Genomic DNA, 72,089 nt, shown 5'->3' on the forward strand with positions numbered 1-72,089 from the left:
AAATAGAGGGAAAGGAGAAAAGGATGTACCGTATATTCCGGCGTATAAGACGGCTGGGCGTATAAAACGACCCCCCAACTTTTCTATTTAAAATATAGAGTTTGGGATATACTCGCCGTATAAGACTACCCCTCTTCCAATGCACACCAAATAAAAATTAAAAAAACATCATATACTAATGCTATGTATGATCAGATACTGGGGCTGTACTGTATATGGTACCCAGTATATAGGCGATTGACTGGTTGGGTTGGTCAACTCTCCCTAAGTGGATTGGTCAGCTCTCCGTTTACTGGTTTTGCCAGTAATGAGTCTATTTCATATATCAGTTTCACCTTTTAAAGAGAGTCTGAAGCGAGAATAAATCTCGCTTCAGACCTCATAGATAGCAGGGGCATGTGTGCCCCTGCTAAACCGCCGCTATCCCGCGGCTTAACGGGGGTCCCTTCACCCCCAAATCCCCTCCGTAAAGCGGGGGAGCGCTTCCGCATTGGGGCAGGGCTAACCGCCTCAGCCCTGCCCCACGCGTGTCTCTCAGCCGCGTATCTCCGCCTCTTCCCCGCCCCTCTCAGTCTTCCTTCACTGAGAGGGGCGGGGGAGAGGCGGCGATGTGCGTCTGATAGACACGACTGGAGGCAGGGCTGCAGCCGTTAGCCCTGCCTCCAGGAAGGGAAGATTTACGACCAAGACTACAACCAAGTCTTGCGGGGGTGGGTTTGGGGGTGAAGGGACCCCCGTTTAGCGGCGCGATAGCCGCGGTTTAGCAGGGGCACACATGCCCCTGCTAAGTATGAGCTCTGAAGCGAGATTTATTCTCGCTTCAGAGTCTCTTTAAGTTGAATCACTGACATAAATTAACTTTTGCACAATATTCTAATTTTTCGAGTTTCACCTTTTTATCAAGGCGTGGACCCTGATTCAATAAATGTTTCACCCGAGTTTCCTTACATGACATTGGCCTCAATTCATAAAGCATTACCGCATGCAGTATTGCTGAAAACAGCAGACTTTCCCAAGCACTTAGCAAAGTGTCAATTCATAAAGGCTGTTACCCCATGAAAAACTGTAATTACTGAGCAGTGAGGTAAATTGGCTGTAATTACCTCCAAACTTGTCAGTAAATTGTCAGCAAATGTCAATTCATAAAGCCTTCAACAAGCGGTAAGCCAGACGATAGTTGCCGACAACTCTGGTGAGGTCTTAACAAGTTACCGACACCTCTGGTAAGGTCTTAACAATGCAAAGTGCAGGGAGCCGGAAGTCTGTGCAGGGAGCTGAAGTCTGTGTGAGTCGTCTGTGCAGGGAGCCGAAGTCTGTGTGAGTCGTCTGTGCAGGGAGCCGAAGTCTGTGTGAGTCGTCTGTGAAGGGAGCCGAAGTCTGTGTGAGTCGTCTGTGCAGGGAGCCGAAGTCTGTGTGATTCGTCTGTGCAGGGAGCCGAAGTCTGTGTGAATCGTCTGTGCAGGGAGCCGAAGTCTGTGTGAGTCGTCTGTGCAGGGAGCCGAAGTCTGTGTGAGTTGTCTGTGCAGGGAGCCGAAGTCTGTGTGAGTCGTCTGTGCAGGGAGCCGAAGTCTGTGTGAGTCGTCTGTGCAGGGAGCCGAAGTCTGTGTGAGTCGTCTGTGCAGGGAGCCGAAGTCTGTGTGAGTCGTCTGTGCAGGGAGCCGAAGTCTGTGTGAGTCGTCTGTGCAGGGAGCCGAAGTCTGTGTGAGTCATCTGTGCAGGGAGCCGAAGTCTGTGTGAGTTGTCTGAACCGTAATTACAGCTTGTAACAAAAGAGAGATAGCACCACACTTCTGCTGTATCGCTCAATGGGCTGCGGTAATTTACCGAACTTCAAAGGCAGCTGTGAAAATCTTTATGAATTAGCATGGTTTTGCCATTTTACCTTTTACAGTGCACCTTAGGGCTCGTTCACATTGCGTTCCACTTGCGTTAGCGTTCAGGTTTTTTTGTCGCAATTTTTTTTATTCCCGAAGCTTGGGTGGGCGTTCCGTTTTTGTGAAGAGCGCTTTTCTAAGACTTTTTCCCGAGCGTTTTTTTTATTTACTCCCAGACGCAAGTCAGGAAGTGAACTCTTTGACCCACAAAAGAATAAATACAATGTATTTATTCTTTAAACCGCGAATGCAATCGACCCACAAAGCGATTTTGTGAGCGTTTATCGCTCTTCCTATACCTTCCATTATAGCAAAATCGCCCCCAAAATGGTCCAGGCGCCGCTTTGTAGAACGCAGAGCGCATGAACCGCGCTGATATGAACCTTCTCATAGAGATTTATTGCACAAGTGTTTTGGGGGCGATTTAGAAAATTACTTGCACTCAAAAAAGGGGCAAGTGTGAATGAGCCCTCAAACTGAAGGTTCTGGGCATTTCCATGTCTTTTTACTATCTTTTCTACATGGGAAAAAATGTGGTTATTACTTCCTTTGAGGATCCTATTGTGGAACTATTCTATATCAATATATGAGTTGGGCTATTGCATAGCCAAACTACAACCAGCAGGTAGCGGTGGTGACATCAGGTACCGCCAACCATGTATCTGAACTCCAAGTAGCAAAGAGGGCTTCAAGTCTAAGTGTTAGGCATAGGTAGGTGGTAGGTTAGTGGTGGTAGGTTAGTATGTGTAGGTAGGTTAGTTAGTTAGTAGGTAGGTTAGTAGGTGGTAGGTTAGCATAGGGAGAGGGTAGATTAGTGTTAGATAGGGTGTAGGTTAGTGTGAGGGTAAAAAAAGAAGTTAAGGGATAGCAGAATATTGGTAGCATTACCAATATTCCACCAACAGGAACAGGAGAAAGTAAAATATTGGTAACTTTACCAATATTCTACTATCCGGCAGATACCGTGCCAAACATTTGGTGCTTAAAAATGTATGCTACTTTTTAGGGGCTAAAATCATATTAAATTGATAAAGTGTGAAAACATCTCTTGTGAAAAAAAGATGGCAGAAACATTTATTAATTTAGAGTGAAAGCCTTTAATGTATTCCAGTACAGGAAAGACTAATAAGAACTGGAAGAATCCGGGATAGTCATTTTAAAGTATACCAGAGCTCAAAAGTTTTATACAAACCTGGGGCTTACTCCAGCCCCATAAGCTCGTATCGCTCCCACGCCGCCATCCTCCGCTGCCTGCAGCTGTGGTATCAGGTCCCCTCACTTCAGTCAGTCGGGGCCAGTCTACGCAGGTTTCCTTTAAGCCAGTGAAAGGCTGCACCAAACTACTCAAACTTAATGTAGCCCATACATGTGAATGAAAGTGAACAGGCCCAGATTTACCTCACAGGAGCCTATAGGCACAGATGTCCTGGCACCTTAGACTTCGCCCTCCATGAACCTACAAACCCCCACCAAACAGCACCACAAGTGTGCTGCCTGTCCCAGCTGTCACTTCTCCCTTACCCGTCAAAGGTAGCTACAGGTGCCCTTTAAAGGGAAGGTTCAGGGACTAACTAAAAATCCATTTCCACTTACCTGGGGCTTCCTCCAGCCCGTGGCAGGCAGAAGGTGCCCTCGGCGCCGCTCCGCAGGCTCCCGGTGGTCTCCGGTGGCCGACCCGACCTGGCCGGCGGCCAGGCTTCTTCTGCGCTCCATGGTGCGTTTCACGCCGGCGCGATGACGTCATTGGACGTCCCCCGGGCTGTACTGCGCAGCCTCAGAACTACTGAGCCTGCGCAGTACAGCCCGGAGGACGTCCGATGACGTCAGCACGCCGGCGTGAAACGCACCATGGAGCGCAGAAGAAGCCCGACCTGGCCGCCGGCCAGGTCGGGTCGGCCACCGGGAGCCTGCGGAGCGGCGCCGAGGGCACCTCCTGCCTGCCACGGGCTGGAGGAAACCCCAGGTAAGTGGAAATGGATTTTTATTTTTTTTAGTTAGTCCCTGAACCTTCCCTTTAAGATTGATGGTACTTCTGGCTACCTAAAACTAAGTAGCTAGAGGTACCCCCAAATATTAGGTAGCTAGAGGTGTCCCTGGCTAAAGAAAGATCTTGTTAGTGGAATGACGAGAGCAGGGTGAGTAACCTCTCATTTACACTCTCATAAGGACTCTGCTTAGGGAAGGAGGGAGAGAGGCGCTCAGAGAGGGAAGTGAGCCGACTTTCCATCATCAGGCGCCTTCAGGAACGTGCCTACAGTGCCTTACAGTAAATCTGGCCCTGTGAACCTGAGGTGGCATATTATAATCCTAATAGCACCCAGAGGCATGTTGTGTGCTCAATGACATGCCTCTGGGTCGTTGTATTGCCGCTACCAGCCCCCCCCCCTATTGCACACCCCCTTAAAAGATCGCCAGCCTAGCGACAATGGGCTCTATTCATAAAACAGTTGTGGCGAAAAAACTCCTGGAGGGAAAATACCGCAGTGGTATTTTACACTTCTGGGTGGTCATTCAAAAAAATCTTGCCAGCTGCGATGCAAGAGCGGAGATCTCCCGCTGAAAGCTGGCGGTAAGCTGTCGGAAGGCATGCGGAAACACTTCAGCCGGCAGAGTCCCTCCGTGCACTGCTCTCTCTGGGAGGTCTGTCCCATTCACTTGTAGGTAATCCGCAAAATCAGAGGAAGCGGTATTTCCCGTCCACATACCGCTTCCTCTAATCTTTATGAATGGCCATTTTGTTACTTTTTTCTAGATAAATCTAGAAAAACACTGGGGAAGGCGGAAATTTCTCGCTCTGCTGGGGGATTGTAGATTTTCATGCGGGAACAGCTTTTATGAATGCCCACTTTGCTAAATGGACGGGAAAATCCGCTGTTTTGAGCGGAAAACTTGCGGTAAGGTTTTATGAATAGAGCCCAATCTGCTTTTGGCTATCTGGCTTTATTTATTTGAGGCTGTCTGTCAGCCTCCTAGCATCTCCCCCTGATAACCCGCTTCCCCCGATCTCCGCCTCTATTTGCTTCCTCCAATAGTAAGCCGAAGCAAACAGAAGTGGAGAACGGCTGGAGAGCGCGTGGAGGCGGTGTTGCGACGAGGCTGACTGACAGTCTCACATAAATAAAGCCAGTTAGCTACAAGCACATTGTCGCTAGGCTGGCAATCTTTTAAGGGGGTGCAGTACAGGATGGGCTAGCAGCGGCGATACAACAACCCAGAGGCATGTCATTGTGCACTCAACATGCCTCTGGGTCCTATTAGGATTATAATATGCCACCTCTGGTTAAATTGCACTTTCTAATAGTACCTATCAATTTTTTGCAACTGGTTGCAAAATCTTATAAAGTTGCAAAGAATTTAACTGCACTGCCTCTGGACCAACTTTTATGGGATCAGAAAGATTGCATAAATGCAGCAAACCGTGAGTAGTATGATAGTCCTTCGGCAGCACAAGGAGGTGCTAAACCCCAAGAACTGTTCACTAGCTGTGATCAGCCATTATGTTACCAGCTCCTTGCTTATAAAACAATCCCTCCAAAGGACATCTCATGAGAGATCGACACAGTATTATTTACTGTGCGTCTTCTGTCCATAAGGGCATTTGGTTCAGTCCAGTGTAACACCCTCAGCTCCGCCTCCAATTCGGGAATCTTCCGCCAGGCACGCTCCCGGAGTCTCCTCATTGAGATGTATGCTAGGCGCGCTCCTGGGATTTCCCATTGAAGATCACGCCGTCCGCGCTCCCGGGACTCCTCATTGATGACTATGACAGAGCGCGACCGCCCATTGAAGCTTTTGACAGAAGCGCTCCGCCTCTAGACCAGAAGGGCTGCTCAGCTCTACGTGGGCGTGACGACTGAGAGAGAGGAACCTAGGGACGTCCATGACAGGGCGATGGAGGGGTGTGTGATGCCTGCCCTTGGGCGAGTTATAACATATGCCGCCGCAGTTCCGCCCCGAGCTCCTCCCCTTCACCTCAGCCCCGCCCCAGCTCATGCCATAGCGCTGCTGTAGTTCCTTCATGGGGTGGGGCCCCTTGACGATCCCGCCCTCGTAGCGCCTTCCCCGGGCGGTGCTCTGGTTTGTCGCACAGCATTTCCGCCGTAGCTCCTCCCCGGGGGCGGCGTTCCTCTTTCACACACACGGATCCCGGCGGGTGTTGCAGCGGCTGATGGCGGCGGAGCCCCCCGGGAAGAGCTCCGGCTGGCTGCACGCTGAGCTGGAGTCCGGTTCTGGTCTCTTCTTGCTGGACTGCCGGCCGCACGAGCGCTACCAAGCCGGACACATCGAGTCGGCCCTCAGCCTGTCCCTTCCCGGCCTGCTGCTCCGCCGACTGAGGACAGGAACCCTATCCGCGCGCTCCGTCCTCCCCACTCCGCGCCGCCTGGAAGAGCGCGAGCTACTACTGTATGACGAGAACACCAGAGAGGACCCCGGCCCCGCCTCCACGTCCGTCCTAGGCCTGCTGCTGGCCAAATTGCGCGAGGACGGCTGCCCCGCCTACTACCTGAGAGGTGAGCGAGCTCCGCCCACTACTACCTGTTGACTTGATAGAACTCCACGCTTCCCCTGCTGAACTTCTATCCGATTTACCACCATCTCCTGGCACCCCCTGCCATTCCATCACACCTACCAGCCTCTGACATCTCCAGGCATCACCTGCTACACAATCACATCTACCAGCCATTCCATCACACCTACCAGCCTCTGACATCTCCAGGCATCACCTGCTACACAATCACATCTACCAGCCATTCCATCACACCTACCAGCCTCTGACATCTCCAGGCATCACCTGCTACATCATCTCATCTACCAGCCATTCCATCACACCTACCAGCCTCTGATATCTCCAGGCATCACCTGCTACACCATCTCATCTACCAGCCATACCATCACACCTACCAGCCTCTGATATCTCCAGGCATCACCTGCTACACCATCTCATCTACCAGCCATTCCATCACACCTACCAGCCTCTGACATCTCCAGGCATCACCTGCTACATCATCTCATCTACCAGCCATTCCATCACACCTACCAGCCTCTGATATCTCCAGGCATCACCTGCTACACCACCTCATCTACCAGCCATACCATCACACCTACCAGCCTCTGACATCTCCAGGCATCACCTGCTACACCATCTCATCTACCAGCCATTCCATCACACCTACCAGCCTCTGACATCTCCAGGCATCATCTGCTACACCATCTCATCTACCAGCCATTCCATTACACCTACCAGCCTCTGACCTCTCCAGGCATCACCTGCTACACCATCTCATCTACCAGCCATTCCATCACACCTACCAGCCTCTGACATCTCCATGCATTACCTGCTACACCATCACACCTACCAGCCATTCCATTACACCTACCAGCATCTGACATCTCCAGGTATGCCCTGCCACTTCATCACATCGACCAGCCATTCCATCACACCTACCAGCCATTCCCTCACATCTACCAGCCATTCCCTCACATCTACCAGCCATTCCCTCACATCTACCAGCCTCTGACATCTTCAGGCATCATCTGCTACACCATCTCACCTACCAGCCATTCCATCACACCTACCAGCCTCTGACATCTCCAGGTATGCCCTACCATTTCATCGCATCCACCAGCCATTCCATGACATCTACCACCCTCTGACATCCCCTGCCAACCTTCCATCAGACCCACCACCCTCTGATATCCCCTGCCAACCTACCAGTGCACTTACCACCCTCTGACATCTCTCAGCATGTTTTTCCTGCTTGCTATCACCCAATTCAACTCATACCAGCCTCTTGATATCTTCAGACACTCCCTGCTTCCCATTACCTGACTTACTCAGCACCTCCTACATGCGTATAAACTATTGGCATCTACAGGCAGCATCTGTACATCTACTAACCATCTGCTGTCTGAATGAATGTGCATAATCTACCAACCTCCTGACATCTCTAGGCATCCCTTGCACAGCCACCAGTCAGTGGTATCACCAGGAACCTGCTGCACACCTATAGACCACAAGACATTCTCTGAAGCCTCTGGATTTGGTGGACATCATGCCAAAGCTTATTGTTCTGGTCTTTAGTTTGGGTGCCAAGTTATCTTTAGGTGGTAGACATTGAAGACAATAGCAGTTTAGGTGTCTATTTTAGGATGGTGTATTAGAGGTTCTTTGTTGTTAGGCTTGGAGAGTTAAAGAAAGCCTGAGGGTAGTGTGTTCAATCTTAATTTTCTATGTCTTTGTTTTGTTTTTAAGTATATCTGCCCCCCTGCTGTGCTTCTGATCTGATCCATTTTGCTGCTGCCCCTTACAATAGATCAGGTTACTTTGCATGTGTAGTATTGTCTGTGCAACTCCTCAGTCGTGCTTTTGTGGCCAGGAGTGTTCTGCGTATGTGCAGTTTGTCTTTGTGAACTGTGTAAGCATAGAAAGCTCTGGGAAACACGATTGAGAAAATACGCGGATGGGACCACGTATGTCAGTGTCGGACTGGGAGGTAGAAAAGCTGAGGAAATGCAACAGAAGCCCTGTATTGTCACTCCCAATAGAAGCCTGTAGCAAGTCTTCAGTGTGAACAGCAACACCTGATTACTGCTGCTTGGTCAACAAGTGGATTTCCTCAGCTTTCCCACTTCCCAGTCGACACTGACGCATGTGCAGTAGCCGTGTCCAGAGTTGTGGTTGGCAATCTTTTAGAGGTGCAGCTACATACTGGAGGGGGTTATGAGTAAAGCAAGGGACCTGATATACAGCAGGGGTTTGAAGAAGCTAAGTAAATCTTAACTTTCCTCCACAGCACCTTGGGTATCCTTTTAAGGTTGGGTGTCAGGCAGTAGTAGGCCATTGACAAGGGAGATTTTCTGAAACAATAAGACTTGCATTGGAAACACAAAATTGCACAGTAATACTCTGTTTATAAGGCATTCACACCCAGATGCTGCCCACTGTACTGACATCTATAGGCATCCCCTGCATACCCATCACCTGAAATATCTTGCAATCTTTTGCTCACTTGCCAGCACATGACCTTTACCAGCATCCGCAATATGCTTAGCCTCTCCTAGCATGTGCAGTATGTCTAGCTCCTGCCACACCTACCACCACATGACCTCACTCACCCAGCATCCTTTGAACACCTACTAACATGTGACCTCTCTCAGCACTTCCCGCACACCTACAATTACCTGATGTCTTTTTGACATCTTCCGTCATGCCTTGCTGATCTGCCAGCATCTAATACTTTCCAGCACCCTCACTACATCTGGTCCTGCTGTTTCACAGTGTGTTCTGCTATGCCTTACTCCACATGACATCTGCTAACACTTCCTACACACTAACTTCCCCCCGCCTCCCCAAAATCCCCACCCCCCCTGCATCTCAGAGCACACTGAGATGTCTACACTGCTACCATCTACCCTACAAGCATCCCAGAATTTTCTGCATACCAACATTGGCACTAGTCTTGTTTAGGGGCCCAGCAGGAAATCTCATAGGGATTAGTTCTCCAAACACCGCACCCTCTACAACACTGAATTGTGCAGGCATAGTTTACTACAACCTGTCTGAAACCTAGCAGTTTGAGAGCAAGCTGTCCACCCAATCACATTAGTGGAATTTCCCTATGAGGTTTCCTGCTGGTTCCCCTAAACTAGACTATCGCTCCAACTTCTAGGTGTCACCTCCATGCATGCTACACATCAACCACTACTGCACATGTCCCCAGCACTACCATCTTGTGACATGTCCGGGTATTATTTGTGCATGTTGTACCTATGTCCTCCCAGCATACTTTATCTTGCTCTCCCGATCCCTACCACCACCTGACATTTCCAACGATCCCCAGTGTGTGTGTGTATGTATGTATGTATGTATGCATGTGTATCTATGTGTATATATGTATATGTATACGTGTGTGTGTGTGTGTGTGTGTGTGTGTGTGTGTGTGTATGTGTATATGTGCATATACACACCACCCACGTGACCGAGTATCACTGACATTTCTAACTAACACACCTACGATCATTTGACATTTCCGTCAAATATTTTATACCTTCTACCACCTGACAGTTCCCTGCTCTGCACATATGCCACCACCTGACATCTCCCAGAATACTCTGTTTTTCACATCTGTCGCTACCCATCTTCTCTTTTGCTCACCACCACCTTAAAGGGAACCTTAACTGAACGGGGGGGTAAAGAGTTTCACTTACCTGGGGCTATTACCAGCCCCCTGAAGCAGTCCTGTGCCCTCGGAGCCGCCCTGGAATCCTCTGGCCCCTGTCGTCACTTAGTTTCGTTTTTGACAACTCACCAGTCGCTGGCTGCCATGCGTATTATTGGACGCATTCCCTACAGCAATTAGCGCTGTTGCGGACTGCAACGCGTACAAAAATACGCCGCCGCATATCTACGCGTGTGGAATGCGTCAACGCGTATTTTTGTACGTGTTGCGGTCCGCAACAGCGCTAATTGCAGTAGGAAATGCATCCAATAATACGCATGGCGGCCGGCCGACTGAGTCGTCAAAAACGAAACTAAGTGACAGCGGGGGACCGGAGGATTCCAGAGCGGCTCCGAGTTCACAGGACTGCTGCAGGGGGCTGGTAATAGCCCCAGGTAATTGAAACTCTTTACCCCCCCCCCCCGGTCAGTCAAGGTTCCTTTTTAGTCTCCCAACATTTGCTTCCCCACCGACTGACGTTTCCAGCTAATGTTCCTTAACAAATCATGACATGCTGGCACTTGGGATCCCAGAACAACTGATTTATCCCAACATAACCATTTCTCAAAGTCATCAATTAGAACAATAGCCTCATTCAGCAGCTGAAACTTGATTACCATGGCAACTGTTCCACTTTTGATCCAGTTTTCTTTGTCTTGTTAGTTCAGCTTTAGGCACTTGAAGACTTCTATATGAAAGTGGAATAACACAACATTTGTGGTGCAGTCCATTTGTGCAGATTTGATAAGGCACATAGCTTCACCAGAAATATTATTGAAGGCTACTAATTCATTACAAGCTGCAAAAGAGCTTCAGCAGATCAGTAAGCATGGCTCCCTATTCTGGAGACAGACCTTCCATCCTCCCTACTCATTAGTTGTGGCAGGATATTCTCCTGTTCGCACATTTTGAAATACATCACACGAGCTGTCTGACAGTTGGCTTTAGCAAGCACAGAGGAAATGTAATTATGCATGGCAGCTACACGTTTATTGCCTAAAGACTGCAGACTTCGAAATACGGGCTAAAGTTCTCTTTACCATACACTAGATATACTGTTGTGTAGTGATCTGTGGCAAAGTATAAAGCAGCAATTAAATTTTTTTCCAGTTTTATATACACTGGCGTCTAGAGCAAAGGACCCTGGATCAACAACACACTGACACTTGTGAGATCCCAAGACAGCAACAGGCTGACACTTGTGAGATCCCAAGACAGCAACAGGCTGACACTTGTGAGATCCCAAGACAGCAACAGGCTGACACTTGTGAGATCCCAAGACAGCAACGGGCTGACACTTGTGAGATGCCAAGACAGCAACGGGCTGACACTTGTGAGATGCCAAGACAGCAACGGGCTGACACTTGTGAGATCCCAAGACAGCAACGGGCTGACACTTGTGAGATCCCAAGACAGCAACGGGCTGACACTTGTGAGATCCCAAGACAGCAACGGGCTGACACTTGTGAGATCCTTGTGAGATCCCAAGACAGCAACGGGCTGACACTTGTGAGATCCCAAGACAGCAACGGGCTGACACTTGTGAGATCCCAAGACAGCAACGGGCTGACACTTGTGAGATCCCAAGACAGCAACGGGCTGACACTTGTGAGATCCCAAGACAGCAACGGGCTGACACATGTGAGATCCCAAGACAGCAACGGGCTGACACTTGTGAGATCCCAAGACAGCAACGGGCTGACACTTGTGAGATCCCAAGACAGCAACGGGCTGACACTTGTGAGATCCCGAGACAGCAACGGGCTGACACTTGTGAGATCCCGAGACAGCAACGGGCTGACACTTGTGAGATCCCGAGACAGCAACGGGCTGACACTTGTGAGATCCCGAGACAGCAACGGGCTGACACTTGTGAGATCCCGAGACAGCAACGGGCTGACACTTGTGAGATCCCGAGACAGCAACGGGCTGACACTTGTGAGATCCCGAGACAGCAACGGGCTGACACTTGTGAGATCCCGAGACAGCAACGGGCTGACACTTGTGAGATCCCGAGACAGCAACGGGCTGACACTTGTGAGATCCCGAGACAGCAACGGGCTGACACTTGTGAGATCCCGAGACAGCAACGGGCTGACACTTGTGAGATCCCGAGACAGCAACGGGCTGACACTTGTGAGATCCCGAGACAGCAACGGGCTGACACTTGTGAGATCCCGAGACAGCAACGGGCTGACACTTGTGAGATCCCGAGACAGCAACGGGCTGACACTTGTGAGATCCCGAGACAGCAACGGGCTGACACTTGTGAGATCCCGAGACAGCAACGGGCTGACACTTGTGAGATCCCGAGACAGCAACGGGCTGACACTTGTGAGATCCTGAGACAGCAACGGGCTGACACTTGTGAGATCCCGAGACAGCAACGGGCTGACACTTGTGAGATCCCGAGACAGCAACGGGCTGACACGTGTGAGATCCCGAGACAGCAACGGGCTGACACGTGTGAGATCCCGAGACAGCAACGGGCTGACACGTGTGAGATCCCGAGACAGCAACACGCTGACACTTACGGGATCTTAGGGCCCTTTTACACCTAATGCATTGGTGCACATTTCTCTTTTTTCTCCATAGCAGTGCATTGGGAAAAGCTTTCAGTTAAAGGAGAACTGTAGTGAGAGGTATATGGAGGCTTTCATATTGATTTCCTTTTAAGCAATACCAGTTACCTGGCAGCCCTGCTGAGCTATCTGCCTGCAGAATCACACCAGAAACAAGCGTGCAGCTAATCTTGTCATATCTGACAAAAATGTCAAAAACACCTGATCTGTTGCATGCTTGTTTAGGGTGTAGGGCAGAAAGTATTAGAGACAGAGGATCAGCAGGATAGCCAGGCAGCTGGTATTGCTTAAAATGAAATCAATATGGCAGCCTCTAAATACCTCTCACTACAGTTCTCCTTTAAAATGCATATAGTGTGAACTGAGCTATAGAAAAACTTGGATTTTACTTTGAAAATCAGTTGTCTTTCGGTTATAACTGAGCACAACTGTTGTGTTAAAATGAACCTAACACATAGAGGATCTGAAGACAACAACACTCTGACAATTGGGGGGGATCTGGAGATAACACGCTGACCCTTGGCGGGTCCGACCACAGCAACACGCTGACCCGTGGCGGGTTCCGACCACAGCAGCACGCTGACCCGTGGCGGGTTCCGACCACAGCAGCACGCTGACCCGTGGCGGGTTCCGACCACAGCAGCACGCTGACCCGTGGCGGGTTCCGACCACAGCAGCACGCTGACCCGTGGCGGGTTCCGACCACAGCAGCACGCTGACCCGTGGCGGGTTCCGACCACAGCAGCACGCTGACCCGTGGCGGGTTCCGACCACAGCAGCACGCTGACCCGTGGCGGGTCCGACCACAGCAGCACGCTGACCCGTGGCGGGTCCGACCACAGCAGCACGCTGACCCGTGGCGGGTCCGACCACAGCAGCACGCTGACCCGTGGCGGGTCCGACCACAGCAGCACGCTGACCCGTGGTGGGTCCGACCACAGCAGCACGCTGACCCGTGGTGGGTCCGACCACAGCAGCACGCTGACCCGTGGCGGGTCCGACCACAGCAGCACGCTGACCCGTGGCGGGTCCGACCACAGCAGCACGCTGACCCGTGGCGGGTCCGACCACAGCAGCACGCTGACCCGTGGCGGGTCCGACCACAGCAGCACGCTGACGCTTGGGGGATCCCACCACAGCAGCACGCTGACGCTTGGGGGATCCCACCACAGCAGCACGCTGACGCTTGGGGGATCCCACCACAGCAGCACGCTGACGCTTGGGGGATCCCACCACAGCAGCACGCTTACGCTCGGGGGATCCCACCACAGCAGCACGCTGACGCTTGGGGGATCCCACCACAGCAGCACGCTGACGCTTGGAAGATCCCACCACAGCAGCACGCTGACGCTTGGGGGATCCCACCACAGCAGCACGCTGACGCTTGGGGGATCCCACCACAGCAGCACGCTGACGCTTGGGGGATCCCACCACAGCAGCACGCTGACGCTTGGGGGATCCCACCACAGCAGCACGCTGACGCTTGGGGGATCCCACCACAGCAGCACGCTGACGCTTGGGGGATCCCACCACAGCAGCACGCTGACGCTTGGGGGATCCCACCACAGCAGCACGCTGACGCTTGGGGGATCCCACCACAGCAGCACGCTGACGCTTGGGGGATCCCACCACAGCAGCACGCTGACGCTTGGGGGATCCCACCACAGCAGCACGCTGACGCTTGGGGGATCCCACCACAGCAGCACGCTGACGCTTGGGGGATCCCACCACAGCAGCACGCTGACGCTTGGGGGATCCCACCACAGCAGCACGCTGACGCTTGGGGGATCCCACCACAGCAGCACGCTGACACTTGGGGGATCCCACCACAGCAGCACGCTGACGCTTGGGGGATCCCACCACAGCAGCACGCTGACGCTTGGGGGATCCCACCACAGCAGCACGCTGACGCTTGGGGGATCCCACCACAGCAGCACGCTGACGCTTGGGGGATCCCACCACAGCAGCACGCTGACGCTTGGGGGATCCCACCACAGCAGCACGCTGACGCTTGGGGGATCCCACCACAGCAGCACGCTGACGCTTGGGGGATCCCACCACAGCAGCACGCTGGCGCTTGGGGGATCCCACCACAGCAGCACGCTGGCGCTTGGGGGATCCCACCACAGCAGCACGCTGGCGCTTGGGGGATCCCACCACAGCAGCACGCTGGCGCTTGGGGGATCCCACCACAGCAGCACGCTGGCGCTTGGGGGATCCCACCACAGCAGCACGCTGGCGCTTGGGGGATCCCACCACAGCAGCACGCTGGCGCTTGGGGGATCCCACCACAGCAGCACGCTGGCGCTTGGGGGATCCCACCACAGCAGCACGCTGGCGCTTGGGGGATCCCACCACAGCAGCACGCTGGCGCTTGGGGGATCCCACCACAGCAGCACGCTGGCGCTTGGGGGATCCCACCACAGCAGCACGCTGGCGCTTGGGGGATCCCACCACAGCAGCACGCTGGCGCTTGGGGGATCCCACCACAGCAGCACGCTGGCGCTTGGGGGATCCCACCACAGCAGCACGCTGGCGCTTATGAGATTCTAAGACAGCAAAAAGCAGACTTTTTAGCTATCCAAGAACAGTAACATGTCAAATTTTAGTAGCACCAGGGATGGGCTCGAATTCGGGTGAATCCGGATAGGAGCTATGCGGATTTCACCCAGATATCTGTGCGGGGTGGGCGGGGAGTCAAGCTTACCTTACGTCTTCTTCAGTCTGTCCCTCGGCGCCTCCCACGATGCGGTCCATGCGGTGGTCACGAGATTACAAACACTTCCGGATTGAAGGAGGAAGTGTATGGTCACGTGATGCCGGATTGGACCGCATCGTGGGAGGCGCCGAGGGATGGACCGCAGAAGACGTCGGATAGGTAAGCTTGACCACCCCCACAGGTATCTTGGTGAAATCCAGATAGCTACTAACCAGATTCACCCGAATTAGAATTTGAGCCCATCCCTGAGTAGCATATTTTAGTAGCACAACGAGAGTGGCACAGTCTAATTCAGGTTCTTGCAAGCCTTTTCTGAAACATTAAAAATGGGGGGAAAATTTACTTTGTATTACCATATACTCATAAGGTGCATAATGACCAAGTGACCCTGGTCAGAGCGGTTAGCGTCTTTGGAGAAATGTTCTATCTCTCCTTAGACACCACCCTCTCTGCATGGGGTTCACTTGGCCATTATGCACCTTATGAATGTATAAAGATTAAGGATGAGCAGGTGAAAGCGGAATTTCAATTTCGCCTGAGGCTAAACTGAAAATAAGTGTTGGTGGATGTGAGCCACAGTAGAGGGTTTAACTCACCCTGGTTGCTATCTCTGCCCGCAATGCTCCACACCAGCTCCAGTGTTCTCCCCAGAAATGGTTTCCAGCCTGGTGGCATGAAATAGTAACCTGGTGGCATGAAAAAGTAGCCGGGTGGAGAGAGATGAAAGAACGCAGGGTTGATACTTCTCTGCACAATTCTGCTTACAGCATAGGAGGCGGTGAGCCTATGATAGCTGGGTGCCTAAATCCAGGAAGTGATATTGATATATGACGCAAACATTTCATAAAATTCAGGTCATCAGTAATTGATTGCTTCATTCCTTCATCTGCGCTGTCTGTCTGGGGAGCACAGTGTATATATATCCCTAATATAAATAAATATATAGCGGGGTGTCTCTGTTAGTGGCGAAGTGTACAGCTAACTTTTCTGCTGCTCTGTAATTTCTGTGGCTGTGTTGCTTTAGTAGAGAGGTCTTACTTTATAAGCAGGAACTTCTTTCATCATAATGACAGATCTGTGTGCCTCGGAAGTGCTGCGGTCACTGGCTTTCTGCAGACGTAGGCAGACTCTTCCGCAGCTTTGTTGTGGCTGTTTAAAGGGAACCTTTCATTGGGAAACGTGGTATGAACTAACGTGGTCAGTGACAGGTGGCCGCCCTTCTTGTTGTTCTGCTCAGTTATATCCACATAACTTACAGTAATTTTCTAAGTGCTATTTAAGGAGAAGTATACTTACAAATATAATAATTCAACCCCAAATTGCCCTCGATGCTGACATCTCTTGCCAGGCTTTACAGCGTATAAAATAATGTCACTAACTGACCGTGGGGTGGAGGGGGGGGGGGGGGCTCACAGTGTAATCTCTAAAAATAGTCTGTCCCTATCATAGGGCTTGTTTACATAAAAAATAGCTAAGCGTAATCGCAAATGCTTAGCGATTTTTGCAGTAGCTATTCTGGGCACGTGCCCAGCGATTTTCTATTTGTCTAGTGATTTTGGAGCGTTTGGGTGTAGCGATTTTGTAGTTCTTGTACACTTTGATCTGGGGGTGAACAGCTTTGGGCAAGAAACGCTTTGAAAAATCGATCTGTTTGTTCAGCAATTTTTAAAGCGGTTTTACAGTTTTCCTATACTTTTATATTCAGGCGTAATCGCCTCCAAAATGCTGCAGGACGTGCGTTTGAGGAAAAAGTCACATTGCTCTGGTGTGAACTAGCTCATAGAAAGACATTAGCCTAGCTATTTTCACAACTCTAGTGCTTTTGAAAACACTCAGAAGCGTTCTTCGAGTGACCCAGCCCATAGTCTAAAGCTACAAACACACATACGACAACGATCGTTCGTTGTGAACGACTAACAATCTTTTAATTAATGAAAGAACGACTTAAGCAAAATTAGCTTTTAAAAGTGTGTAACGATCTGATTGTTTAACAAACGAGAACTCATACTGTAGGTATGTAGGTAGAGCATTTACCGTAGATAATACAGCGTTGAAAACACTTGGAGCAATTAACGTGACACAGGACACATACAGAACGAACGTTAAATAACGAAAACCGCGTGTTGCGCTAGGGCTGCACGGTTTTTCGGTTTAAAACCGAAACCGCGGTTCGTGGAAAGACGATCTGCTGATCGTCAGTTTCCTCGGTTTTTCGGTCCGCTGTCTGTACCTTGTTTCTGGCCCCACTGTGCGTGGATTGGCCAGAAGCAGTGAATATGTATGAGTGTTAATGAGCGGGGGGCGGATCCACTAGAGCGAGCGGCCGGGCACATACAGCTTTCCCATTCACTGGATAGCGATGGAATGACGGCAGCGTTAGGCAGAGCTGTATGTACAGCTTCGCCTACTGCTGCCGTCATTCCATCGCTATCCAGTGAATGGGAAAGCTGTATGTGCCCGGCCGCTCGCTCTAGTGGATCCGCCCCCCGCTCATTAACACTCATACATATTCACTGCTTCTGGCCAATCCGCGCACAGCGGGGCCAGAAACAAGGCAGTGTTCTCCCTAGAACAATTACCACCCGGCTGCTTTCCTGGCTGTTATCACCCCCCTGCCCGATTATCAGGGTGCACAGGCTTGCTTGGAAAAAAAAAGCAAGCAGCGCTGTTCTGAAGTCAGTCCCTGTACTGCTCCGCTCTGTGCATGAGATCTTGCGCTTCCCGGCGAGCTCGTGCCTTCATTGGCTCAGCCTTTTACTGCCGCTGAGCCAATGGAGGCACGAGCTCGCCGGGAAGCGCAAGATCTCATGCACAGAGCGGAGCAGTACAGGGACTGACTTCAGAACAGCGCTACTTGCTTTTTTTTTTTTTTTTCAAGCGAGCCCCATGCACCCTGATAATCGGGCAGGGGGGTGATGACAGCCACGATAGTGCGACTGTGCGAGGCTCAGCCGTCAGTCTGCACTCTGCAGAGGCGCTCGATACAGGCTGCCTCTGCGTGCACGGACACTGGCTGTCTGTGCAAGCTTGAAAGTGTGCGCGGTTTCGTACTGTCGGCTGAACATTAATGTATGTCATACATACATGCATGATATTACTGGCGAGCGGCGTTTGGGGGCATAGTTGTGGGTCGCCGCCCTCCCCCCCCCCCCTAAAGTGCAAAAGCTTGTTTAGAGGAGAAAAAAAGAAAAAAAAAATAGGGGAAAAATCGAAACTCCAATTTCTGAGAGAAAAATCGCAATTTCGATTTTTCCCTAAAATCGTGCAGCCCTATGTTGCGCTTGCGCATTAAAATGAAGAGTTCTATGGAGATATAACGAAATGTCAAGCCTAGTATGATATGAACCAGGGCTGTGTAGTCGGAGTCGGGGCAATGTTGGGTGCCTGGAGTCGGAGTCAGGGAAAAAAATGCATCGACTCCTAATTAATTTAAACTGTAATCAAAATAGAAAATATGATAAAATTCTATTTCTCAGATAATAGTTATCATAAATAATTTATACAGTAATAGCCATGCTTAGTCCACAAAAATGAAATAAACCAATCAAAATTAGTTACTTGTGTTCTTCAATAAAGCAGTCCCCGTATTTTTAAAGTCAGATATACATATCTGATTGTGACTGTACAGTATATATGATGTGTACACAGGAATCTCTTTTATATATATATATATATATATACTAAATAACGTCTATGCTGTAAGAATAAAGCCTGATGTGTAGCTGTGTCACTAATAGAGATGGTCAATGAGATGGAAATAATTCTGCATTGATGCTGATTTATGCAAATGTATGCACTCTCTTTGCTCATGAAATCAAATAATTTGATATGTTGTTAAAATTTGGTTTGGTGACTACGAATTAAATGGTAACTGAGACGGGTGAAAAGAAAAGTTTTATACATACCTGGGGCTTCTTCCAGCCCCCTTCGGGCCAATTAGTCCCTCGTTGTCCACCTCCACCACCTGGATCTTCTGCTATGAATCCCGGTAATTAGGCCAGTCAGCGCAGTCCGGCCACTTGCCGCTCCTACAGCCAGAAGCATTCTGCACCTGCGCAATAGTGCTGCGCAGGTGTAGTACGCTCCCGGTGGCGGAGTGTGTGCATGCGCATTACGCCAGACTGTGTCAAGTACCTGGATTCATAGCAGAAGATCCAGGTGGCGGAGGAGGACAGCGAGGACTGATTAGCCTGAAGGGGGCTGGAGGAAGCCCCAGGTATGTATAAAACTTTAATTTCATCTGTCTCAGGTTTACTTTGTTACACAGTAGTACTGTACTCTACATATGCACTCCCCACAGAGCTGCAGGGAATCCACTAAAAATGTTGTGCACATTGAACACAGAGGTGTTGTCTATCACCCATAAACCTGGTTCAGATTGTGCATGAAGAATGTGTAATAGAGGAAGAATCTCCTCATTCCCCTGCAGAGTACCTGCACATCACTCTTACATGTACCCACAGTCACATTGCCTAGGGCCTGATAGATGTTCTTTGTTCCGGTCTGTATCTTTTACAAGTACTCTTATCAAGGACTAGTTTTAGTCTATGACTAAAGGGAATAAATATGGCAGTCTCCATATCCTTCTCACTTCAGTTGTCTTTTAAAATTCCTAAGCATTGGTAGTTAAGATACGAATTTCATATTACATACTTTAAATCAACAAGATTGTAATATGCAAATTAGAGGAGTCGGAGTCGAGGAGTCTGAGTCGGTGGAATCCTAAACTGAGGAGTCGGTGGATTTTTGTACCGACTCCACAGCCCTGGTACGAACGACGTTTTCTAACGATGTACTAGTTTTGCAAACAGTCCTTGTTTAAAAAAATCCACCAAGGCAGATCTTTCGTTTTTAACGATCTAGCTCGTCTATCGTTTGACTTAATGGTCCTTGGAGGATATTTTTAAACGATCGTCGTTTGAAATGATTGGGGAACGATCGTTTCAAACGACTATAGTCGCATGTGTGTACGCACCTTAAAGTGAATGTTTACCGGTTAAAAAAAGAAAAAGTCAGATACTCACCTAAGGAGAGGGAAGGCTCGGTCCTAATGAGCCTTCCCTCTCCTCTCCCGGTGCCCGGTCCCGCGCAGGATCCCCCGTGGCAGTATTCGACCAGTTCGGTCAAATACTGCCACTTCCGCATGCCGAAGGGACCTTTCGGAAGCCTTCGGGAGCACTCGGGCTCCCGATGACGCGGCCGCTCCATACTACGCATGCGCGAGCGCCCTCTGACGCGCTCGCACGTACGTAGTATGGAGCGGCCCGTCTTTGGAAGCCCGAGTGTTCCCGAAGACCTCCGAAGTTCCTGCGGCGGCGGACGCGAACGGGGGAGCCAGCGCAGCACCGAGGGCACCGGGAGAGGAGAGGGAAGGCTCATTAGGACCGAGCCTTCCCTCTCCTTGGGTGAGTATCTGACTTTATCTTTTTTTAACCGGTACCCATTGGCTTTAAGGCTATGTTCACAGTGGGCATGGATTCCCTGTAAAAGTAGGAATGGAAAAGTCGCACCGTACATTATGGACAGTACTGCGACATACTAAAACCTGATGAAAGGTGCCAAAATTGTATTTGAGCCCAGCCGAAGCGAAGGTTAAAATCCCACACTTATCTTAGAACAGGGAAGTCCCTAGACCCTGAGAAGCTTCCCATGGTGTCCTCTGGTCCCTCGTTTGCCAACCGCCCCCCCCCCCCCCCCCAAAAAAAGAAAGATTTGCAACAATTCCTCCTGTGAGCCCCAGGCCTGACACTTGAAAGCACTCCCCTTCAAAGTATACCTAGTGAAGCTCTGTGTTGTGTAGAGCCCTGTAAAAGCCATTTCTAATCTAGCTCCAGTTCCGTGTACCTCCAATGGAAATGAATGGGAAGTAAATTGGTGCCTGGCTGGGTGGAAATTTATTATTTTATTGATACAGCACCAACATCTTCTGTAGCATTGTACTTAAATATTGGGGAACGTGGATATGAGAAGTTCAGAACACTGTACAATCAGGACCTTCAGCAATACAGTACAAGTATAAATGCATACGTAGTTAATGTGTGGTTTGAGATATCATCACTAAAAGTGGTACATGCTATAATCGCGAGCTTACAATCTAGAGGAAATGGCTGTCTTGCACTTACCTGCTCCTTAGGTCTGTAGTGCCCCCTCTCCATGAACAGGTATGCATGCTGACATCATGGCACATGTCGTAAGGGGGTGGGGAAAGGAAATGTGGGTGGGAGGAAACGCACAAAGTGGGGAGGACATACAAACCTCATGCAGGTAGTACCCTGATCTGAGATTTTAACCACGGACATTTCTGCTTCAAGGCAAGATTGTTCTCCACTATACCAGTGTTTTTGGCAGCGTGGATGTAGCAATTCAATACCTAAACAGCAATTCATATATTAGAATGAATTCACACATTGTATAAAAGCTGAGCAGTAGGGTATTGTACTGTGTTAGCCATCAGTGAAAGCAAGAAGTTTTGAATGAGGATAATACCATTTATTGGCTAACTTAAAATGAAACTAGAGCAAAGGTGGCCACACGGTACAATAAAATGCTCCAATTTTATGGCAATTTGATAAACTATGGTATTTCCTGAAAAATAGAAAGCTTTTTTTTTTTTTTTTTTTTTTTTGTACTTGAGCAAAAAAAAAAAATTCACCATGGTGTAGGGTAGATTGTTTAATTTCTTAATAAATACACCCAAGCAATTTTCTTCGAGTTTTCAATCGGTTTTTTTTCATAATTGGGTACATTGGTTAGATTTTTCAAATGTGACTATCAATCAGAAAAATTGATTGCAATCCTTGAATTGAAAAGAAATGTAAAAAATTGTATGGTGTGTGGCCACCTTAAAGAGACACTTAAGCCAGAAAAAATGAGTTTTACTCACCTGGGGCTTCTACCAGCCCCCTGCAGCAGTCCTGTGCCCTCGCAGCCCCTCACTAATCCTCTGGTCCCCCTCTGCCAGCTAGTTTCGTTTTTAGCGCTATTAGTGAAAATACGCGTTGCCGCATTACGCACGCATAGATATGCGGCAAAGCGTATTTTTGTACGCATTGTGGCCCGCAATAGCGCTAATTACAGTCGGGAATGCGGAAAAAGCTACGCGTGGCCAGTCCTGACGGGCCTGTCGGCAAAAACGAAACTAGCTGGCAGAGGGGGATCAGAGGATTAGTGGGGGGCTGCGAGGGCACAGGACTGCTGCAGGGGGCTAGTAGAAGCCCCAGGTGAGTAAAACTCATTTTTTTTTTTCCTGACTTAAGGTTTACTTTAAGCTTTCAGCTATTCTTCCTTCATCAGACATCGAATCCTGTATGCTAACAAGATGTTGGAGTGCATAGCTATATACATATGCAGCATCAAAAGTGGATAAATAGATCATATCCCCTTTTGATGTTGCATGTATATAGGTGTATGCTCCAACATCTTGTCAGCATACAGAATTCGATTAAGGCAGAATAGCCGAAAGCTTGCTCTTTAACCTCCCTGGCGTTCTGATGGGAAGGTTTTTTTGTTTTTTTTTCTATCATGTAGCTAGCCTAGCTACCCTGTTATGCAGCGGGTGGCGGCGGCGATCGCGGACAACACGCAGCTAGCAAAGTGCTAGCTGCGTGTTTTAAAAAAAAATCATTTAAATCGGCCCACCAGGGCCTGAGCGCTGCCCTCCGGCGTCACTGGACGAGCTGAGCTCGTCCAGAACGGGTTAAGTTAGACAATAAATGGTATAATCGTGACTCAAAACTTCTTGCTTCTATGAGGCCTTGTTTACATTGCGTTCCGTTTGCTTTGGCGTTTTTGGAGGAGTTTTTTCTTCTCCTGCCAGCGCTCGGGTGGGCGCTGCGATTTTTGTAAAGCGTTTTAATAAGCGCTTTTTCAGAGCGATTGCGTTTTTTCACTCCCTAACGCAAGTCAGTAAGTTAACTCTTTGACCCGGAAAATAATAAATACAGTGTATTTATTCGTAAAAGCGAGAACGCAATTGCTGCACAAAGGGATTTTGTGAGCGTTTTGCCTATACCTTCCATTGAGGCGGAATCACCTCAAAAATGGTACAGGCAGCGCTTTCCTGAGCGGATCGGAAACCAACTGCTCAGATGTGAACTCTCTCATAGGAAATCATTGCACAAGCGTTTTGAGGGCGATTTTGAAAATCGCCTGCGCTTGAAAAAAGAGCAAAAACGCCCCTAGTGTGAATGAGCCCGAATAGCTGACTGATTGCTCTGTCTACTTGCTGAGTGTACGTTGTTCTGACTTCTGATGTCCTGAATTCATCTTACACTCTTCATTATTCAGTGAGTTTGTTGTAAAAGGCTGCACGCAAACGCTACAATATTATTCATGAAATCAGTGGGACGGTTTCAGATCTGTTTACACCTGACAGCTGTTACTATAATAACCTCTGTGGCTTTCAGATTAATATTTAGCTAGATTATCTCAAATGTCTTGTTTCATTGCCAGCGCTGCATATCTCTGCAGCTCAGTGCTTTCCTGGCCTGCATAAGAAGAGTTAATCTGAGCCGCCTCCGCACTTTGTGTGGGAGTTGTAATTCTCATGCTTATTATGGGGAATATACTGTACCAGCGGGTGGGTGGAGCCAAATGCGTATATGTCTTTTTCTGAGCTTCTGCTTCTGGCATCATGTTTAAACAGGGAGTTGCGTGAGACGCACCACAAAGTACTTTTCAGATAGTTTTAGTTTTTGTTTTTTTTAAATGCTCTCATTGCCTTGCATTAAAATCGCGTCAAAATTGCCATGATTAAAAAAAAAATTCAAAGGGAGTTTTTATTTAAAAAAAAAAAATAAAAAAAAAAATACTCTACTCTGCGGATTGTCTCCAGCTTTAATAAGTTAAAGAGAGCCTGAAGTCAGAGGGATATGGAGACTGACATTTAAACAATGCAGATTGCCTGGCAGTCCTGCTGATCTTCTCTCTAACACTTTTAGCCATAGACCCTGAACAAACATGTAGATCAGGTGTTTGTCAAAAAATGTGACAATTAGCTACATGCTTGTTTCAGGGGTGTCATTCAGACACTGATGCCAGAATGATCAGCAAGGCTGCCAGGCAACTAGTATTGTTAAAAGGACTTAAATATGGCAGCCACCATATCACTGTAGCCTCAGGTTCCGTCACTCAGAGATGACACTTTAAGGGTCTTAAAAAGGAACTCCAGTGAAAATAATGTAATAAAAAAAAGTGCTTCATTTTTACAATAATTATGTATAAATGATTTAGTCAGTGTTTTCCCATTGTAAAATCTTTCCTCTCCCGGATTTACATTCTGACATTTATCATATGGTGACATTTTTACTACTGGCAAGTGATGTCAGTAGAAGGAGAAGCTGCTTGCTTTTTTGGCTGTTGGAAACAGCTGTTATTTCCCACAATGCAATGAGTTTCACAGACAGGAAACTGCCAGGACCATGGTCCTCACAGTTTCCAGTATGAGGGGTTTCACCACAATATCAGCCATTCAGAGCCCCTGATGATCCGTTTGTGAAAAGGAATAGATTTCTCATGTAAAAGGGGGTGTCAGCAACTGATTGGGATGAAGTTCAATTTTTGGTTACGGTTTCTCTTCAAGTCTTAATCCTTTTTTTTTTTTCCCCTTCCCTTGGGGGCTCTATTGGGAAGATCTCTGCTTGCCTGATTCCCAGCTGTACACTCTTGCTACAACTGTTACGAAGGACTACCTCTTCTTTGAGTTTTATTCCTGGTATCTTGGCGTAAAATAAAGAAATATATTTAAAAGCCCGCGAGTGGCTGAGTCATCCAGGTTTCACAATTAACCAAACTTAAACCTCTCTGCTCTTAAAGATAAGCAACAGCATAATAACCTTTAAAGAAAAACATTTCGTTGTAACAGTTGATATTAATCCTGCAATAAATCTGCACTGTTTTGACTTCCTGCTTTCATGGAAGCAGACCTATTTTAATATCCTGTGCTCTTAAATGAGCTTATCTGCCACGGCAGGCAGGTGACACAGGGGATCAAATTACAACTGCTGGAGCACTAGCAGCGCAGCTTAGTGAATCAACCCATTTATGTGTTAGTGCCACCCACCATAGGAGTAAGAGCGGAGACATAGACAGCAATTAAAACCTGACAGAATAGAGACATTTGGGTAAGTGATAACACTCAGACTTACATCATGCCTGAAGAAGAGAACTGAGTGTTGTTGAAAACTCTTCCCTCTCTGCAGTCTGGAACAGGAAATGACGGGAAATCTCCCCCCCCCCCCCCCCCTCAATAAGTACTGAAGAGGCTTCTTATCAGGGAGTCAGTAAGTAGGTCTGTATGGTTATTATTTATTTAAAAAGAGGCAACATATTCCATGACACCATACAGAGTAAGAAACAAGCCTGGGGTGCATAATAATACAATGGTATACACCAATATACAAAATACAGAATGGTTACAAAATACAGAATTAGTAATTGCAGCGATAGCAGTAACATGATGGAAAACAAATTCCAAGACACAAAACAGTGTTATGCTGGGTACACATGATGCGTTTTTTTTGGAGTTAATTTTCTGTCCAATCGATTTCCATTTCGATTTTTTTGATTCTGTTATCTTTTCTTGTCTATTTCCATTCACTTCTATGAGAAATCGATCAGAAAAATGATCGAAAATAAGATCGGACATGTCGGAAATTATCTATCGAACCATCTGTCTAACAGAAAATTGTATGGTGTGTACTTAGTATCAGAGCCTTGCCCTTGTGAGCTTACAATGTATAGGAATAGGGGAGTATACAGTAATCCTACCTAGAGGCAGTGTGTTTTTAGGATATCTAGTGGGTGTGCAACTTGACATTAGGTCAAAGAGGAAATGGTCTATGGTAGAGCGTATGCTTGTTGGAAAAAAGTGAGTTTTGAGGGAGTGTTTAAAGATATGATAGTTGGAAAGTGACAGATGTGTTGTTGAAGGACATTCCGGAGGAGGGGTGAAGCACCTGTGAAATCTTGTATGTGTGAATGCGAGGAGGTAACCCTAGAGGAGGACAATAGAATGTCAGGTGCAGATCTGAGATTGCGGTTGGGCTGGTATCTGGAAACTAGTGAGAAGATGTACAGAGGGGAGAGATTGTGCTCTTTGAGAGCTTTGTAGGTTATGCTAGGTACACACGATACAATTTTCTGACAGATTTACTGTCAGATTGATTATTTCCAACAGGTCCAATCTGATTTCCAATCGATTTTCTGTTCACTTCTATGGAAAATCGATCGGAATTCAGATAGAACTTGTTCGAAATAATCGATCTGACAGTAAATCTGCCAGAAAATGGTATCGTGTATCTAGCATTAGGGTTCAGGCCCCATTCACACTTTCAAAACGCTAGCGCTTTTGCTAGCGTTTTGCTCTGGCGATTAATGTGAAAAAAATCGCCATTCACACTTTTTTTTTTTCTCGATTAGCGCTTCTATAGCACTAAACGCGATTGCCGGGAAATCACCTGAAAATGGTGCAGGATACAAATTTGCGTTTGGCGATTTGCGTTAATCGCCAGCGATTAACGCAAATCGCCCAAGTGAGAACGGGCCCATAGGGTATTATAGCGCTTGAGCGTTTTGCCAAAATCGATGGCAAAACGCTCAGATGTGAACGGGGCCTAAGAGATTGAACTGGATCCTCCTGGATAATTGGCAGCCATTGAAGTTCAGTCCTATATTGTTTCCACAAATGATCGTCAACAATGTTCCTGTGTTATTGGACGTATGTGTGCAGCCTAACACCGTGACATACATTTTATGTATCATTATTGGGATTTTTAGAAAATAAAGTGGGAGATCTGGCCCACAGGCAGACAAGGCTGTGTATAATTATAACAATGGAAGATGCGTGTTGTCTGCTGGAATGCATACATGTCTTCACATGCTGCTGTATTTCCTGTTCTTGCTGGATAAGTGCGTCTCCAGGTAATTAAATGCTGCTAATTGCCTCACCTCTGTGAATATGTTACCAATGGGAGTTGGTGCAGAGTCCGCTGTATTCCATAATAATCACGCTCGATGAATCTCATTTATGTGGCAAGCTGCGGTTGCTTCCTCTGAGTAATGCAGTTTGTGTGAACATTTAGCATGGCAATCTACTCTGAGGTAATAATTCATGGGTAAGTGGAGTCTGGTGGATTGATAAGCACAATTAAAGGGAAAGAGGCGCCCTGGATGTATTTAAAATAGATTAAAATCGATATAAAAACAAAAAAGTGAGGTGTCTTGCCTCAATAATGAAATTCTTGTAGGAACAAATTATTTTATTAAGCACAGACAATGCATTTCGCGGGTCTGAGCCCGCTTCCTCAGGCCAGTCACAGTGCCAATAATAATAGAAACAATAGCAAAGGGAGCCTCTCTTGCAACCCGCCTTTGTGAGAAGTCATTTTATTTTGTCAGTCTACACCCATTGTTCTGACTTACTGCACCATTGGGCTCGCGTTTTTCGTTTCCTGTGTTTTTGCTTTAGGATGTTAGAACACCCCTCCCATTTTCTGGTGGATTGAGGCTCCCTAGTTTTCAGGGGACACAATAATAACGTGTGTTTTCCCCAGGCTCGTTTAGCCGGGTGCACCAAAAGGCTCATTTTGATAATCACTCGGCTGTTATTGACCCGCCTCCACATCCTCCTATGGTGTAAGCAGAGTTTCACTGGCCCTGCATACCCCACTCGTACCCCACCCGTCTACTTTTTCATTTCACCCGGCTGGAAAAACATTCTGAGGAGAACACTGACATTAGTTGGGAGTCTTTAGCGTTCCTTTTCTCCTTACTGATTTCTCCATAATAAAAACTAGCACATGCAATGGTTGGTTGGGGAAAATATGTTTATTAGAGGGGGCAGAAAAAGTGACCCAGGTGGAGCTTCTTTTATGGGTGGGTGTAGTGAATAATTGGCATATTGTTGGAAGATACAAACCTAGGAATGAGTGTTTTTCCTCTTCCTATATGTTAGGATTGCACTCTGCATACTAGCTGAAAGGCAGCAGCCTTAAGATTACAATTCTATTTAAGATTCGATTAAATCCGACATGTCCGATCGGGATTCGATTCAGTTCGATTTGCAATTGCAAAACAATGGCAAATCGAATTGCATTGAATCCTGATCGGACATGTCGGATTTAATCGAATCGTACAAAGAATCGTATCGTGTAGATTGGGCTTAACAAGATGCATCCACCAGAATGATAACTTGCTTTATCCTTGTTGCTTGAGCCCAGGACTTATAGATGTGTGTCATGCTGCCACCTTTTTACTTTAGCTGCTTGGCAGTTGATCATTGGGCTCCAGTAGTTATTTACATGCCTGGAACAAAACCAGAGCATCATCTTGTCCATGTGCCAAGCTTATTGTTCTCCCTCCTTACCCCTCTCCTTGCTGCATATTGTCCCTTCACCATAGCAGCAGAAAGCTTCACTGGACCGGAGGCCTGTGATATGCCTGCAGGGCTGTGGAGTAGGTACAAAAATCAAAACCACCGACTCCAGGTACTCAAAATTGCTCCGACTCCTTAGTCTTATTTTTACAAAGGCTATGGATTTGGTACAAAAATCATCCGACGTTTATTGGTTCCACCGACTCTAGGTACCCAATTCCAACTCCACAGCCCTGTGTGCCTGTACAGCATTCGGCCCCCAACTGTCACTTGAGTGATTGAGTCTTGATCCCTGCGGGTGAGAGCAATGTTGTGCGTGTGTGCTTCCTGTAGAGCAGGGGTCCCCAAACTTTTTTGGTTAAGGGCCGGGTCAACATACTTCAGACTGCTGGGGGGCCGGAACATACATAAAATGTTGAAAAACGTTACATTGAATCTAGGTATTGATACCCCCCCCCCCCCCCCCCCAATCATGCCCGGAGGAGATCTCCCAGCAGCAGCCATTCAGTCATGCGGCGCCCGAAGATAGTCTTTGTGCACCAGACAGGGAAGCATACCTAGGTGACAACCTGCCGTCCAGTTGGACAGCAGTGTCACCTGATGCAGAATTGGATTGGAAACCAGTGAATGACTGCTCACTGGTTTCTACAGTATGTGGATGGGTGGAGCCAGCACTGCTATTCTATATGCCGACCGCCAATATTTAATGGTGCAGTGGGCCACATCTATAAGTTATACATTATGTGGTCGGGGGCCAGTGAAAAAACCTTGTGGGCCGCATTAGGCCTGCGGGCCTTAGTTTGAGGACCACTGCTTAACCAGCCAGGACAAGTAGCTTTTCCATGTGGGAGTCAGAAATGGGGTTAGCAAATGGGGTTTACTTTAACTGGGCACAGGAAACTGACACTGTCTTACCAGGCATAGCATCCTGGTTAAGGTTGTTGCCTTTGATGTAGGTGTTGAGCCTTTGACTGTAGTTTGAATCCCAGCTATAGCCAATACATAAAGTAAGTAGTCTTTGGGCAAGGCTTCCTAATGCTCCTGGTTGCCCGTGAAGTGCACCTTATGTGGCTGCAACAAGCCAGGAGCAAAGCGTTATACAAATGTCATGTTTTTGTCTTGAACATCAACATGATCAGGAGGGTTGAAGGCTGGTGTTATTACATCAGTTTAGAACTAGGTTTATGTGAAAGTTTAGGTTAGTGGCAGACATTTGGGAAAGGTGAGGACAAGACACAGAACATTTATATTGTGCATTTTTCCTAGCAGACTCAAAGTGCCAGAGCAGTGGCCACTAAAGCGCACTCTATAAGCAGTAGCAATGTTAGGGAGTCTTGCCCAAGGTCTCCTCGCTGAATAAGTGCTGGCTTACTGAACAAGAAGAGCCGAGATTCAAACTTTTCTGTCCTTTGTCAGCGGCACAGCTCTTAACCAGTACACTATCCAGCCACTGCTGGTGCTTGGGGCTAAGCTAGGTAGGATGTCTGGGGTAGAAGAGGTCATGCAGGGACAGCAGAAAGAAAAAAGATCAGGTTTGCAGATTTACTGTATACACTAGAGTAGAAGTCTAGAAATTTAGGTCTGATTCACTTTATAAAAGTATAGGGGTCGACTTACACAGGAGTCAGGTGCAACACTGAGCACACTGAGTCTTGTGTGTACTAATAGTGACATTCCCATTTGATGCAATTTACCCTGTGGTAAGTGATACTTTGAGGAAAGGAAATGCCAAGACAACACAGGTCTGACAGTCCTGGCCACAGCAATTACCAAGGAAAGGGGCAGGGGGGAAATACTGGGCTGCATAAAAGGGAGTGATTAATGGCTGCACTTGGGGGCCTGGAGGAGATATTGGCTGCACTTAAAGTGGACCCAAATTAAAAATACAAGATTTCAGAAATAAAATCTATTTTCTAAATTCTAATAATAAATAGCAGCCTTTTTTCAGCTGCCTGATGACAAATATAAAATATTTTGCATTTATTGGAGGAACCCCTCCCTTCCTTTCATATTGCCGGGACAGAATCTGGCAGACTGGTGGAGGAGATGGAAAAACAAAACACAGGCTGCTACTGATGATGTCACAGGGAAGTTGATCTCAGCTTGTGTGAGATTTTACATAGATGTCCCTGTGAGAGAGGGTAGCTGATGACAAACACACCCACGATCTAAAACCTCCTACTAAGCTCAGAAGTAATGGCTGCCACCTGTGTAACCCTAGTTATAAAGAGAAGGGTGAAAAGCATGTACTGAAATGCTCATAGACTTGAAGGAGTGTTTATTTATCTTTGTATGTGTCAGAGTGGTGCAACAAAATATTTTGAATTAAAAAAATGTTTGGTTTGGGTCCGCTTTAAGGGACGGGAGGGGTTAATGGCTACAATACTGTATGCAGTGCAGTCATTAACCCCTCCTGAGCCCCAAGTGCAGCCATTAACTTTGCTGGGTAGTCTTATACTTGAGTCAAAAAATTCCAGCTTAAGGGGGTTGAATATTGGCGTTGACTTATACATGAGGTTGACTTGTATTCGAGTATATACGGTACTGTAGTCACAATATATTGCATCTAGTGCTGTGTGCTTTGTGTTTATAGCTGTGTATTTTGTGTGTGGTGTTCTGTAGGCTTTGCAAATATGTTGTCTTTTTTTATTTAGAGAACATTTCACAGTAACTGGCTATATTGCGATTATCCTCCTACCATCCATATAAAGTAGATAATGTTAACACACTCAGTTGTACACCCACGTTTTCCCTTTTTATCCTAACGTAACCTGCTCTGAAACATGTATAATATGTAAAAAGCCCCCTAATACAGTTTAAGCTGTAGCATTTGTGATATATGAACAGTGGGGCAACATTAAAGCCACATGTGCCTAAACTAGGGCTTCTAAGATGAGGTTACAAATGTGTTTTCCAAAAACACAGTGGATGTTCCACATAATCGGCAACTGCTTCTAACAGTATGAGGACTAATAGATCATTTTCCCAAGCAGCCAGTGTGCAATGCAGTTTGTCTGCTGTAGCATTCTAATGCTGGGGATACACGGTACGTTTCTGTACCGTGTATCGACCAGCTGATAATATTCAGCTGGCCCGATCAAGCCGCTCGACCTGCGCCCGCTCGATTCCCGCCGGCGGACAATGGTAGGGAACCGAGCGGCTGATAAGGACCGCCGGCGGGGATCGATCCGCGGGGATCGATCCGGCGGCTAATCGGCCCCCGGATCGACCCATGTATGCCCAGCATTAAATGCTGAGAAGGATAAATCTGGCGTGGTTCCAAGAACCTTAGAATATACTGGTATGTAAAAGGTGCCCCAAAACAAGATCATTTGATTTTGGCCAAGGAGGATTAATTTAGGTAAAAGGCTTATCTGAAGCCATAAACCAATGTTAAAGGATACATAGGTTCTTAATTGAAATAAAGTTCCTCCTTGGCCAAAATCGAAGGCTCTTTTTTTTTTTTTGGGTGCCTCTTACATCCCAGTACCGTATTTTTCGGACCATAAGACGCACTTTTTCTCCCCCAAACATGGGGGGAAAATGTGCCTGTGTCTTATGGTCCAAATGCTGCCCAATGCCAGGTGTCCTTCCACTGGAAATCCCCGCGGTAATGTGTCCTTCCGCATCCCGCCCCCCTTGTCCTCCTCTATTCTGTACCTGTGATTGTCCCATCCCTCTGTCCTCATCTATTTTGTCCCTGCGGCTGTCCCGACCCCTCTGACTCTATGCCGTGTGGAGTGTGCAAGTGGCTTACCGCTGCAGCCTAGTGATGGTCAGCGGTGAGCCTCCAGGGAAAAGCCGCGTGGTTGTCCGGGCACGCTGAAGACATATCCATCCCTTCACTTCTGCTGGCGTAAAAGATCCGGGCTTACCGCTGCAGGCTAAGGATGATCAGCGGTAAGCCTATGGGGAAAAGCCGCGTGGGTGTCCGGGAACGCTGAAGACATATCCATCCCTTCTGCAGACGTAAAAGATCCGGGCTTACCGCTGCAGGCTAAGGATGATCAGCGTTAAAGCCTATGGGGAAAAGCCGCGTGGGTGTCCGTGCACGCTGCCTAATGTTTTCTACCGTCACTTCCGCTTACATCATCAAGGCGGAAGTGACGGTAGAAAAACATTAGGCAGCATGCACGGACACCCACGCGGCTTTTCCCCATAAGCTTACCGCTGATCATCCTTAGCCTGCAGCGGTAAGCCCGGATCTTTTACGTCTGCAGAAGGGATGGATATGTCTTCAGCTTGCCCGGACACCCACGCGGCTTTTCCCCGGAGGCTCACCACTGACCATCACTAGGCTGCAGCGGTAAGCCACTTGCACACTCCATACAGGGCATAGAGTCAGAGGGGGTTGGGACAGCCGCAGGGACAAAATAGATGAGGATAGAGGGATGGGACACAAGGGACAAGATAGATGAGGACAGGGGGAAATGGGCACAGAATAGAGGAGGTCAGGACAGCAGCAGGATACATGGGGTCAAGATAGAAGAGGACAGGGGGGCAGGACATGGGGACAAGATAGAGGGGGACAGGACAGCTGCAGAACACAGGGGACATGATAGAGGAGGACGGGATGGGGCAGCAGCGGGGACACAGGGGGATAAACAAGAACATAAGGGGGACAGAGGATGACACAAGGAAGACACTAAAGGTACAAATGGGGCACAGGAACACAAGAGGTATATTGGGGAACATAATAATTGGCGAGGGGAAAAGATCCACAAGACGCCCCTGTACCATGGATGCACCATGTTTAGTATTTTTTTTCCCCCTGGTTTTTGTTCTCTAAACCTTGGTGCGTCTTATGGTCCGGAGCGTCTTATGGTCCGAAAAATACGGTATATTCTAAAATGCTGTACAGTAAACTCGGCTGAGGTGGCTGATAAAGACCAACTTGGAACTCAAACCAAGAGGAGTGCAGGGTTTATAAAGGTTGCTGTTACCCCTAAATATTCAGGGAGAGCCACCTCATGGATAACCACAATTATAGTGAAAAAAAAAATAAAATTAAAAAAAAAAAACATAGGTGTCTGCTATAACAGATGCAAAAACTTTTATTATAGAAAATCTGTACAACCATAGAAAATGTGCAAAACCCTAGCAGCCAATCATCCACTCAACTCCTCTCCACACCATGCAAACACAATTGCAAAGTTTCCATAAGTAGCACATGGGTTAATTCGGCTCCTTGTGTCTGTCTCAAGTACCGGTTTGTATTGCAAAATGCAGAGTACGGATGAACCAGCTGCGTGTCGTAGCAAACTGTCCACTTCAAGCCCGCATTATTACTCCTTGGTCAAATTGTCACAACTTGTGCTGCCACTTGCTCAGCATTGCACACAACTGCTAGACCTCAATCATCTGCAGTAGAATAAGGCAAGATGTCCCAAACAATGCTACAAGTGCAGAACTGACTGGCCAATTGCATGTCAAAATGCAACTTGCCGTGTCAGTCCAGTGGATAGAACCGCCCCAGTGGGCTCTCACCAACCCTTGAGTACTGGGTCCTGGACTCCTGGCAACATCACAGTAGCAACGGAATGCCATAATGTCCGCTTTAGATGTACAATAAAGGCACGGCAGCAGTACCAAGCATTTACAGGTGTGGAAAAGTTTTAAGTATGCAAATTAGCATGTTGAACATTTTATCCAATACAGTAGATGTTACTGAAAAGTAAATAAGAGAAACACTTCCATCTAAAAAACCCCCCCCCAAAAAACCAAACCTTGTGGATAACATTTTTAGAGCTGAAAAGTTAAAGGGGTCATTACTTCTATTTATTTTTGCAGCTGAATGAAGCAGATTTTACATCAGACTGTCATTGTTGCTGTTTAGAATGCAGTCTTAAAAATGAAGCCATTAAAGTATCCCTTAAGTAAAAATTATATAAATTAGACAACTCAATCATGAGAAGCCTCTGGATAGCCCAGAGGCTTCCCAGATCCTTCTGCAGCCCCACTGCTCCAGCACTGGGTCCCTCTAAACTCATTCGGGAAAATATTGTTGAATGTGTTTCTCGTGGCCATGCTTCTGCGATATGAGTGCAACAATGCTTGGCTAAGGTCCACACCTGGCCAATAGAATGAAGCCGGTCGTACATAGTTTTTTTTCTCTGTGCACAAGGGCTTTGTTCTGCTGGGATTGCACAGACCTTACACATGCCTTGTACAGATGCACTTGTACACGGACGACTACACAACCATACAAGGAGGGTCCTGTGCAGGAACTGTCGGCTTGGAGAGGATCTGGGAAGCCTCTGGACCATAGAAGCTTCCCACTACAGAGAGTAAGTATCGAGGTCCTCCCGCCCCCCCAAGAAGTTTGGTTTTAAACTAAACCTAAAAATATGAGACCTGGTTCTATGTTACTATGCTCTATTTACCAGTAATACTACATTAACCAATAATTATCTAAAAAGTTTATTTGCAGTGCAGGTTTGATTCCACTATTTCTTTTCACTCAATACAGGAGGTTACAGTAAATTCCAGAGAGAATACCCTGAGCATTGTGAGGCTGGTATCGAGAGTCCCTCCCCCACCGATTCCACCCCTGAATGTGTACTTGGACTAGGAGGCTTGAGGATCAGCTCTGAAGGTTCTGATGGCGAGTCTGACCGAGAACCAAGTAGTGCAACCGAATCGGACGGAAGTCCTGCCCTCAGCAACCAATCAACGTTCCCTGTGCAGATCTTGCCATACTTATACCTTGGCTGTGCAAAAGATTCTGCCAATTTGGACGTGCTGGCTAAGTATAACATCAAGTACATCCTGAATGTCACGCCCAACCTCCCAAACACCTTTGAGAACAATGGAGAGTTCAAATACAAACAGATTCCAATTTCCGACCATTGGAGCCAGAATTTGTCGCAGTTCTTCCCAGAGGCCATCTCCTTCATTGGTAAGTCACGTCACCAGCAACAGGAAGAGGCAGGGCTTACAGCATTTGATGGGTTAGTTCTTCCAAACCAGAGGGTGGAATCTAGTGAGATGAGTCACTGTCTGGCATTTGCATCTCTTGAGTACTCTAGTGCAGTTCCCCAACCCTGTCCTCAAGGCCCACCAACAGTACATGTTTTGCAGAAAACCACACTCGATCACAGGGGAGGTAATCAGTGTCTCAACAGAGCTGATTAACTACCTCTGTGGATTTCCACAAAACATGCACTGTTGATGGGCCTTGAGGACAGGGTTGGGGAACACTGCGAGCTGTCCCTCTCTGTTCCAAGTGGGATTTTGGATGTACCTGCCCACTCTGGGCATCTCACTCATGTCACATTATCCATAATGTAACTTGGTCATGGTAGGTGTGTAAAGTTTAGGATGTCATAGAGACAGAGCTCAACACCTAGGTCCAGGGCTGTGGAGTCAGTACAAAAATCTCTGCTTTCAACTCCTCAGTTTCTGAAACCACCGACTCCACGTACCCAAACCCATTTGTTTGGCACTATGTGATAACCGCACCTTGGTTTTGTAGCCAACCTAGCCAATGGCCTCGATTCATAGAAGTGCTGTCGGTAAGGTAAACTCGAGCGGGGAAACACCACTCTCGGTATTTCAGCCTTCAGGGTGGTAATTCATAAAAATGTTTCTAGTTGTGATAGGCGTGCGGAGATATTCCGCAGTAGGCTAGCGTTAGGCTGTCGGGAGACATGCGAAAACAGAAGAAGCAGGCGGAGTCCCTCCGTGTGGTGTTCTCTCTGCAGCTGCTTGGGAGGTCTGTCCCATTCACTGCAATGTATTCCGCACGCTTCTCGCCACATCAGAGGTAGCGGTAATACCCCTCTGCATACCGCTTCCTCTAACTTTTATGAATTGACATTTGTTACTTTTGTTAAGATAATCACCGCACAAGGCGGTGATTTATCACTCTGCTCGCGAATGTCAGCTTTTCATGCGGAAAAAGCCTTTATGAATACAGATTTTGCTGTGTGGTCGGTAAAGTGTGCCGTTTTCAGCATTTCCGCATGCGGGAATGCTTTATGAATCGAGGCCAATCTGTGTATTGTTTTCTAGAGCAGCATTTCTCAACATTACCCCCTGTCGTGAGTAACATCATCTCCAGTATCCCTAGACACATATATTTGCTCTCAATATTTGTGCATAAATGCTCTTTATACTTTAATCTGTATGTTATATTAACAAAAATATTTATTAAAACTTATTTATACATGATTCATTATTATTCATTTATTATACAGGTTTTAATTCCAAAACTCATTACATTAGATTTACTGTGGTTACCAACACATGTATCCCTAGGAACCCAGGTTCTAGAGGATTGGAGAGGCTTTTTTTTTTTTTTTTTTTTTATATATATATATCACCCCTACCTGCACATATGTACTATGTAAGTATATATGAATGCTTAAATATGTATTGTGAAAGTTACATTTAAAGGGAACTCGGGGTGAGAGTGATATGGAGTCTGCCATATTTATTTCCTTTAGGAACAATATCAGTTGCCTGGCAGTCCTCCTGATCTTGTGTCTCTTAATACTTTTAGCCTAGACTCTGAATAAGCATGCAGCAGATCAGGTATGCTGACTCAGATTTTACTGAATTTGCCATATGCTTGTTCCAGGGTTTTGACTCAGACACTGCGTATGCCAGAAAATCAATAGGACTGTCAGTGAGGCCCCCTGCAAACTGCAAATCCGATTGGCGATTCCGATTTTCTCGGGATGCTATCAAAATAAGAAGGAAAATGAAGAAAAAAACCGCAGCATGCAGTACCGATTAAAAATCATGTAAAATAGCATCAAAATCGCAAATCGGAATCGCATGTAGTGTGCAAGAGCCCTCAAATGGTATTGTTTAAAAGGAAAGAAGTATGGCAGCCTCCATATCACTCTCGCCTCGGGTTCCCTTTAAAGGGAACCTAAACTGAGAGGGATAGGGATGTTTCCTTTTAAACAATACCAGTTGCCTGGCATCCTGCTGATCTCTGTGGCTGCAGTAGTGGCTGAATTACACACCCGAAAGAAGCATGCAGCTAATCCAGTCTGACTTCAGTCAGAGCTCCTGATCTGCATGCTTGTGCAGAGGCTGTGGCTAAAAGTATTAGAAACACAGGATCAGCAGGGGAGTCAGGCAACTGGTAATATTTTAAAAAGAAAAATCCATATACTTCTCAGTTTAGGTTCCCTTCAACCTCCCTGGCGGTAAGCCCGAGCTGAGCTCGGGCTATGCCGCCGGGAGGCACCGCTCAGGCCCCGCTGGGCCGATTTGCATAATTTTTTTTTTTGTAACACGCAGCTAGCACTTTGCTAGCTGCGTGTAACCTCCGATCGCCGCCGCTACCCGCCAATCCGCCGCTATACCCGTCGCCGCAGCCGCCCCCCCCCCAGACCCCGTGCGCTGCCTGGCCAATCAGTGCCAGGCAGCGCTGTGGGGTGGATCGGATTCCCCTTTGACGTCGATGACTTCGAACGGGATCTCTTGATCTCCGTTCGCCGGCGGCAATCGGAGGGGCTGGGGGGATGCCGCTCAGCAGCGGCTATCATGTAGCGAGACATTGTCTCGCTACATGGAAAAAAAAAAAAAAAAAAAAAAAAGGTATTTGCTTCCCCCTGGCGGATTTTAACAAACCGCCAGGGAGGTTAAAGGACTTCTGTCGTGAAAATCTTAAAATTTAAAATACATGTAAACATACACAAAAAAGAAGTACGTTTCTTCCAGAGTAAAATGAGCCATAAATTACTTTGCTGCTATGTTGCTGTCACTCACAGTAGGTAGTAAAAATCTGACATTACCGACAGATTTTGGATTAGGCCATCTTCTCATGGGGGGTTCTCAGGGATTTCTTTATTTTTGAAAGCTCTTAGTGAATGGCAGTTGCTCCGTCCAACTGCCAAAAAAAAAGTGTACAGTGAGCAGGGAGGCTGGCCAGCATCTTCTTCAGGGAATGTCTTTATAAAGATTAAAGGCCATGCAGAGAATCCCCCATGAAGAGATGGACTAACCTAAAACCTGTCGGTAATGTCAGATTTCTACTACTTACTGTAATGCTGAGGATACACGGTACGTTTCTGTACCGTGTATCGACCAGCTGATCCGGCCAGCTGATAATATTCAGCTGGCCCGATCAAGCCGCTCGACCTCCGCCGGCGGACAATGGCAGGGAATCGAGCGCTGATAAGGAAGTGCCGGCGGGGGCGAGCGGTAATCGATCTGCGCGGACGAGCGGGGAGGCGGCTGGGGTCGATCCGGCGGCTAATCGAGCCGCCGGTCGACCCGTGTATCCCCAGCATAAGTGACAGCAACATAGAAAAGTAATCTATAGCTCATTTTACTCTAGAAGAAATGTACTTTGTATGTCTTTTTAAATTTTAAGATTTTTGCGCCAGTTCCTCTTTAAGGAGTACTTTCAGTGTAATTTACAGAGCATGCAATGTAAGCCTGTCTATTATTGCTGCATGGACCGCTGGGTGGTAGGGTTAATCAATTTCTTGTAATTTATTACTGGCAGAAACTCGTGCCTTCTCTATCTGTAATACTAGGTACACGCCATGCAATTTTCTGAAAGATTTACTGTCAGATTAACTCTTTCCAACATGTCCGATCTGATTTCCAATCGATTCTCCATAGAAGTGTCAGCGAAAAATCAATTGGAAATCAAATCAGACATGTTAGAAGTAAATCTGTCATAGGACCATTGCTGCCATGCTTCCGAAGTCTTCTGAAGCTCTGTGGGCACTCCCACGTGCTTGCTGCGGCCCGCCCCCATCCTGGCAGCCACCAATTGGGCTGCGGCTGCTGAGCTGGGCTGGTCCACGGGAAGCAGGTGAGGTGGCAACAGAGCTTAGGAAGACCTCTGGAAACATGTCTGCAACTTTCTTGCAGGTGGAGGGGGGCAGAGTTTCTATTAACCTTCCTGGCGGTAAGCCTGAGCTCGGGCTATGCCGCGCAGGAGGATTTCTCAGGCCCTGGTGAGGCGATTCGCCCCCATTTAAAGTGCTGTACGCGCAGCTAGCACTTTGCTAGCCGCGCGTACAGTGTGATCACCGCTGCTCTGCAGCGAACGCACGCAGCGGCGGAAGAGGGCCCCCTCCAGAGCCCTGCGCTGCCCGGACCAATGACTTTCGGGGAGCGCTAAGGGCTGGATCGGAGGCGTCTGCCGTCAGGACGTCGGCTGACGTCCATGACGTCATTCCGATCGTCACCATGGCGACAGGAAAAGCCAGACAGGGGAACGTGTTATATACGCTTTCCCCTGTTTGCTATTGATGCCGGCGACGATCGCACTAGAGGGACACATGCGCCCTCTAGTGTTTCGTGTAGCTACCACTCTGGTAGCTTTACATGAAACAAAAAAATGTATTTCTGCCTTTTTGGCAGAATGAATTAATTGCCAGGAGGGTTAATGAATTGTGGGCCAGGGGGTGAGTTATTAACCGTACCAGCTGCTGTTCCGTGCAGAAATAATACATTGCAGGCTTTGCATTTTACACTGGAAGTAGTCCTTTCGGGGGGTGCACTGTGATGTGGTACTGTATCCTTTCCTTCTTTTCCTTCCATGAAACGCTGTGATATGGAGAGATCCAGGGAGATACAATGTGCCAGTTTTTTGGGAAACCTTCTGACATGGTCACACTTGGTGAGATTGGTTAAGCACAGTGATCATGTGACCAGGAGCTACATAATTGCGTCCTTGTCCTGTTCTGCAGCTTCCTGATGTCTGCTGACTGGTATTGCTGAGCATGTTAGTCGCTGTGTTCATCTGATGATAGAAAGAACATAAACAGTTTAATGTGTTAAAGTGATACTGTGCTCTGAGCAGGCACAAGGGTATTGTAACAAGCTGTAGTCCTGAAATGGTTACAGCTAAGTGCCCCACCCTGTTCACACCATGGAGCCTGAGTAGCTATTCTGAATTTCTTCAAGGTTGTCCCTGAATTGGGCCGTATATTTTACTGAGACTTGCTTGCGGTCTCCTGGATGAAATTGTTTAGCTTTTGGTTGCTGGAGTAGTTTGAGCTGCACATTGCACCCAAAGAGGCATTTTCCACATTGTTCATAATCTGCAGCAGTCATCCATCATGGCCTCTGCAGGTCTGTATATAGTCTATAGGCTTTACACATACAGAACATGCCGCAGGTGTATTACGGGTTGTCCTGCATCACCCCAGTTCAAAGTCCAAACTTTTAGTTTTAAAGAGGAACTCGCAAGCCATAGCCGATTACCCCCATTCCGATGAGAAATCTTTACATTTTCTCAAATGGATCATCGGGGACATCTGTATGGCTGATATTGTGGTGAAACCACTCCCACAGTATGATGTCAGTACCATGGCCCTGACAGTTTGCAGTCTGTGAACCTCATTGCATTGTGGGAAATAATGGCTGTTTCTAGCTGCAAAGCAAGCAGTATCCCCCACTGCATGGCACTCTCCGTAAACAAATGTTCCATAGAGATCACTTGGCAGAACTAAAGATGTCACCACCAGTGATAAATGTCAGAATGTAAATCAGGGAGAGGAAAGTTTTTACAAGGGGTCAACACTGAATAAATAATTTATAAACAAATATTGTTTAAAAAAAACAAAAAGAAAACTTTATTCATTCTGTTTTTTTCAGTACAGTTCCTCTTTAACTATTTCAAGACCGCCTCAAGCCAATGGGCGTGACCACGGCGGCAGCCCCAGGAAAGCCTAACGCCAATTGGATCCAAGTCCTGGAGCTGCAGTTTGGCAGGGAACGGCCGCACGCATGCACGATCGTTCCCTGCCAGTTCACGGAGCGGATCTCCATGATTGGCCTGCTAGCGGCCGATCGCGGCTAGCAGGCTGTTTGTAAACGAAAGGGGAAAGAAATGACCTTTATTTACAACTGTACAGCGCTGCGGTCTCCGGCAGCGCTGTACAAGATCAGCGATCCTCGGCCTCTGATTGGCTGGGGATCGATGTCCTCTCATAGGCTGATGCCTATGAGAGGCGGAACAGGACGGATCACCATCCTGTTCAACTCTGTGCATGGAGGGGAGGAGAGAAAGGGAGGGAGGAGGGAAGGACAAATAGTCTGATACAGGCTGAGGGAAAAAACAAGCAACGGCCACAGCGATCGGCCCACTCCGGCGGCATGTCCCCTTAGGGACAAAAAAAAGAGAGGTGAGTCCGATCGCTGGGCTCTATAGCTGGGCTGTGCAGGAGGCTCAAGAAACTGCACAGCCAGCTGAGCTAAAAACAGGCTGGTCATTAGGGGGGTTAACACTGTGGTCGTCAAGTGGTTAAATCTCCCAGTCAGGGTGTGAATCATCTGTCACCTTTCAGAAACGGCAACAGATAAGTGACCTTTGTTATGGTAAAAGATAATGCCTTATCGACAGAAAACTGGCTGCCTGATCTAGGGTTGCCATGGTATACCGGTATGACGATACATGTCGCAGTTTGATTGTGCATAGTAATTATCCCATGCACAATCTCGGTTTACCAGTTTTCGGGGCGGGGCTACCGGGGCGGGGCGATGCAGCAGCTGGGATGCGGCGGGCGAACAAACAGTGGCAGGGATAAGTAAATACTCGCCGGCAGCCGGGTCCGTCCTGCAAGCTGTACTAGCTTCATTCGACTTCCTGTTCTTGTCCTATTACCCTGAAACAGGGAGATGATGTAAGAACTGGAAGTAGAATGAAGCTAGTACAGCATGGAGGACCCGGTTGCCGGCAAGTGAGTATTTGTATCCCCTGCTGCTGCGTTAATCCCCCCCCCCCCCCCCGGCTCTCTATACTGTGGGTACCAATCCTGGCTACACCTATCCCTGGCTACCTATGCTGCGGCCACCTAATTCTGGCTACACCTAGCCCTGTCTACCTATGCTGAAGCCACTTACTACTGGCTACACCTACCCCTGGCTACCTATGCTGCGGCCACCTACTACTGGCTACACCTATCCCTGGCTACCTATACTGTGGCCACCTACTACTGGCTACACCTATCCCTGTCTACCTATGCAGCGGCCACCTACTACTGGGGGGGGGGGGCACATTATTTAATGTAAGGGGGGGGCGGTTCAAAATAATTGTTTAATACTGTCATACCGTGGTTTTTTTTTTTTTTACGGTTATCATACTGTGGAATGTCATACTGTTACAACCCTAAACCTGATAATCTTTAGTAATCTCTTTGCAGCCTGTCTGTAACCTCACCGTTGAAGTTGCACTTCAGTGCTTTTCACATTGCTTTGCATCCTACTCAATAAAAGTGGCCAAACTGTTGATTGCTTGATGTCCAAAAAAGATAGATGCTTCTCTGATCAGATACTGCAAATAGAGATTCAATAAATCTCTATATCATTTTGAGTTGATGGGGGATTATGCTGATGCGTACAGCTTAGGGTTGCCACGGTATGATGGTACACCACAGTTTGATTGTGTATGGTAATCATACCATGCACAATCTCGTTTTACCGGTTTTCGGCGGGGGGAACGGGGCGACGTAGCGGTGGGGGTGCGACGCAACAGCGAGCGTACGAACAGCGACCGTGAAAGAAAAACTCACTTGCCAGGTCCTCACGCTGTACTGGCTTCATTCTACTTCCTGTTCTTGCCTCACATTACCCTGAAACAGCGCCCCCTGGGCGCTATTACAAGGAGATGGAAGCGAGAACAGGAAGTAGAATGAAGTGAGGACTGGCCCGGCAAGTGAGTATTTGTAACCCTTGCTGCTGCGCCCTCCCCCTTTCTCCACCCCCCTCTCTATACTGTGGGCACCTACATCTATCCCTGGCTGCCTATTCTGCGACCACCTATCCTGCCTACACCTAGCTCTGGCTACCTATGCTGCGACCACCTATCCTGCCTACACCTAGCTCTGGCTACCTATGCTGCAGCCACCTATCCTGCCTACACCTAGCTCTAGCTACCTACGCTGTGACCAACTATCCTGGCTACCTATGCTGCGGCCACCTATCCTGCCTACACCTAGCTCTGGCTAACTATGCTGTGGCCACCTATTCTGCCTATACCTATCCTTGGCTACCTATGCTGCGGCCACCTATCCTGCCTACACCTAGCCCTGGCTACCTACGGTGCGGCCACCTGTCCTGCCTACACCTAGCTCTGGCTACCTATGCTGCGGCCACCTATCCTGCCTACACCTAGCCCTGGATACCTGTGCTGCGGCCACCTACTACTGGCTACCTATGCTGCAGCCACCTACTACTGGCTACACCTATCTCTGGCTACCTATGCTGCGGCCACCTACTACTGGCTACACCTATCCCTGGCTACCTATGCTGCGGCCACCTACTACTGGCTAAACCTATCCCTGGCTAACTATGCTGCGACCACCTATCCTGCCTACACCTAGCTCTGGCTACCTATGCTGCGGCCACCTATCCTGCCTACACCTATGTCACAGGAGCCCTAGTGGCCTGACCGCACTTAGCCTTCTAAACGGTGCCAGCGCACAGATCGTGCGAACTCTGGTCGCAGTCAATGCGCAGGAACCGTTAAGAATTAGCCGCAGACAGCCCAGAAGGGAGCCCGTGAGACACGGTTAATTACAACGTACACACGATTCCACGGTATCTGCCACCACCACTGGTATGGGCCAGTGGACCCGATTTACTGACTGACTAGTCCTGCGAATAAAACGGTTAAACACACGGTATTCTGTCTAGCCAACAACAAACAAACAGTAGCGTATCTTCAGAGACCCGGGATCAGTTCTGTGTGTGCTGACAAGCAGGGTAGCGGACAGTGAATGACTTGGAGAAAGTCGTTTATTCACGCAATATAAATAATTAATATATACAGACAATTATTAAAATCAACAATTATTAAAACAGTAATAGCCAGTATAAAAAATAAAAGAAGGGAGAAAAATACTTAGTTCCTGGAAAGATGTCCTTTTTGTGGGAAAAATCAGAGTTCTGGGTTTCAATCAAAGTTCAGAGTTCAGACCAGGTGGATGCCAGCATATCCTCAAGCTGGCACCGATGAGTTCAAGATGTTTTCAGGGTGGAGGACTCAAGCTCGCCTGCTGGCTCTGTGCTTTTTATGAAGCTGGTTTGGGGGTGTGGCAATGCCGGCCCCCTCTGAGGCAACCAGCAAATGACAGTTCATTCCCTCTGAGAGATTTTAGAGCTAAACTTATGAATTGCTGTAACTCCTGAACCATACACGTTACATTTAGGGGGGTAACTGCTTCATACTTGGAGGAAAATACAGATTAATATGATATCCGACATGGCTAGTGCAGCAGATCAGGGTCCTGGGTAGATTCATACCTGGGTTGTAGGGGCCCCGGGCCCCTCTCGACTGGTATCAAGAGATCCAGCATGACCCTACGGATCCAATGATACCGCTCTCATAACCACCCTATTTATTGTATTCTGTAAATGGGCAAAAGATTATATAGTACATTCATTTCTTCCTGCTAAGGCTGGAGTCAGCCTGACTGGAGTCGAGCTGTGTCTGCTTCTTGGGATGTCCGTCTATGAAAGGCCCTGTTGGCTCCTTCAATTAACATCTGAATGTGAGATCAGCTTAGACAAACTTTGTTTACACCTCTGGCTTAATCAGCAGTCACAGGGCCAGTCTTCCTGCCAGCTGCTAACAGGGGAAAAAAACCTTCCTATTTAAAAAAAACCCGGAATGTCAATCTCTAAATCGCTGGCCTGACTACCATCCAGGGCGATCGGCGCAATAAACCGATTGCGTTCTAGTTTCTCACGGCTGTTCCGTGACAACCTAGCTCTAGCTACCTATGCTGTGACCACCTATCCTACCTACGCCTAGCTCTAGCTACCTATGCTGCGGCCACCTATCCTGCCTATACCTATCCCTGGCTACCTATGCTGCGGCCACCTATCCTGCCTACACCTAGCTCTAGCTACCTATGCTGTGACCACCTATCCTGCCTACACCTAGCTCTAGCTACCTATGCTGCGGCCACCTATCCTGCCTATACCAATCCCTGGCTACCTATGCTGTGGCCACCTATCCTGCCTACACCTAGCCCTGGATGCCTATGCTGCGGCCACCTATCCTGCCTACACCTAGCCCTAAAAACAAGGAACACCAAGAGCCCCAATAGTGTAATATGTACTGGTAAATGGTTACTAGATAGAGTAAATAGTAATACTCACAAACCAGGCTTACCATTAGGCAACCACTGTAAAGGCAGGTGGGGAGATTTTCCTGACCCCACTCAGTAATAAAAAGTCGCTCTCTGTAGATGAGAAAAAGGGGGTTCAACCCTCCACCCAGGGTGGACTCAATATTATGCAGGAGAACAGAGGCGCCAAAAGGATAAAAGGAAGCTAAATGAGCTTAAAAACCAAATTCTTGGTAAATAGAGGCGGTAGTGGTGGACTTACCTCCTCCAAGTAGACACACAACGACTGTAGTAAAGACAGTCAATATATTTTATTTATTTTTTATTTATGAACTCCAAAGAGTTCTGGAGTTCATAAATAAAATATATTGACTGTCTTTACTACAGTCGTTGTGTGTCTACTTGGAGGAGGTAAGTCCACCACTACCTCCTCTATTTACCAAGAATTTGGTTTTTAAGCTCATTTAGCTTCCTTTTATCCTTTTGGCGCCTCTGTTCTCCTACACCTAGCCCTGGCTACCTATGCTGCAGTCACCTACTACTGGCTACACCTATCCCTGGCTAACTATGCAGCGGCCACCTACTACTGGGGTGGGAGCATATCATTTAATGTAAAGGGGGGGCCCGGGTCCAAATAATTGTATAATACCATATACCGTCATACCGTGGTGGTTTTTTTTTGACGGAATGTTATACCGTTGCAACCCTAGTGCGGCTTGGAAATGGCCAATCATATCCTGCCAAGGTAGAATTTGATTGGGCCGTTTTCAAGCTGCATTCATTTGCTCACACGATTTGGATTTTCTGCATCAGCTTGCAACTATTTGCATCTCATTGATCATCCCCAGTCAGTGGCATTGTGCACAGAAGTCTTTGCTTCATTATCAGCCACACCACCATAAGCTGGGACTTAAAGTATCCCTGAAGTGTGAAAAAAAAATTGAATTAAGCCCATGGTGGGTTATATTACCTTTTTTTTTTTTTTTTTTTTTTTTTTTTATAAAGGCGACTGAAATGAGAGGTATATGGTGACTGCCATTTTTATTTTGTTTTAAGAAATACCAGTTGCCTGGCTATCCTGCTGATCCTCTGCTTTTATTACTTTTAGCCATAGCCATTGAACAAGCAGGCAGCAGATCAGGTGTTTCTGACAATATTGTCAGATCTGACAAGGCTAGCTGCATGCTTGTTTCTGGTGTGATCAGCCAAATCCGCCAATCAGCAGAACTGCCATTGTTTAAAAGGAAATCAATATGGCAGCCTCCATATACCTCTCCCTTCAGTTGTCCTTTAATCCTCACACACATGTACATGGCATGTGGCCTGCCTTAGACGACAGTGCAGGGGGAGGGCAGATGAAGCGTCTTGGGAGTGACGTCAGGCGGGAGTCGGGAAAACTCTCAAAGAATCCAGCAGCCCCCGATCTCCCTTGGCCAGGCAGATCAGGGGCAGCTGGATTCTTTGCAGAGGCGGTCCTTGTACAAGAGATTAATAATACTTACTGTTTTATACATACCTGGGGCCTCCTCCAGCCCCATGCACACAGATTGCTCCCACGCCACCGTCCTCCACTGCCCGCAGCTTCTGGAACTGGGTCCCGTAACTTCATCCAGTCGCGACTGGAGGAAGTTAGGGGACCCAGTACCGGAGGACGGTGGCGTGGGAGCTTTCAGTGCGCATGGGGCTGGAGGAAGCCCCAGGTATGTATAAAACAGTATTATTCATCTCTGGTTTCCTTTAAGTCTCATCATGCTGCTCGTTGTCTTTGGGGTCCTTCCTGTTCCCGATCCTCCCAATTTTACTGGCTTTCTCTTTTGAATGACATTCTGGGAAGGCACCCACAGCGGTGATGAGCAATTCAGAACTGCTAGTATGTGGTTTGGAAGTACTTTGACACGTGCAAATCGATCGTCTCTTCCTTGAGGTACTACTGGGAGGCTGTGGGAGAAAAGGAAGAGGGAACAGTAGGAACCACAAAGACAGCCCGAGTCATCTATGACTACATAGTCTACCCCACCATGGGTTTAAAAAAACACCTGAGAAGTAACTGAAAGTATTTATACTTACTTGGGCTTCCTCCAACTCCCTATACCAGGTAAGTATAGATACTTTGTTAGTTCATCTCAGGTACACTTTAATTCAGTTGTTATTCCTCCTCCTTTTTTTTCTTCAAAGATTAACTGCACTTTTACCGTTTTATTAACCATCCACTTTAAGGTGAGTGGTGTGTACTTTTATATATGAATTCCTGGAGACAGCTGAACAACGCAAATCCTGGGCAGTTACTGAATGTAAAATGACTCGCTTGCATATTAGCTGCAGCAAGAAAGGAATATCTGGGAAAGCTGTGGTATCACCAGAACAAATAAGTCCCGGTTCATAAAAAAAGGTCAGTTTAGCAGAACTAAACAAACTGGATCCTAATGGAGATGAACAGATTCTGTATTAATGAAAAGGATCTGTTCACATTGCTCCGTTAGAACAAATTCATTTGGCACGTTATACCGAACAGACCACAAGTTTGGGAGGCTGTGATAAATCTGTAGTGACGGACGCGTCGCATTGATCACACGCTAACTTAAAGTGAACCTCCGGACTAAAAATCTACTCAGCAGAACTGAAAAGGCTTGGTGTTTCTTTAACAGTTTCACAGCATCAGAACTTTGTTTTTTTTTTACCAAAGCATCATTTTTAGCTGCATTTTTAGCTAAGCTCCACCCATCAAAGAAAACTGCCCGGGCTTTTTTCCCCTGATGCTGTGCAAAGCATGATGGGATTTCCTATGTTCTTCACATTGCCTAGCAACTGGAAGGGATGCTCAGGACACAGGACAGTTGGAACTGTGTCTCATGCTCCCTGTCACCTCCTTTCAACCAAAAAGATGGCTGCCCTCATGAAATCAAACATTTGCCTGTTCTTTTAAAACCGTGTGGGTAAGAGATTATATTACCTATCTATTTTACTTAACATAACTAATGTAACTTAATGACAGTATGTTTGTTTAGGCTGGAGTTGCTCTTTAATGGAGTGTCACGGATGAAAACTGATGCCTTTTTAGAAAATGATCCGTTCCATGCATCGGTTTTTCATTGGTGCAGTGTGAACTGGGCCTAAGTCATTTTAATTTTTTTTTTTTAATGCTTACTGATAGGGCAGTAAGTTTGAATACAACTAGTTCCTGTGACAGAGTTCACCTCAGTTATACTAGTGTATTTGGGCAAATCTGCTTTGTGCATGCAGAAGGTAAAAATGGCTGCAAAAGGCTCTAGTTTCTCAAAGCAGAAAATAACTTATATACTTAAAAGGCATATATGCCTATTTTTTTCAGCTCAAAAATGTGCTGAAAAGTTAACCCCTCAGCTTATATGCGAGTCAGGGGAGCAGAATGGACGGTGGAGCAGGTTTTGTTACTGGCAGAGGAGCGTAGTGATCCTGCTCTTGTCAGCTGGCTTCCTGCTGTGTCTGTGCCCCCCCCCCCCCTTCATCCCCTGCAAAATGGTGTGCAGAGTATGCTGCTCAAGACTACCTGTGTCCCCTGGCTTGTTAAGTGGCACGTGCAAGCAGTGTGTCACCTGTGCAATGATCTGGGATTCTTCCTGTGTGGCAATCACTGTGTCTCATATCTATGACACCATCTAGTGGTGTTTTGAGACACAGCTGTATCATCCTTGGGACACATCTGGCTACTGTGGAAGGGGCTGTTGTGGGGAGAGGGGGCTTGTACGTGAGTCAATCACTTTTTCCTGGTTTCTGAGGGAGAAGTGGGTTCCTCGGCTTATATGTGAGTCCGCTTACATGCGAGTATATACGGTACAAAAATATAATGTAAACCTTCATATCTACAGCAGTTACTTTATGGCAGTGTCATGCAGTCCTGAGAATGGGAGTGCCTTAATGGCAGTAGTGTTGCTGGACAGATTCTTCTGCCTGATAGTGGTCACCTCCTTTGTGTCTACTAGTGGGTCCAAAGTAGCAGAAATATTTCCAGCAACAGTTCAGGCTGGATTCACAATGGTCAGTTGCATTAAGCAAATTTGTGTGTGAACTGCAATGGAGACTGGCCATGGACTTACATGCATAGTCTGCATGCAGTGATCAGTTACAACGCAGTGCTGTGAACAGGCCCATAGAATTGTGTGGGCAGCGAGTTGACATACAGAATTATTCTGCAAGGCAAATGATCACTGTGAACTAGTATATGTGAAACAAAAGAAAATATTACAATAATTGATATTACTAGAGACATAGTATAAAGCTACATCTGTTAGTGCTCTCCCAAAGGTGCCCACTAATGAAACAACGTTGATTTTACAATCTTACCACTTCTATGTAATACAAGGGGCTAAATAAAGTAACTAAAGTATATTCACTCAGATTACTACTACATGGATTTGGTAAGATTGCACAATCAAGATTGTATCATTAGTGGGCACCTTAACAGCTCGTTCTGAAGTGCACGATTGATGAATTACAGCTGCCACTATCTGTCTCCTCTCCTTGCAGAAGAAGCTCGCTCCAACAAATGCGGCATTTTGGTCCACTGCCTGGCAGGAATCAGCCGCTCGGTGACGGTCACAGTTGCCTATCTGATGCAGAAGCTCAACCTATCCCTGAACGATGCTTACGACTTTGTGAAGAGGAAGAAATCCAATATTTCGCCAAACTTTAACTTCATGGGGCAGCTGCTGGACTTTGAGAGGACATTGGGATTGAAAAGCCCCTGCGAAATTCACTCTCCGACCAACCAACTCTACTTCACCACCCCAACCAACAACAATCTCTTCCAGCTTGACAGCTTGGAGTTCACATAATCCGACAGTGCTGAAAACATTGTGAGAATGTTTTTTATTTTTCCTCTGCGAGTATTCTGGAGAGAGAGAGAGTGACACAGCATTAATGGTTGTCAGGTGGGCATGGAGAGACTGTCTGTATATGTTATGAGGTAAAACTATTGCCATCTGTAAGTAGCTAAAACCCCACACTCCAGGAACAAACAGTTACGTTTTGGATATGTTGGAAAGGAGTTAGAACCTCTTGGGATTTTGCTGCTGTTTTTTTTTCTCCTCACCAGTATATGGGACCTCCGTGGCTTTAATATGGCCCGTGGTGGTTCAGTGACAGGAAACGAGGGACAACTCTAAAAATATAAAGGCGGTCCCAATTCTTCACTGCATGAAGAAAAAATACTTTTTCCTGTCTATGCTGGAAACATTTAGCCACTTCCTGCTTTGACAGGAAGTGAAGGAAATTCTCCCAGGTATGGGCATCAGTGGTATAAAAACTCCAAAAAGTTCTAAACTTTTTATTTTTATAAAAACCAAAACTCAAATTCTTTTTCTTCCTGGAGACGGGCTTTAAGCTTTTTCTTTATTGTTTAACACAAATATGGATCAAAGAATTGTTCCTGAACTTGCACTTATTTTTTTGTTCAATCAGCATTCCTTCTAATAGAGCGATTAGACCCTAAGATAACCACACATATTGATTATTTTTAACGCCTTTTTTATTCTTTTATATATATTTCGTACTGCCATCAATCAGCTCTTGCCAGCCAATGATTGAATGATTTTTAATGGTTGTCGCCTGCTATCTATAGGACATTATTACATCGTCCTGAATCTAGGAATTAATTTCAGTCAACATCGCATTACAAAATATATCAATTGAGAATTTTATCTATTACTCTTTATATATATATTTTTTCCTTGATATCATTATCAACGAAAACAATATTTTTTTCCTTCCCCTGGCGTATACCTTTTTTATTTAATTTTTGTTTTTAATTTTCCTATCCACCCCAATTGCTTTTATTTTGTTTAATAAAGAAAAGTATTTTTTTGTATTTTATATGCCCGATATTGACCAAATGCTGCTCTTTGCACACTTTAAAAAGTATGTCCATTTACTATGTTAATTTTTCCCACTAAACCGTCCCCCTCTCCAAACAGATGTTTGGCTTAAAGAGACTCTGTAACAAAATTTTCAGCCTCCTTTCTTCTATCCTATAAGTTCCTATACCTGTTCTAATGTGGTCTGTCTTACTGCAGCCTTTCCTAGTTGCACAGTGGCTGTATTATCTATGTTATATAATCTAAACTTCTTTCCTTTGCCGGCTTTGTTGGCTCAGGCAGGAATGTGCTGCTCTGCTTGTGATAGGGAGAAGTTATACACACCCTCTTCACGCCACCTGCAGGCTCTGTATGAGTCACAGACTGAGCTTCTCTCAGCCTATCACATGCTGGTTAGCAGCCATGTTTTTTGTTTGTAAACACTGCCTAAAACTGGCAATTACAAGCCAGGATTGCAGCAGGGAGTGGCAGAAACAGCAAAGAGGGGCCCAGGAGAACATAATGAATAGAATGGTATGCTTTTTATTGTAAGAATTTTAGAGTACAGATTCTCTTTAAAAAAAACCTGTGAGGAAGAAGAGGTTAACATTTGAATACTTTAGTAGTAGGAAGCCTCTGAATGGTTCAGAGACTTCTCAGATCCTCCTGAAGCCCACTGCTGTTGCCCAGGATCCTCTGTATATGCCCAGTGATGTGCACGAATCATGGCCTTGTTGAATATGCTTAGAGTACAGGCTCGGTGGGCTTTAGGCTGATGGGTGAAGGCTCAGCACTATCCAAAGGCTTTCCACTACTGAGGCAAGTATCTGTTTTTTAATCCCGTGTTCGCTTCAAGTACGCATGTTTACAGCAAGGATTTTTAATAGGGTTAGTGTAATGTTCCTTAAATGTGCTTAAAATAAAGCCCTGGTCAATAATGCTAAATACTTGTATTCTTAAATTTTTAATTTATTTTTTAAAGTAAATTCCACTATGTGTAGTATAAAAGCTTTTCAACTGGGTTTGTACTGATAGTGAAGAAGCTTCAGTGTGTGCTGAGTCCTGTTTAAAGTGAACCAGAGACGAAGCACCCTCATGTATTTTACCATATAGATCAGTGGGGACATTAGAGAAAACACCTACCATGCTTTGTTTCATTCTGCACTGCACAGCTTGTTTCTTATCAGACCTGATAAAATCCCCGACTGAGCATTCAGTCTGGCTTTGCTATAATCACTAAGCTATAATGATTCCTGAGCAGAGCCAGCAGGGGTCAGGCTTGGACTTGAAAAGACATGAGAGAACACGGACTGAGCTATAAATATTACTGAACAAAGCCAGACTGAATGCTCAGTCGGGGATTTTATCAGGGCTGATAAGAAGCAAGCTGTGCAGTGCACAATGAAACAGAAAGCAAGGTAGGTGTTTTCTCTAATGTTCCCACTGATATATATGGTAAAATACATGAGGGTGCTTCGTCTCTGGTTCCCTTTAAGAAATTGCCTTTCAAACTGGTCCCACTTTTTCTTCACTGAACGATCGACTCTGCACTTGTCATTCCGCTAGAGGAGCGCTGAGATTATTGGCCGACTATTACTTTTTTAATGTAAACCATGGCAGTGACCAGCTTGTATTTCAACACTGATATAATATAATGAATGCAAGTTCAAGATACTTTTGATCAAAGCCACATTCTGAAGCATTTTTAAGCACACTTAAGTATAAGAACACTAATCTGTTTTAAAGCAGAACTGAAGTCGGGAAGGAAATCATCCCACCATATAGCAATGACCCATTTTTTTTCTTTTTAACCTATGAGGAGTTGAATTTGTAGCTGAAAATGGGATTCCAGTTTCTCACTTCCTATCCAGACAGGAAGTGGTAAAATCATAACGCAGAGAGAGCGCATTAAAGAAATAAAATATTTTTTGTAGCCTGGGGGTGGAGAAGAAATATCAGTCTCACACTGCCTTACCTTGTAACACTATAGAAACAGATTTGAGCTCTTAGTGTTACGGGGCAGGAAGTGGGCGGGATATATTGCCATCGCAATCACTAGCCTTTTCTGCTATCCACAACTGAAAAAAAATAGATTTGGGCCGAGTTATACTTTATCCGTTACTGTTACTCTAACTATTCTATATGTTGGCAGACTTCTTTGACATTTTAGTTCTGCTTTAAACCTCTTTACACTCATGCCTATTTATAGAAAATTGAGTGTTGGATTTGCCAGCATAAGCTCTTAAATGTCGCATGTTCGGCATAAAAAATTTATTTTTTACCCTACTGTACAAAGCTGTCATTGTTACTGAATGTCACTCCTTCCTTCCAACTTCCCTGTTTCTTAAAAAGAAAACCAAGTCCAGATTTGCTGCTAATTCACGGAGCCAGCCGCCTGGTTGATGTAATCTTTGTCTGTTGACATTTATGCAGAACAGCCATTGCCGGTATTGTTAGATACTGCTGAAGATCCCTGGATCTGCCAGTGTTTTATAAATTACCCTTAAAAGTATAAATCCTGCATTTATAATTTTGTAAAGCTATTCTGATTTTTATTTATTTTTTTATTATTTTTGTAAACGAAAGGAATAATTTAGCCAAATCTTAATTGTGTCGCACCCCCTTACATGCACTTTTTTCATAGTTTACCTGCGTAAAATAATTTCAAAGCCCAACTTCAAAAGGGTAGTTATGGATTTTGTGGAAAGGGGTCAGAACCTTTGGAGGGGATGTTCTGCTGCTATCTTTGTTTCCATTAGGAAGATTTTTACTTCCTTCCTGTGCTTTGGACCACCGTGGCTTTACTTTGATTCATGGATGTTTGGGGAACAGGAAATACAGCAGTAACAACTTCCTGCGTGGGAATTCTAACTCTTCCCAGCCTACATATATGGGAACTATAAATGTGGACAAAAGCCAGCAGTAGAAAATCAGAAAGTTCTAAACCCTTTCCAAATCAAAATGAAACAATATATTTTTTCCCCCTGAAGTTGGGCTGAAAGTTCCAGCAGCCTGATTGGTGCTTTTCCTACCCCAACTCAATCAAAGCTCCTCTATACCAGGTGCTAAGTCAGAGATGGTTTACAGACAAATTCAAGTTTTAAGATCTATATTTTTTGAAAAAAGTAAAAGGAAAAATCGAAGTGAAAAACTTTATAGAAGATATTTTTTATATATTCTTATTTAAGCAAGGCGGGATTGGAAATTGGCACCTTGTGTTATAAATGAGGAAGAAAAAAAGTTTTTTTTAAAAACTGCCAAATGAACCAAATTGATCATGTGTCAATGTTTACCTTGTATTCAAAGTATTTTGTTGCCCTGTTCTTATTGGCTGGTAGAAACGAAGATGCCATTTCCAGGTTTGGGGATAGGTTGAGAAATGATTGTGAATGTCTGTAGTCAGCCAATCAAATTAAGTCTGCAGGGTGAGTGGAAGAGCCCAATTGGTTTCCTTGGGCAGGTGGATACCATTCATCCTTCAGGCACTCAACAATCAGGCCTATAAGCAGGTGGCCTTTTTTTCTGCTGAAACAATATTGACCAAAGTGGGGGTATGCCACGTCACCAGAAGATGGTGGCCTTTTCTGAGCTTGGGTACAAGACGGCTGGTTCCAAATATTGAATGTGAGGTTAGATGAGGATGGATACCGGCACTTAAGGGATAGAAACACTTCAGACGCAGCACTTTAATACAAAATAATTCTTAATACGTAGCATTACGCCATTGTTATTATACCCTTTATGTAATCTGCCTAGGCTTTCATGTATTGTTGCAAGCCATGGACAGATAATTATTGCAAATACAATCCACAGAGGTAGCTCAATGCCTGCATGGACAGGTCTATTGCGCTACGGCATTGGGGTCTGGGTTAGAGTCACATAAAGTACATGCCATCATATCTATATGGGTGCACCAGTTCCTTCCAGAACCCTAAGACTTGCTAGTAGCTCTGTTGGCATTAGACCAAAAGAGGGCAATGCTAGCCTGATTGTCAAATATTACAGCACTTTGCAGATTTGCATAGCATTAGGATAGGAGTTGTAGAATATATTTAGAAAGAGTAGTTCTGATATTTAATGATTGATACTGTATATTAAATGAGCCCCGAAACATTAAGCCCTGCCTTGTCTGAACTAGTTGCCTACTTGCGTTAGAAAACAACCGTGAAGGGATTTGTATAGTGATTGTTTTCCATTTTGTTTTTATTTCCATGTCTGTGGCAGTCAACCTGCTGGTTAGATTTGCACATTTTACAGACAAGTCCACAGTGAGCAACAGCATTTTTCTTTTTTTCAAATCACCCCTTTTTGTAGCTTCCCTGTTACATGCCTCTGCTTTTGTGTCTCTCCTCACTACTTCTGGCTTTTGCTTTTTACATTCTATTCTCTCTCCACCATGTTTATCTCTCACATTCCATTCTCTCTCAACCAATTCTGGCTCATATACACCATTCTCTCTCCACTGCCTTGCGTCTTGCATTCCATTCTCTCTACCACCTTTGTCTTTTGCATTCCATTCTCTTCCACCTCTGTCTCTTGCATTCCATGTTCTCTCCACCACCTCTACCTCTCACATTCTGTGTTCTCTCCACCTCCTCTACCTTTCACATTCCGTGTTCTCACCACTATCTTTCACATTCCATTCTCTCACAAGCAATTTTGCCTTTTGTGTTCTTTTCTTTCTCCACCATTTCTGCGTCTTGCATTCCATTTCTCTCTACCACCTTTGCCTCTCACATTAGACCACATCTGCATTTCACTTTACATTTTCTCCACCACCTCTGCATCTTGCTTCCTCTTGCATCTTCTCATATTCCTCTCTCTCTCCTCCACCACCACCTCCTCTTCCTCAGGCATTCCATTCTATCTTCCTGCTGTAAGGGCGCATTTCCACTTGTGCGGCGCGATTTCGACGGGAAAATCGTGGCAACGAATCCGCATGCGGTTTCGTTGCAGTTTCTATGCGGATTTTCACGCGGAATCTCCCGCGGTTTGTGCAACGCATAACTGAAAACTGCAAGACTAAAATGCTTGCGGTTTTCCTATTTAGTTACATTACCGACAAATCGCGTGCGGGTGTGCGAATTCTGATGGGTCTGCCGTGCAGATTTTTTCTACATGACAAACCGCACAGAATCTCGCACAAGTGGAAACAGTCCCATCCGCTTGTGTTCTCTATGCGGATCTGCATGCAGATTCGCTCTAGTGGAAACGGGCCCTAACTGTTTTTCCCCTTACCTCTTTTCTGCCTGCGAGTGTGCGGTCTCTCTACCTACCTGACTTCTCCCACCTCACCTTTCCCTCTTCCCCACAGGCTGTACCCAAATAGGAATAGTCTTGGTCTGAGATATTTTGTAAAAACATATCACTATACATACCCTTTAAAGAGACACTGTAACATCAAAAAGATCCCCTGGGGTGTACTCACCTCGGGTGGGGGAAGCCTCCGGATCCTAATGAGGCTTCCCACGCCGTCCTCTGTCCCACGGGGGTCTCGCCGCAGCCCTCCGAACAGCCGGCGACTGTGCCGACTGTCAGTTCAATATTTACCTTTGCTGGCTCCAGCGGGGGCGCTGTGGCGACTTTCGGCACGGAAATAGACGGAAATACCCGATCTCAGTCGGGTCCGCTCTACTGCGCAGGCGCCGGAAACTTGCGCCTGCGCAGTAGAGCAGACCCGACGGAGATCGGGTATTTCCGCCTACTTCGGAGCCGACAGCCGTCAGAGCGCCTGCGCAGGAGCCAGGAAGGTAAATATTACGTCACCGCTGCACGGAGGGCTACAGCGAGACCCCTGACTGATGGAGGATGGCGTGGGAAGCCTCATTAGGATCCGGAGGCTTCCCCCACCCGAGGTGAGTACCCCCCAGGGGCCGTTTTGTCGTTACAGTTCCTCTTTAATGATGAACAACACAAATTGGGAGTTTATTTTTCAGTTCAGATTCAATAAAATGTGTAAAACGTTCAAGGGTGTGACAGGTTTTCAATAGACAGCGGGTGCGTTATGGGAAGGCCTCTTCCTCTTTGCTGTGCCAAAATTCTACGTTGTTGCAAAAAAACAAAACAAGAAGCCATATTTAATCTCAAATTTGAAGCGACTGTTTGTACATACGATGTGCCTGCCTTTCCTTTGTATGATGCAAAGCTAGACTCCTATCACATTCCCCACTGACCCGAAAACCTTTGTATACTTGCAATCATTTGTGTTGTTTGAAAACAAGCTGCCATAAGATAGAAAGCAGGAGAGTGATCTCCAGTGCTTCCTAAGGAAATTATTCTTACCCGCCAGTGTGTGGTAAAAAGTGAAATGACCACTTCAGAGAGGTCCTTGTTGCCGTAACATGATGTAGTTTCCTCATGGGGGGAGGTTAACCCCATCTTTCATAATAAGGAAATGTAAAGTGGAACTGCAGCCAGTTTTTTTTTTTTTTTTTTAAGCATGGTGAAGGGCTAGCAGGTGCATTTTACTTCTACACAACTGATTCATAAAGCATCATTTCAGCTATGCAATAATGATTTCAGTGGCTCCCAATACTTAACCTTCTCTCTTAATGTTAACCCCCACCTTTCACCTAACCTCCCATTTTTAACTTGTAAAAATAATAGAGGTATCAAAAGTAAAAATAATAGAGGTATCAAAAGCCCACTCTAGTGTAGTATTTGTGTCCAATATGTTAAAAGGGAAACCATATAAGATATGCTTACAAAGGTAGGTTTCTTATAAGAATCCACTTTCAATGCGTTAGGGGAACTTGACCTGTCCCCTCGGGGTAGATTAAGAGGTCACTCTCTGTAGGTAGACCCCTCCAGCAAAGGTGGACTAGTGATACCTGTATGAGAAACACAGAGGCACCAAAAGGATCAATCCTCCTTTAACATGAACCCTTTCCTGACACCTGACTAACCTCCCTTTTTAACATGCAACCCTTCCTGACACGCCCAATTTCCTCTCAACATTAACCCCTTTCTGACTCCTCAGTTTCATTTTTAATGCTATATTCTTCGCAAAACCAGCTTATTCATCTCCTAACCATACCAATGAGAGATCTCTCTACCTGCCTTGTACCCTAAGGGAACCTCAACCACAAAGAAAAAAGTTCCACTTACCTGGGGCATCTACCAGCCCCCTGAAGCCATCCTGTACCCTCGCAGTCACCCATGGCTCCTCCGGTTCCCCGCCGCCAGCTAGTTTCGTTTTTGCTGACTGAGTCGGCAGGCCGCTACAGGTACCTTTGTACCCATTCCCGATGGTGCAGGAAGCTATTGCGGACATTAACACGTACATTTTACGTGTTACAGTTGCAATGCGTAAAAAATGTACGCGTTGCACCTGTAACGCGTAAATATGTACATGTTCATGTCCGCGATAGCTTTGTGCACCATCGGGAATGGGTACAAAGGTACGCGTGGCGGCCCACCGACTCCTAGTCGGCCAAATCGAAACTAACTGGCGGCGGGGAACTGGAGGAGCCATGAGTGACTGCGAGGGCACAGGATAGCTTCAGGGGGCTGGTAGATGCCCCAGGTAAGTAAAACTCATATTTTTTTTTTAGTAGAGTTAAGGTTCCCTTCAACATTAACCTTGCACATCTGTGCCTAAGCCCAGCTTTCATCCAAATACCATGGCCCAAAATGTGAGCAGTCAGCTTTTCAGCTATAGTACACAGTAGGTATATGTACACCTCACAGCCAGCATTACTTATATTCTAGCCCAGTGCCAATGTCCTAATTAACTGATGGTTATGTTGCCACCTCTGTCAGTCTTTTTAGGGAATCGCCCTCATTTTCTGTTACCACAGATGTGTAGGGAAGCCCCTCCCACAGGAGTGTATACAGCAGTATCAATTTGATGATACTCTAACGCCACCTTTATGCCATCAAAATCTGACTCAAAAAGCAAACGTTCGGCTGCAGTTCCATTTTATTTCAAATGTTTACCAATGTATGACTGCATAACGGAATTGTTTTACAAGGTGCCTACAATCGTAAGCATTCTTTAAAGAGACACTGAAGCGAAAAAAAAATGATGATATTATGATTTGTATGTGTAGTACAGCTAAAGGCCCATACACACGTCGGATTTTTCTGAACGACGGGTCGTTTGAACGTTCCGTCGTTCAGTCGTTCGCACGCGGAATCAGACGTGTGTACGGACTATCGTTCGCGTGATAAGACTGGTTTCCAGCGATCCGCCCGGCGGATCGCTGGAAACCAGTCTTATCACCCGAACGATAGTCTGTACACACGTCGGATTTGACGTGCGAACGACTGAACGACGGAACGTTCAAACGACGGGTCGTTCGCAAAAATCCGACGTGTGTATGGGCCTTAAGAAAAAAAACATTCAGGGCTCGTTTCCACTATCGCGAATCTGCATGCGTCCAACGCATGCAGATTCGCACATGTAATGCAAGTGGATGGGCCTGTTTCCACTGTAGCGTTGTTGAGGTGCGTTTTTTTCAGCGGTAAAAAAACGCACAAAAGAGCCAACGAATTCGCCTGCGAGTGGAATGCATGCGAATCGCCGCTAATGTATTTAATAGTAAAAACGCATGCGTTTGTTACATGCGTTTTTACCCGCGATTTCGCGTGCGATTTCGCACCTTTTTCAATTTTATTTTGCCCTGGCAGTGTCATGGTTAATTTCGCATGGTCGCACGCGAAATCGCGGGTAAAAACGCATGCGGAAACGCATCCGCATGCGTTTTTACAAGCGTCGGAATGCCGGCGAAATCGCGTCGCAACAGTGGAAACAAGCCCTGAGATCAGATACATCAGTCTAATTGTTTCCAGTGCAGGAAGGGTTGAGAAACTCCAGTTGTTATCTCTATGCAAAAAAGCTATTAAGCTCTCCGACCAACTTGGTCGTGGAGAGGGCTGTTATCTGACTTTTATTATCTCAACTGTAATTGAACTGTTTACTTTTCCTCTAGCAGAGGAGAGTTTATTACTTCACAGACTGCTCTGAAAGACTCATTTTGAATGCTGAGTGTTGTGTAATCTGGACATATTATAGAGTGATGCAATGTTAGAAAAAACACTATATACCTGAAAATAAAAATATGAGAATATTTTCTTTGCTGCTAATCTTCTAGTAATTATTCATAGTACACAACCAATTCATTATATCATATATTTTTTTTCGCTTCAGTGTCTCTTTAATAGCAGTCTGAAACTAAAGTATCTCAGCTCAAATTTCCACCAACTTTGCAGAAATAACTTTCCCTAAAGTAAAATAAAAACTGAGATGCTAGCTGCAGACGTCTCTCCAGGAATCCTAGAAGCACTTCAGTCTGAGGTTCCTCATATGGCTCAGATATAATATTAGACGAGACTGTAAGATGTATGGCTAGTCGGTACACCAGGGATGACCAGACGTTTGTATATGACATTGTATTGCAGACACCAGCCAAGTAGTCTTAAAGGACAACTGAAATGAGAAGAACATGGAAGCTGCCATATTTATTTCCTTTTAAACAATACCAGTTTCTTGGCAGCCCTGCCGATCTATGTTGCTGCAGAAGTGTCTAAATAACACCAGAAACAAGCATGCGGATAACCTTATCAGATCTGACAATAATGTCAGAAACACCTGGTCTGCTGCATGCTTGTTCAGGGTCTATGGCTAAAAGTAGAGAGCATCAGCAGGACTGCCAGGTAACTGGTATTGCTTAAAAGGAAATACATATGGAGGTTGCCATATCCCTCTCGCTTCAGTTATCCTTAAAAAAATAGCGGACTATCCACTGCTAAAGCTCAGTCATGTTCTACGCATTAACTGATCTGGTTACATTTATACTAACAAGAGTCCAGCATTTGTTTTCCTTAACCAGAATATTCTTAATCCTTCCTGTATTATGATACTTTTTTTTCTATGGCTGTTTGTATTTTATACTATATCAGTATGATGTTAAAAGTAAAGGAAACGTTTGTACCTGTTGGCCTTTTTATGTATTAATATCTGGAGATGAGAGCCCTGATCTATGCGTCATGACTGCAGTGTAGTCTGATGATTTCTCTCCTAATACAACACGCTCTAGCCCCCTTTCCTCCTGGTTGCCATGTTTTCTAGGACTAAAATCTCCTCCTTTCTATGGATCAATTGCTTTATAAAATCTTGTATATTTACAGATGTTATGTACCTTATTTTGTAATGGGTGTAAGTGGGGAAGATTGTCCTCCGCTTGGAACGTTCCATGTGTTTGAAAACCTGCAAAACCGGCTCAGCGATGTAGGGCGAGGGGGCAACATATAGGGGGACCTTTTTTTATGCATTCTGTTAAATTTTATAAATTTGGAAAACTTGAGTGATTCAGCAACTGGATACCAGGTGACAAACGCTTGTATCCCTCACTTGGGTCATATCAGAATTTAGAGCGAATGAATTGGAGCTCATGAAAAGTTAGCAAATGAGTGATTAAATGGTTGCCATTGATGCACATGGCTGCAGGGATTTTGTCATGGATTTATTAACACAAGCCGGAAGCGGGAAGATGAATTGTATGTGTAGCATGGATAATGAATAGAACATTAGTAGCAAAGAGAAGAGTCTCCCATTTTTATTTTAAGATTTTTTTTTTTTTTTTTTTTTTTTACATAACAATGCATCATACTGTCACAGTTGCAGTTTCAGCCTTTTAAAAACCACTTAACGACCAGCTAACGCCGATAGGCGTTGCCTGGTCGTTTGTGGTTTTGCATGGAAACGGCTGCTCGTTCGAGCGGCCTTTCCATGCCAGTCGTGTCTCCGTGAACAGTGTGCGAGCCGCCGGAGCGGCGGCAATCAGACCTCCCCCAGCAGGTCCCCCCCCCCCCCCCCCTAGTGGGGAGAAAAGGGGGGGAAGTCTGATCGCCCTGCCTTGGACATGATCTGGCTTGCGGGCTGGAGAGCCCACGCAGCGCAGATCTGACAGAACAGCCCTGGTAAAACACAGGAGAGCTAATGACCCTTAGGAACTTTCCTGCAGTGAAACCTTATCTCAAGCTGGCTCTCACTGTGGCCCATATGCAATTCACTTTTTCACCTGAGTTTTCTCCAATGAGATAATTTTTCATCTTCGATTTTATAATAACTTTTTAGCACTTTGCAATGGAAAAAGTATAAAAAAAAGTAGGTGAAAAAGTACTATCAAAATTATTTTGAGCATTTGTTTGCTTTCTGATGGTTTAAAAGGTATTTTATTGACAAGTTCAAAAATTTCTCGTAGGAAAAAACTCAGGTGAAAAAGTGAATTGCATATGGGCCTGTGTCTTGGCTGTTAAAGTGCTTCAGAAAACAGGACCGTATTCCACCCTGTGGGTCATAGCTCAGAGAAGCTCTTTTGCATAGATAACATCTCAAGTGTTTTAACTCTTCCTGTACTGGAAACGTGACTCTTCTTTGCTACTATTGTCCTATGTCTTAGCTGTACTACACATACAATTGATTATCTCATAAGTTTATTTTTGCTTTAGAGATACTAGTTGAGGGCGTCACCTCTGACATAAGAGACCAACATTCAGATCCTTGGAACCGGTCTCTAATCAGGAAGGAATCTTTGGGCAAGTTCCCAGATTGCTATAAATGCTTACTAGGGTGGCTTATAAAGCATGCGCAAATTGGCTGCAGCTCTCCTCTGCTACCCACATGCTATTTAGATTAGCATTTCACTGATAAATTATTGCTCCGGAAGTGTGTAACTGCCATGGCACAATCTCCAGTTTGGCAAGGTTTCAGTGGATCTCGCTCTAATCGGATATGACCCAGCTGAACGTTAAAGCTTTTGTCACACAACTGCAGACACACAAAAATAAACTAATGTAGATTTGCTGAATCACTTTTGTTTTTCTCCTTCTTCTCATCATGGGTATCAAACGGCAGAAGATGAGGGAAACTAGTCTTACCACCAGGGACACAGATCCCTGCTGCCGCAGGAAGTGGGTGGTTATTGGTTGCCCCCTCTGCTCATATGTTGTTTTAATAGCAGGTTTGGGGTTTTCTGTGTCACAATGGTTGTGCATAAATGGAGATTTCGATTTGCAGAATGAAAGCATGATGATTGTTTATACTACAAATAAACATATTTTTCTGTATGAAATGGTTGTGGTGTTTTTATTTTGTACATTGCTGGAGAGTTCAGTTGCAGCGCTCTCTGGTGGTGAAACCAGTGGATTGCATCCTATAGTAATTGCTGGGATGGTGAGCTGCAAGTACAGTTCCCCTGTAGCTCTTGGTGGAACTTGGTGCTGTGACACCATTACAGTGAAATAGTGCTGGTCATGTCTAGGAGAACTCATGGAGAAGCGTGCGATTTGTTTGATCAGCTGATAGATTTGCAAAGCTCTGATTTGCCGTGATCACATCCTGCTTTAGCACAGGATCATGATTAGCCAATCAGAGACTTGCATTTCTATCACCTGACCAAACTGATGACTTTACTGGGAGGGAGGAGGCGCCCCATGATGTGATGTGTGGAATGGATAATGTAAGCTGGATAGAACATACATAAATGGCCTTACCTCTAAAAACAAAAAAAAAAGGGGGGGGGGGGGGATAGCCCAAGAAAAGTAATAACATTTTTAATAGAAACCAGACACTTGAATGATAACACGTTTCGCGGATCGCAGTCCGCTTCTTCAGATCAAATAACAAGTGTCTCACATCTTTGGGCGCCTCCTCCCTCCCAGTAATATCCCACCCCCTCTGCTCAGGGTGTTGGCCGTGTATGTTGGTTCCTTGGAACCCTTACACCCCTTTTTCTTTTCCTGGAGAGCGACCTACATTGACGAAGACCAAAGAACCTGAGTGAGGACAGGCTTTCCTCACCAGCCATTACACTGTGGTTGCTGGACTTGCAACCTAATCTTGTGAGTATTCTGCACATACTGTTGTTGAATGTCCCATACGTGCTACACTATCTGGGGCTCCTGGTGTCCCGGTTTCGTTTTTTGTCTCCCTTGGAAGGTCCTCGGACTCCATTGGTACCACACCCTCTAAAACTGATGACGTGCTTCTCCTTGAGTTCTCCTACACATGTCCATCACTACAGTGGAACAGTGAGTAAAGATTCTTTATTCAGGTGATGACCGCTTGCCTAAAGGCAAACTAGTACTGCAGCCCAGCATACAATACTGCTACAGTATTGGCATTGCATCGACCATCCCTATTAACCACTTGAGGACCCACCCTTTACCCCCCCTTAAGGACCAGCGTTATTTTTTGCCTGGCCATCCTGCTGATCATCTGCCTCTATTCCTTTTAGCCATAGCCACTGAACAAGCAGGCAGCAGATCAGGTGCTTTTGACATTCTTGTCAGATCTGACAAGATTAGCTGCATGCTTGTTTCAGCTGTGTGATTCAGACACTGCTGCAGCCAAATAGAGGCTGCTAGGCAACTGGTATTGCTTAAAAGGAAATAAATATGGCAGCCTCCACATACCTTTCACTACAGTTGCCCTTTCTGGCCTAGTGCACACCAGAGTGGTTCTGCTGCGGTTTGCGATCCGCTTGCGGGTGCGCATCCGCTTAAGTAATGTATTTCAATGTAGCAAAGAAATGAACAGCGCTACTTAAAAACAGATGAGTGCTTACCTGCAAAAAAGTGCACACCCCACTCATGGGATTCAAATACACAATGAGCATACACATGACCTGTCTACCACTTGGAGGATGTTAGTTTCCGCTAACAATTTGCAATTTGTTAGGTACTCGTCCCTCCCACTGTTGAAGAAGTCTTTCCTCCATGGGAGGGGACCTAACACTAACTAAATTCTACCTATGCATATGCATAGCCTGGGCGCGCTACCAGTAAAATTGAGAATTGCGCAAAAAAAGTGGGATCAGCGCATCACCAGGCCGCCTCTGAATGGCCTCAGCTCAGAGATGCGCTGAGCCCCCCCAGAAACTGCAAACGCACCTTGAACCCAAACAGAGGCTCTGCATATACACCAAAGGAAAACTATTAAGTGGGAGCAGCTGACCAGAAATAAATCAATCAAACATAGCAAAGAAATGAACAGCGCTACTTAAAAACAGATGAATGCTTACCTGCAAAAAAGTGCACACCCCACTCATGGGATTCAAATACACAATGAGCATACAATGAGCCATTCAGAGGCGGCCTGGTGATGCGCTGATCCCACTTTTTTTGCGCAATTCTCAATTTTACTGGTAGCGCGCCCAGGCTATGCATATGCATAGGTAGAATTTAGTTAGTGTTAGGTCCCCTCCCATGGAGGAAAGACTTCTTCGACAGTGGGAGGGACGAGTACCTAACAAATTGCAAATTGTTAGCGGAAACTAACATCCTCCAAGTGGTAGGCAGGTCATGTGTATGCTCATTGTGTATTTGAATCCCATGAGTGGGGTGTGCACTTTTTTGCAGGTAAGCACTCATCTGTTTTTAAGTAGCGCTGTTCATTTCTTTGCTATGTTTGATTGATTTATTTCTGGTCAGCTGCTCCCACTTAATAGTTTTCCTTTGGTGTATATGCAGAGCCTCTGTTTGGGTTCAAGGTGCGTTTGCAGTTTCTGGGGGGGCTCAGCGCATCTCAGAGCTGAGGCCATTCAGAGGCGGCCTGGTGATGCGCTGATGCGCAATGTATTTCAATGGGCTGGTGCACACAAGAGCGGGAGGCGTTTTGCAGAAAGGCATACTCCCGGGCTGCTGCAGATTTTGGATTGCGGAGGCGTTTCTGCCTCAATGTTAAGTATAGGAAAAACGCAAACCGCTCTGAAAAACGGCACTTCAGAGCGGTTTGCCAGGCGTTTTTGTTACAGAAGCTGTTCAGTAACAGCTTTACTGTAACAATATATGAAATCTACTACACCAAAAACGCTTCCCAAAACCGCAAAATGCTAGCTGAAACGCTACAGAAAAATAACAAAAAGCGTTTCAAAATCTGCTAACCTTTTGCGGATCTGCTAGCGGGTTTTGGTGTGCACCAGGCCTAAATCTGCAATGGAAAAGTTCATACCATGTAAATAAAATGCATTTTAAACCACCAGCAAGCAAACTACTCAAAATAACGTTGACAGTACTTTTTCACTTACTTTATGGTACTTTATGTTTATGTAAGTTATGTTTAATCGAAGCTGAAAAGTTATCTCCTAGGAGAAAACTCAGGAGAATAAGAGAATTGCATATGGGCCTGTGTGTCTACCTGACAACATACTTATTTACAGTAGCCGTGAAGCAAACCTTCATTGTGCATGAAATTTGTATATTTTCAGCCTTTATAATTAAATTCAAGCAAAGCTTGCTAAAAAGCATAACTACAGTATACATATTTGTACTCCCAGAATCCTTATCCTCCTGCTTGGGCCATTGGGTTGAGGCATATCCAGAAATACGCAGTTATCAGCAAGTAAAATTTCCAGCATCTAAAGTTCTGTAGGACGTGTGCACTGACCCATCCTTTACCAGAGACCGTCAATGAGAGGCAAAACATTCTGTGCTAGCCGTAGGCCTGGAACCCACTAGGAGCGCTTTTCTGAACTCTTATGATTTGAAAAGCTCTTGCTAATGTAATGCTATAGGTGTGATCCCACTTGAGCGATGAGATTTTATAAAAATCCCCCAGAGAATTGCATTAGCAAGAGCTTTTTCAAATCACTAACGCTTAGAAAAGGTATGTAGCTTTGCCTTTATGGTTTAACCACTTCACCTCCAAGGGGTCCCCCCCCCCCCCCCTTTTTTTTTTTTGCAATTTTTTTTTGAGGTAACAATTGGGGAGTATAATATCTTTTCATTAAAAAAAAAAGTATATGTAATTTTACTATTTTTGTCAACAACAGAAAGCAAAGTAAAATCATGTGGCACATCCCATAGGATTAATGGTGAGCTCTGAGGCCTTGTACACACAGGAAATACACTCTTAGACCTTCCACCCGTACTGTGCCTTTAATTGTCTCCAGACGTGTGCTCAGCTAACGGTATGAAGGAAGAAACAGTTCATCAATGCATCACAAGAATGTAACAGAGGCTAGCACCTTCCGTCTAAGGGTTTATTGCCAAATCGTAGACCGTGTACAAGAACTTTTCAGCGCACAGTGCTGTGTACATTTAAATGAAAATTGCAAACAGGATGGATCTTACATATCCGTGTGATGGTGGGTCATCGGTGGGAGGTGGGTGGTAGGCACAAGGGTGGCTGGCGACGGCCGCTTCGCGTCTCCTGACGCTTGGTCACGCACGTACCACCACCTCCCACCGATGACCCACCACCACACGGACAAGTAAGATCCATCCTGTTTGCAATTTTCATTTAAATGTACTGTGCTCTGAAAAGTTATTGTACACTGTCTACGATTTGGCAATAAACCCTTAGACGGAAGGTGCTCGCCTCTGTTACATTCTTGTGATGCATTAATTTTACTATTTTGCCACAAGATGTCCTCACGCATAACTTACCTATGCAAACAGGAAGTTATGCGTGGACATGCAAGTATCGGTTTTTGTGAATGACGGCGCCATCTCATTGATGGCCGCAGGCATTCACACCGGGACTTAGCTCAATGAATGGGAACTGTGTTGTCTAGCGATCAGCGGCTGTAACCAGCACAGGAGGCGAGCGGGAGCGCGCAGCAGCAAGGGACGTAGTTCCTCGTTCCGGGGGAGGGGAAGTAGGGGTAAAGCAGGACATAGATACTCGTCCCAGGAGAGGGCATGTGGTTAAATTTGCATTCAAGTCTGATTAACCTCCCTGGCGGTCTATTAGGAACCGCCAGGGGGCAGCGCAACATTATTTTTTAAATATGTTTTTTTTTATATCATGTAGCGAGCCTAGGGCTCGCTACATGATAGCCGCTGTACAGCGGCATCCCTCCGCCTGCTTTGATCGCCTCCGGCGATCTTTGATCAGGAAATCCCGTTCAAAGAACGGGATTTCCTGAAGGGCTTCCCCCGTCGCCATGGCGACGGGGCGGGATGACGTCACCGACGTCATGGACGTCGTGACGTCTAAGAGAGTCCCGATCCACCCCTCAGCGCTGCCTGGCACTGATTGGCCAGGCAGCGCACGGGGTCTGGGGGGCGCCGCGGCGATCGAGAGCGGAGCGGCGGCGATCGGAATGCACACGCAGCTAGCAAAGTGTTAGCTGCGTGTTGCAAAAAAAAAAAAAAATAAGTAAATCGGCCCAGCAGGGCCTGAGAAATCCTCCTGTGCGGCATAGCCCGAGCTCAGCTCGGGCTTACTGCCAGGGAGGTTAATTTCCATTTCATTGACCATCTGTTCATTGTTGGGATACTAGGGTCACACTAGTGATGATGTCTTAGGCCCCATTCACACCTAAAATCGCTAAACGCAAACGCTGAGCGATTTTCTGGCTTTTTTCCTAGCCATTTCCCAGCAATTTTTCACTGTATAGAAAGCGGTTTTCCAGCGATTAGCGTTTTGTGATTTCTAGTTCAATTTAGCCTGCAGAATCGCTCAGAAAATGGTGCAGGCAGCACGTTTGTGTTTCAGCAAAGATGAGAACACCAGCAACTCACTAGAGCTGCAACTCACAGCGACAGCATACAGAAGATAGAGCGGAGACAGCCACCTTCACCTTTCAAGGGGTTTATTCAGCAATTAGAGTTATACAAGTATTCCATCAGGCATCTTTTGTTACATGTTGATTACTTCAGAGTATAAACAGTCTTTCCTATGTCCTATGTACATTATATATATATATATATATATATATATATATATATATATATATATATATATATATATTTACAGCATACAGATATGAAGCTATTATTCTAACTAGGAAGCGTAGAGAGCAGGATAGCTGGAAAGTAAAAGTAATCTCTGCCATCCTGTCTCCCTATTTTATTTGAACATCAAAGAGTTAAATGTGACATCATCTCAGCCATACCCCCAAGCCTACAATTGGCGGGCATGGGCATGTGACCCACATACACCATTGCTTTATGACCTAGATGCAAGGAATGCAATGTTTTGCAAACATCGGTTTTGTTTACCGTTCCGTCGCCTAACGGTCGGTACAGTTAGACCTGATAACCCATTTTCCCCAAGCCTCCATGGCAGCACTACGGGTATTGCCCCGCCCCCAATACCCCACAGGACCAATATGTATAAATGTCTGCCATTACCCTTCCCCTGTGTCTTTTTTTTCCGGTCCTCACCTCACAGGACTTGCAGGTCAGATTCCTGCGCAACTTTGTTTTTTATTTTTCAATTTCTTGTTACCTAAAGCCTCCCTCCTGGCTATATAAATTATAGCCTATTCATTATAGTATGAGTGGCCTTCTCTATACTTCACCTCATATCTCTAATAGAGGTGCATAGGTGAACCCCCATTCTGCTGACTCTGAGGGGGGTATGGTGTGTTGCACCATCGGCACTGCCTTATTTTTGCTGAATGTCCATAAGGTTGGACGGGCACGCATAGCAGTACCTTTTTTTGTATCAAGCTAATAGCCTGATTAGGGGTGGCATCCCTTCTTCTTCTTCTCTTTTCCTTTGGGGCTCTGTTGGTTTCGCTCCCTCCTTCTGCCGGGGTGCCGGGTTAGCGTGCGTTTCACTAACGGGGGGTTGCGGCGGTTAGCTCCGCCCCCTCTGGCCGCGCTGGAGCGCATGACGCGTTCCGGCTTCCGCCCAGCGCGACCAACTGATTGGTCTGCGGCAGTAGGCGGAAGCCAGAGTCCGGCCAGCCCTGTCTCCGCCTCCTGACTTCCGAGCAGGGGTTTTTAAACCTGCTCGGACAACGCCAGTGCGCCTGTAGTAGATGGTGGAGGTCGCAGACGCTGTTCAGGCTATAGCTACAGCCGCGCAGAGGTACAAGATGCTTCTCCCTGGGGATACTAACCTAGGGGGGGGGGGGTGCGTTTGAGAGGCAGGGCTTTCAAGGCAAGTGTTCTATTGCTCATCTGTTATCTATCCTTTCTTCCTTCAGCTTTCGCTTCTGTAAATCAGAGGCCAGCTATGGATGCCAGGAGACCCCGTTCAGAGCAGCAATATCATGAGAGGTAAGGAGGGGGGTCAGGTAGGTTCCTCTCAATCCTTGGGATAAGGTTCAATTATATTCCACTTTTCGGCTTTTTGTCTTTTTTTTATATAGACGCCGGAATAAGTCCAAGGATCGTTCGCCTAAGAGGCGCTCATCAAGAGACAGATCACACGACAAGTCGAGAAGGCGAAAGTCTAAGCATCACAAGAGAAAGTCTCGGTCTAGATCTCCACATCGTCATACTACAGACGCACGCAAAAACTACTGTTGGGGATGCGATCAAGAAGCCGCCCCGGGAAAGACAGTCTGCATGAACTGCTTTCATGACCTTGGCAGACAGGAAATGGCGGAGCCAATAGACGTCTCCGAACTAATTCAAAAAGCAGTACAAGATTCTATTAAGAAATGTGTATCGGCCTTGCCTACGCAGGAAAGTCAGCCCTCTACTTCACAATCGCATCCGACGTCATTGGGTGCCACTTCAGCAGAAGAGGATATAGAGATCGGCTTCGATTTCGCACTGGTTGAACCCTTTGTAAGGGCAGTTAGAGAGGCCATTGAGTGGGAGGACTCAGAAGGCGAGACAGAGGAGTCCAAAAAGAAAACGAAGAAACGTTATTACAAACACTTAAAGAAGGAGAAAACGACCTTTCCAGTGATGGAAGAGATCCAATCTATTGTCTGGGAGGAATGGTCAAGGATGGATAAGAAGTTGCCCCTATCAAATAGATTTGCTAAGTTATATCCAATTCCGGCAGAGAACGCAAAGCCGCTAGACACAGCACCTACAGTGGACGCATCAGTCATTCGACTCGCCAAGCATGTCACACTTCCTCAGGATGATGCCATTTCATTTAAAGATACGCTTGAAAGAAAGGTGGACTTTGACCTCAAGAAGATCTATACGATAGCTGGTGGATCCTGCAAACCAGCAATAGCTTTGACGTCAGTCGGAAGGGCTATCCGTAGCTGGTCAGAAACCCTGGAACAAGCCATAGAGGAAGACGACAAGGACACTATTACTTACGCACTTTCTAACTTAAAGATTTCAGGAGACTTTGTGGGAGAGTCGGCCATCGATGTTCTTCGTGCCTCGTCCAGGTCGATGTTATATTCGGTCACCGCAAAAAGAGCCTTATGGCTTAGAGCATGGATGGCGGATCCGTCCTCGAAACTTCTATGGTGTAAAATTCCGTATGACGGAAAGTCTCTATTTGGCGAAAGGATGGACTCAGCCATCAGCAAGGTTACAGGTGGCAAGTCGGGCTTGATCCCTCAAGATAAAAGGTCTGGTAAACCGTCCTCTTTTGGCCAATCCCAGACCCAGTCGTACAAGTACCGCAACGCCAGAACATACAAACCAGGTAAAGGCTACAGAAGAAACTGGTCGTCTGGTCAGACATCCTTCTCTAGATCCCAGAAACAGAAGTCGACTCCAAACCCACCGTCTGCCAAGAAGTCTTTTTGACAGTTACAGACCCAAGCATGTCCAGTAGGCTC

At 46.3% G+C, this 72,089-nt stretch overlaps 1 protein-coding gene across 1 annotated transcript; it reads left to right on the forward strand.

Moving 5' to 3' along the window:
* Positions 1 to 5,931: 5,931 nt before the first annotated feature.
* On the forward strand, positions 5,932 to 52,746 carry LOC137532540 (dual specificity protein phosphatase 7-like). Its single transcript, XM_068253150.1, has 3 exons — positions 5,932 to 6,385; positions 35,236 to 35,664; positions 50,324 to 52,746. The coding sequence occupies exons 1-3, from the start codon at positions 6,043 to 6,045 to the stop codon at positions 50,629 to 50,631; spliced, it is 1,080 nt and encodes a 359-aa protein (XP_068109251.1). The 5' UTR covers positions 5,932 to 6,042; the 3' UTR covers positions 50,632 to 52,746.
* The last annotated feature ends 19,343 nt before the right edge of the window (positions 52,747 to 72,089 follow it).

Source organism: Hyperolius riggenbachi, chromosome 9 (genome assembly GCF_040937935.1).
Source record: "Hyperolius riggenbachi isolate aHypRig1 chromosome 9, aHypRig1.pri, whole genome shotgun sequence".
Classification (NCBI taxonomy): Eukaryota; Metazoa; Chordata; class Amphibia; order Anura; family Hyperoliidae; genus Hyperolius; species Hyperolius riggenbachi.

Bases quoted from the DNA above. Each gene is read 5' to 3' on its own strand.
- LOC137532540 (XM_068253150.1), top strand. From the start codon at position 6,043: ATGGCGGCGGAGCCCCCCGGGAAGAGCTCCGGCTGGCTGCACGCTGAG. The intron at 6,386-35,235 runs GTGAGCGAGCTC...CACTCAATACAG, and splicing joins CCCCGCCTACTACCTGAGAG to GAGGTTACAGTAAATTCCAG. The intron at 35,665-50,323 runs GTAAGTCACGTC...CTCTCCTTGCAG, and splicing joins AGAGGCCATCTCCTTCATTG to AAGAAGCTCGCTCCAACAAA.